Source organism: Haliotis rufescens, unplaced genomic scaffold, assembly GCF_023055435.1.
Source record: "Haliotis rufescens isolate VD_foot unplaced genomic scaffold, xgHalRufe1.0.p SCAF_1, whole genome shotgun sequence".
Classification (NCBI taxonomy): Eukaryota; Metazoa; Mollusca; class Gastropoda; order Lepetellida; family Haliotidae; genus Haliotis; species Haliotis rufescens.
Window position 1 is genome coordinate 80,012,525 of NW_025963779.1, and position 72,089 is coordinate 80,084,613.

Here is a 72,089-nt window from a genome sequence, read left to right on the forward strand (position 1 = left end):
CTGTGCTGACGATTCGACCCAGCAGAGTGGAGATCCAGAACACAGATGTCATGTACACCATTGTAGACTTTGGGAGCTGTAAACTCCCCTCAACACCGAATGCTGTCAGGTAAGTAGTAAATGTAATTGTCAGTGCTGTTACAGGGAAGTAAGATAAAAACAAAACGGTATAAAATATCACAATTTGAATCTTCCCTTGAAGGCCACCACCTACATTGCGATCATGGATTTCCTCCTCTGTTATGCTCACAGAAGCTGAAGAGGCATCCCTCTTCCACCAAAAGTAGAAAAAAGCGAATGAACTTGGCAACAAAACAAACCCCATGGCGACATAAGCATTACGCACATTAGTGTCACTTTCTGTACAAGACTCTGTTCCATTGTCCGCAACTCTGAAATTAGCTCGGCATTCATCCAACGCACTTAGTAACCGGCAACACGCAGATCTAAGGTTTTGTATATTTCCCTCTGTTGTGTTATAACTGTTAATATCTTTATTCCCTTGCATGCCACAAGCCATTTGCCAATTGCAATAATCTCTATTCTCGTTAACGTCATTTATCACGCTTGATTTGCAGTCAACAGAAATATATGACATTGAGACCAGGGAGGTACACGGACAGGTGTGCTGTACATTTACACCTATATGGTCAACAACAAATTGTCCCTGTGTTTGGTCAGGATCATTTGCTTCAAAATGTCGAGAGACGTTGGCACACATCTTCTCAGCCAGAACCAGATCTTCCATTGAGCATGAGCCATTTACAGAAGTCACTCCCACGAGCTTCAAATCCAGCAGAGTAGGTGAAAATCTGTGGCTGGTAAAGTTTGCTACTTTTGATACATCATCTTGACATAAGAACGGTTCCACTATCAGAGGAGTGAGAATGGCGCCCAGGGAACTGCCGACCAGGATGAACTGAAAGGAGGTGCCCTTGTCCTTCCACAAGTCACTGCACACATCCATCAGAACTGTGGAACCAAAACAAGACTTGTTAAGATACTAAAAGGACAAGAAGAGATACTTAAAGTTTTGTTTGTTTGGTTGTTTGTTGTTTAACGCCACACTCAGCAATATTCGAGCTATATGACGGCGGTCTGTAAATAATCGAGTCTGGACCTGGACCACACAACCCATGCCAGTGATTGACAGCATGAACATCGATCCACGCAATTGGGATCGATGACATGTATCAACCAAGTCAGCGAGCCTGACCACCCGATCCCGTTAGTTGCCTTTTACGACAAGTATAGTCGCCTTTTACGAAAAGGATGTGTTGCTGAAGACCTATTCTACACCGGAATCTTCACGGGTGAGATACTTAAAGTACCTGGAATGTGAAATAGCTTTAATATTCATTTGCGCATTATAAAACGTATACATGAACCTGAGTAAAATATATGAATGCCTCGAAACTTAAACAACACCATCATATGACATCGTCTTTTGGTTACTATTTAAGAATGTTACGTACATGGTTTTAAGATGGAATTAGGTGAAAGGGAAAAATAGCGACAATACCATTTCAATAATCATAAGAAGCCGTTGTACGATTCTGATTATATCATGAGCATGTGTTTTGGAATCACTATAAATTAGTGTTGATACCAGTCGTTCGCAAAAAGGTGAGATTATGGGGCTCCACCGGTGGCACGCGTAACAAACACATGCAAGGCAAGTCATTTGTTCACCCATTCAGAACATCAAATTGGGTTAGGAACCTATTTTACTCACAACAGGAAGGTATTGCCGAGATGAAGCCCGACAGTGCGAACATGACATCCACGTAGATGAAATTGGGCACAACGGGAATAATGGTGATCACTACTGACGCTAGCAGTAGAGAAATGCCCAGCTGAAGGCGTTTCTGTCCGTATTTAGAGAGTGCCAAGGCCAGAAACATTCCCGATGTCTCCCCAATCCCGCTGCTCAGGGGTATGGTGGCGAGGGTGTCGATGTCCTGCTTCAGGATCAGCTGCAGATCCAGGAGGGTGGGGCCCAGAATGGAGTAGTTGATGCCCTGATGGAGATAAATACGGCATTCTAGGAATGGAAACAGACAGGAGGGGTATTCGATATTGCTTAGTTTGTTTGTTTGCTTTTTAACGCCGCTATATTCCAGCTATATGAAGCTGACTCTCATGTCCACTATTGATCACCAAGGTCTTATTTATCTGCTTTAATGTTTGTTGGTTTGTTGTTGAAAGCCGCACTCAGCAATATTCCAGCTATATGAAGGCGGTCTGTAAATAATTGAGTCTTGACCAGACAATCCAGTGATTGACATCATGAGCATCGATCCACGAAATTGGGATACGATGGCATACATCAGCCAAGTCAGCGAGCCTGACCACCCGATCCCGTATGTTGCCTTTTACGGCAAGCATGGGTTGCTGAAGATTTATTCTGAACCTCACCTTCACAGGTCGAATCGATATTGCAGATAAGGTACGTAACAGAATGGTTTCGATCAAGGACGACAGTGACATGAGGAAGTTCGGATATCTGAAGGTTTATAGGTACTGGATACCGCAAGGTACAAGATTCAAATGTGAGTGTTCTAATGATTCATGTTCCTTCGTTTAAATGTCCGAACGTCCGATCATAAGGTGAACATCACATATAAAGACAAAAGCGTGATGATATCAAAGATTTAAAGCTGTATGTACACATGTGAAGCATATATTTGATCTTTGTGAAATCTTTCCAGATATAATGTTCGGAACACATTAAATGTGAGAATTCTATGATATGAAGATATAAAGACTGCTGCCACCGACTGCCAGTTCCATTATCTCAACTAGATAGTTTTGCAAATAACAGGTTAAAATGAGGAGATATATCTACTGTGTTTTGAAATTTGATGTACACTGTTACTCTACATACCTCTTATTATACTTTGGAACCGAGCGATTTAGCGTGGGGTTACACATGTACAAATAAGCAATTTTATACAAATGCTGTACGATTTCTTTCTCAAACAAACTTTAATTATTAACATTCTTCTATTTATTTTAAATGTGTAAGTCTTATAAGGTAGTTTGCAATTACCCCCAGTAAATAATACAAATTCGAACTAGATGCCTTTCAACCCAGAATTTGGATGTGGAACTTGGCCTACATCGTAGTTACTGGTCATAGACTGTCAATGGCTGCAAAAAGGAAACCTATATTTAACCAATCAGAATCAAGCATTCATCAATGCATCATGGTAGAATTGACTATTATTCCAACTCTACCACAGATTGTTTGAAATAATGTTTACTCGTTTACTTTTCTTGCGAAGGCACATCGTCCCCCAGTGAAGAAAGTTATAAGCAGGTAAGATAAACAAGTATGAATAACTAAACAGGTTGGCCTACCTGATCTTATAGAAGTTATAACATAATATTGCGAAGGACCAGAACACATAGAAGTAATACTTACAATAATAAAGAAAGCCCATGTCATCCAAATTGTTTCACAGATCTTAGAAAAAAAGGTAAGTGACATTTTCTGCTGGTCTCGTTGAAATAAACCACTTGATGTGTCTTCAATAGAGAGTAAACCCCACTGATCCAATATGATGAAATAAATGACAAATTAGATGATTTAACTAATACGTCGTATGTGACGCAGTCGCGTGTCTTTGCATGAGAGCAGTCATTGCGTGATGTGTTCAAGAATACAACCGTGCGAATGCATATTTGAAAAGTGAAGGCGTTCCTCCACAACCTTGATGATCCTTACAGTGAGTGATTGAATGCTCCTCTAGAGCAGGTACATCAAAATACAAACAAATGATGAAACAAGCACACAGCTTTATACAAGTATACCTATTTCTAGGTATATATGAAAAACAATCACGAACAGCTGTCACTCACACAAGCATACTTGCCGTAAGAGGTGACTATGCTTGTCGTAAAAGGCGAGTAACGGGATCGGGTGGTCAGGCTCGCTGACTTGGTTGATACATGTCATCGATCCCAATTGCGTGGATCGATGCTCTTGATGTCATTCACTGGATTGTCTGGTCCAGACTCGATTATTTTACAGACCGCTTTCATATAGTTGGAATATTGCTGAGTGCGGCGTTAAACAACAAAGAAACAAACAAAACAAACAAACATATCCCCGTGTTCATGCAGCAAAAGAGTCTGACTCTGAACATGCCATGATGGAATATTAGTCAGTCTGTCCATGTCAGTTTGGATAATAATGTTTGGGTCCACACAACGTCGCTTGCCATTGTCTGCAGCTTGTACAACGTTTGTTTTCAACCAAAACGAATACAAATGCTGCATGACCTTGGAACTACAGGGTTCATGAGGTCAAACTTGGTAGGTGTGGTCGGCTGTTGTTGTGTTTGTTTGTTTGTTTGTTTAACGCCGCACTCAGCAATATCACAGCTATATGACGTCGGTCTGTAAATAATCGAGTCTGGACCAGACAATCCAGGGATTGACATCATGAGCATCGATCCACGCAATTGGGGTACGATAACATGCATCAACCAAGTCAGCCTTGACTACCCGATGTTACTTTAGTATTAAGTCTGGCTATGTAGAAAGACTATTAGAAAGTATTTTAATGTTAATGATTTTGACTTGACAATAATTGATCGTATATCCGGAGGCGGGTCATTGTTATTCAACTTATCAACATGTAATATTCATGTTTACCTCGTGGCTAATCGGGCGATCACGTCACATGATTCTTCGGATGAAAAAAATGAGATTCACACAAGTTCAGTTATATGAAAAGTGGAATGGTATATTCATCTTGTTTTTGCGATTTTAGTTTGTTTGTTGTGTAACGTTACACTCAGCAAATATTCCAGTTATGTGTCGGCGGTTTGTAAATAATCGGGTACAGGCCAGACAATTGATATTGTGAGTATCGATTCACGCCGTCTCGGTACCATCACACGCAATCAGCCAAGTCGCCGAGCCTGACCACCCAATCCAGATGTTCGGCTATTCCAACAGAAAAGGTTGCTGTGGACCCGAAATCCACGGGCAGTTTATGTATCTTGTTCTGAAATATGTCCTTTTAAATCCTCCTCTGAAAGGATTGTGCTTGTTTTCTTTCGTTAGGTGTCATACACAATTCGATAATAGTTTGAAGAAATTCTTATATCAGTTACATGTATTCAACGTGCAAATATTATCAAATTCCAAGTGAATCATTTGCCTTGAAGGTCGATTGTTTCTCTAATGAAGGTAATCAATGATACGTCTTCCTATATATATATATACTGAGTCAAATTAAAAACTTCACATTTTTAAAAGTAATCCCATATATGATATACAACGGACAAATGTATCAGAGAAGGTAATTTTTAATCATTAATGTCCAAAGAAGGATTTTAATTAACGGTGGTAACCATAATTTGTTCCAAGCACCTACGGTATTCGGTAATAACATTAACAGTTTAAATCATAAGTCCCAAGCACGAGAATCTGATAGCACATAAGTTCAGTAGCGTGTATGGCCACCATGTGCGTTGACAACTGCCACACAACGCCTCCGCATGGACCTTGTGATGCTTGTGAACACATGATTGGGAAGACGACGCCATTGTTGATGCAAAATGGTGCCAAGATCTTGGAAATTCTGTGGTTGGTTCTGGAGAGTGCGCAGACTTCTGCCAAGAGCATCCCAGACGTGTTCGATGGGATTGAGGTCGGGAGACATTGACGGCCAGTCCATGACGTTGACTCCCGCATTCTGAAGGAAATTCCTTGTCAAAATTGCTGTGTGGGGTCTGGCATTGTCGTGTTGGAAGATCAAACCGGGTCCATGTGCTGCCATAAAAGGCAGAAGTTCTGGTGCCAGTACCTGATCGCGGAAAGCAGCAGCGTTGAGGTTGCCACGGATGACAAGAAGCCTGGAACGTGCATTCCCACAGAAAGCACACCACATCATAACACTTCCGCCTCGAAATCTGTCAACTTCCTGTACACAACACTGGGCGTAACGTTCATGACGGCGCCTCCACACCCTCGCCCTACCATCAACAAATCGAAGATTAAATCGGGATTCATCACTGAAGACGACTTGATTCCAATTCCTCTAAGACCATCGTAAGTGTCGCTGTGCCCACAATTGACGTTGACGTCTGTGTAATTAAGTCAGAATCGAGGGCGATCAGCGGTGGTACCCGTTTACTGTAGACGCATCTGTAAATCATAAACAGTCCGTCGACTACAACCCATCGTCCTTGCGACTTCAGCTACGGACGTTCCCGTCTGCAACATGCCGATGGCACGCTCACGTTGCACATTTGAAAGGCGTGGCATGACAAATGGCCGTAAAGACTTTTGTTTTCTTGTCTTTTTCTTTTTTTGTTAATGACTGCTAACAAGTATAGCTGAAAACACGTGCGGTATTATGGCCACGTGACCAGTTGCACGTGAAAAACCACTTTTGCCAATATAGTGCTGTGCACATGATTTTGATCGATTCACCTGCACAAAAACGGGTGTTATCTGAAGACAATACAAGGCCATTACTGTTTAAATACACAATAAGGGCCCACAATGATAAATGGTCAAAATGTTAAAATTTTAGGATTGTGAAGTTTTTAATGTGGTTCAGTATATATAATATACGTCGCACTCAACTTTAGATATGAATTCATTATAGGAACTGTTCCAGAAACCCAATCGATTTGAATGACGTCTCACTGAATTGGGCAAGTAATATGACACACAAACTTAATAAAAGAAACGATTGTTATGATATAACATCAATTTCATGTATGTGTCATGATCATAAAATATGTACGCTTCCCATAGACAAAGTTGAAAGGGATATCATAATGATTTTGTAAATATCACGAAACATGTAAGTATTATTGTTTGTTTGTTGTCTAACGCTAAAAATAGCTATATGACGTCGGTCTGTAAATAATCTAGTCTGGACATTACAATCCGGTGAATGACATCATGAGCATCGATCCAGGCAATTGGGATCGATGCCATGCATCAACCAAGTCTTAAGTATTAAGTCCGGCTATGTAGAAAGGATATTAGAAAGTATTTTAATGTTAATGATTTTAACTTGACAATAATTGATCGTATAGCCGAAGGCGGGTCATTGTTATTCAACTTATCAACATATAATATTCATTATTACCTCATGGCTGATCGCGCGATCGTGTCACATGATGCTTCGGATGAAAAAGATTAGATTCACAAAAGTTCAGAAAGTACAAGTTGTGGCCTAAGGATTCGTCGGTATCCCAAACTCCCCGGCGGTATGTAATACTTTGATTGTGAACGAAATACAATGTCAAAACGTAAATATTCTCAGTGAGAAGTTATGTGCGTGCACCGTATATGCAGTTTGCCGAGTTATATTCTTCTTGGTGACAAGGCGACCAATACAACAGAAGCACTTCTCTGAGATAAATGTACAGGCTTATTTCCACGGTCAATGGTAAAAATATTTTTTCCACCAATCGTGAGTCTGTAAATATTAACTGTTAAATAAGGTTAATGTAACAGACCCCATGGCCAGGTACCTCTGCCAATGCATGTCTCCTGCGTTAGACATGTTGTTTGTGATGCTCCAAGTACAGCTGACTCACAGCCTTGATACCGAGACAGTTAATATTTTTTTTAAAATAAAGCTCTCGTTAGCTAACAAACTACCTACTTGTTACGGCAAATAAACATTGTTTGTTTAATTCGATTCTTTATCAGCTTAATGCACCTTTAAAACAGATAAGCTTGACTATTTTCTTTGTTTACGCATTTGGAAACATGTTTAATTGTCTTCAACCGCTCAGGTTGATATCATGTTATTGGTTTATCCTTGATCGTGTTGATACTTGTGTCAAAAGAATTCTTGTTTGAAGTTCCAATACATGAGGCGGCATGTATGGCCCTGTCGGCTAATGTCCTGCAATTCGACTTGCAGATTTGGGTCCCTTGGGCGTGACAGAAACCTATCATCATGGGTTCTAATCCCTGACTGATATTTCTTCGGTTCATGTGCTTCACCAAAGTTCTACACATCTAATGCCCCGTTCACATGCTAACATTTACTCACGTGAGTCATTTTACACATGTGTGGCTATACATACGTGTGTATATGTACATTTACTATGCGTTCACATGAAAATAAGCTAAGGTATGTAAATATAGTACGTACAATGTCAATGGCGTAAGGCACACATATTCACCAGTCTGTTCACGTCTTTCAAAATGAAAATGTTGTTTTCCAATCAAAGTCACTCTCATAAGAGAGTTACCTTACAGAAATCTTCACATGGAGCAACGTGTTTAATTTAATCTATTCACAAATTTTGGACTCCCTGAAACCCAAAGAAAACACCGTCCGCCCAGCTCTGGATGTCCCCTTTAAAGTGGCTATTGCTGTATACTGAATAGAATACAGAACCGCTGACAATTTGTTGGTGTTGGAAAATCAACAGATATATTAATTAGATCATCCTCTGACGTTGACATAAACGTTCACATAACATCATATACATACAGTGCAAATTAACATTTACTTTTGCGCCTGCTCCAGACATGATGTTAATGTGCTCCTGGTGTAAATATACACACATGAGTAAACGCGTTCACATGACAAGTATACTCACGTATGTATGTTTACACATATATGCAAATATACACACATATGTATAGAGGTGCATGTGAACGGGGTATAAGTAATGATGCATATTTGGGGTTTCGCCCAACTGACAGTTCAAAGCGGTGTTATTGCAGATTCCCCAACTCACCAACACATGAATTGATTTTGGCACATAGGCATATTTTTAGATAAGCAAGTATGATTTTACGCCTCTTTTAGCAATATCGGAACCATATCAAAGCAAGGGGACACCAATAATGGGATTCAAACACAGTTATTGCGGTGACATGAATCCCAACAAAATTCACCGTTTGGCCTCATCAGTGAGATTGTTGTCAGCACCTCACTTACTCATAATAACATTGGCAAAATAATGGTGAATACACTACACTGATTGTTTAATCACGGAACTTTAATAAATAACGCCACATACAAGTGCTGTATGTTAACTGGGGAAGAAATCTGCCCAAAACCGCGCATCAGTACTATCAACGTTTGACTTCACATGACCATTCATGTTTTCAACTGGATCATGGGGGGGGGGGGAGACACGGGTGGCCCAGTCGTCTGAGGCGCCGCGATTTCCTGTGCAGAGTTGCGTCCCTTGGGCACGATTCCCGGTTCGACCCGATTATGTTTCTAGGTTTGGCAGCATCATACCCGTGCTCGTGGGTTTCACCGAAGAGATCTCCATCACTTCTGGCCTTCCTCCCACATTAAGCTGACACGCCGCGATATAACTGGAATACTGTTAAAAGCGGCGTTAAACCCAACTCACTCACTCACTCGCTCACTCACTCATAACCCTCAATACAATCAAGGATTTACTTTGTTTATATTCACAAAAAGTATTTGAGACAAGTTGAGATAATGCCAAGTGCTAATTGCACGTGAAGGTTTGTAATCTGAAAAAAGAAACAAGTTCAAGTATGTCAGAATGTTTGATTTTTCAACTCTGTACACCACTATATACTATCAAACGCGACATCATTCCTTGATCAGTTGGACATTTGTCATTAAACGTGGTGACCATTGATATTTTACATCCCTGTGCTCGGGGCAATTTGTCAGAAGTGAAAGGAAATGTCATCTGAAGTTTACTGAGAAAATATGGTTATGCCTAGACTTACTCATTATTAATATATATGTGAAATTTGGGGATAAGACATTTAGGTAAAAAGTAGGCATCCCTATGGGTACTAACTGTACTCTCCTTCTTACTGGTCTGTTTCTGTATGCATATGGATAGAAATTTCTGCTCTGATTTGCAAAAATCAAAACAAGGGAACTTACTAATAACCAAGACGTTTGTCGTAAGCTTCAGGTATATCGATGACCGATATCGCTCAATAATTGTCAAATTGCCAAATCCCTCCCACTGACTTACCCACTTAAACTAGCAATAAAAGAGACCAGTGAAACCCCATCATCTGTTTCATATTTATATCTATACATATTAAACATTCAGAGCGGCAAAACACTCTCCACAAGACTGTGGGACAAAGGGGATGACTTCAACTTTCCAGGTGTCAATATTCTCTTCACTTCGAGCAATATCGAAGCACCTGCATATCAAAGATCTCACTCCAAGTCAAGTCCCTTGAAGTAGCAATTATATCCTTAGAAATAGGTCTAACATACAAACAATCAAATTTAGAACCCAGACCTATGCCAAATCATCTCTTCCGGGTACGATTTACCTGTGGAACACTCTACCCGATGAAGTAACTAATTATAATGCTCGCTCAATAAAATAATTTAAATCTTTAATTAATCGTTCTAATACAATTATTCATGATTTAGACTTAAAATATGGACATAGATCATGCCAAATTGCCCACTGTCGCATCAGGCTCGGCTGCAGTGACTTAAACGCTGATAAGTTTAGACGACATGTATCAGACATACCAGACTGCACTAGTGGATATCACTTCCCTCTTTCTATACCTGTCAAAACTACGATCACGTCGGAAACACTACACATACATGGCAGTAGTTCTGTCAGCAGTTCTACAAACATGGTTATTCTTCAATCAGTTCACGATTTCATTGTCAAAAGCAAAAGATTTGAGTAGCTTAATTTTATGCATGCATGTATTTTATTTCACTGTCACCACTTGCTTTAATGTATTGGCTTCATGTATTTAATTGTTCAGTACTATCCAATATATATATACATATAACCAGCTGTTGTTAAATTATTACCTGGAGAAGTAAGCCAGATTTCTTTTGAAATAGAATTATATTTAAACCATATCGAAGCAGCTACATGCCACATCTTTTTGAGAGCTATCGAGCATGCTTATTCTACGAGTGAGTGAGTTGGGTTTAACGCCGCTTTTAACGTTATTCCAGTTATATCACGGCGTGTCAGCTTAATGTGGGAGGAAAGCCCGAAGTGATGCAGGTCTCAGACGTTTACCAGTTCGGTGAAACCCACGAGCACGGGTATGGTGCTGACAAACACTGAAACATAATCGAGGCTTTTGTCGCTTTTATTTAGACTGCATTGGAATGTGTTAGATTGGTTAAGTTGCAATACATTGGATTGCTGTGAAACACCTGATTGCTGGAATATTGCTGAGTGCGGCGCTAAACAACATACAAACATCTGATTGTTTTCATATGTATTGGGATGCGTTGGGTTGCATTGGAATGTGTCTGATTGTGTTGATTAATTGATTTGGAAGCATGGTGCCTGGTTTAGAGTATATTGCGTCTGCTTCAATATATAACGTAAATTGGGTTCTGTTGTTTTGTTTGTTTGTTGCGGTCTGTAAATAATCGAGTGATTTCTGTGAGAGGCATTTAGAAGTTGGAGTACTAAGTACGGATAAGAATAATGGATGAACAACTACTTTATTACAATTAGGAGCGACGTTCTAACACCGTTATCAAGCAAGTCACTAACGGTGTTAGCGAGTGAGTGAGTATGGTTTTACGCCGCTTTTAGCAATATTCCAGCAAAATCACGGCGGGGAACACCAGAAATGGGCTTCACACGTTGTACCCATGTCGGGAATCGAACCCGGGTCTTCAGCGTGACGAGCGAACGCTTTAACCACCAGGCTACCCGACCGCCCCTAACGGTGTTAGAACCTACACCAGTTCTGACCCGGGTCTTCACGGGGGAGGCATGGGTCGTGTGCGTTTGTTGGTAAATAAGGTAATTTGGGGTTTACATATTAAAACTCGTTTTTCCACACTAGTTATATGAACACATCGCTTAGCATGTTTGGCAACATAACCTGTGTTAAATTTAGCAACCATGTAGTGCTCTTTCAAAAGAAAAGGCAATTACATTTATTTTAGCGAAAATATTATTATTTGTAAATCAATTTACATTTTAAATAAGACCCGTGAAGATCCAGGGTAGAATAGGTCTTTAGCAACCTGCTTGCCGTAAAAGGCGACTATGCTTATTACTTATGCTTAAAAACTTATTTTGTAAAACTATATAGCATCAATACACAAACAGGGTGAAATGGACGTGTCTCCAGGATGTAATATTTGTATGCAGTCTAGGTTAAGACATTCTACTGACTCAAGAGTGTTCTCTGTGGAACTGAGGGAACCTGTGTGAACTTGATCCAGATAACCAGTCGTAGAAAGATGACATGTGTTTATGGTGCAACAGGAATGATAGTAACGTTAACCGTTCAAGGTCATTCAAGGCGCTTGGAACAGTTAAATATTAAATTCGGTTTATTGACTTACTAAACTGATTGAGTTATTAGTATTTTATCCAACGTATAAAATGCGTGCTGGGGTGCAATGTTCGAAATATGGGATTTTACTACCACTTCATATACCACGGGAACGATTGTGGCGTTCAATACATTTACCACGAAACTACTTGGAAACGATAAATAAAAAGTACTATCGATCGAGCGCAATTTTCAGTAATAAAAAATATTCGTTTTTGACCGAAATTATTGAGGAAATAAAACTTTGGAGATTCGTTTGAGACTTCTTTTTTATTGTAAGAACAAAACATGAACAGTTACTCCATCTTTATACTTCTCAGCAAACACTGAAGGGGATGCTCATACACTGGTATATAATCGTTAAGCATATAGAGAGTGATATCGAGTAATGCAAAAAGGATGAAAGACACTACCTAACTCGTGGACTGAGTACGTCACAATAGAATTCCCGATATACACACGTTCACGATCTTGATTAAACATAGCTCACAAAACAATTAAATGGTTTAAATGGGTTCAAATCTAAATTCGCATTGAGCGGTGGTAGAATTAAAGTGTCGCTCCTTAAAACATGTACACATGTATTCACATGTATTCCCAAGCATACACTCGTGTATGACTCATTGGAATAACGGCTTAACCCCAATTGTTGACCGTAGTATATTTTCTTATATAGCCAATAAAAGAGTTACTTACAACTGAACAACCTTGTGTTTATACTGATCAATAACATGGTCCTGTGTAGGTTCTTGGTCCTATTCGTTAGTCTATGTTTTTCTCTTACACTGACGATATACATTATGCATGACATAGCTCACACCGATCGGTCGCGAGTCGTGACGCGGCATTTTAGGCAAGTGTCACTCGGTTCGCACGCTGAAGGTCAACAAAATTTAAAATGAGGGGAGGTGAAATGACGTTTTACGCGACGTTATTGCACATGTGAGAGAACCTGTGTGAACTTGATCCAGATAACCAGTTGTAGAAAGATGACATGTGTTTATGGTGCAACAGGAATGATAGTAACGTTAACCGTTCCAGGTCATTCAAGATGCTTGGAACAGTTACATATTAAATTTGGTTTATTGACTTACTAAACTGATTGAGTTATTAGTATTTTATCCAACATATAAAATGCGTGCTGGGGTGCAATGTTCGAAATATGGGATTTTACTACCACTTCATATACCAGGGGAACGATTGTGGCGTTCAATAAACTACCTGGAAACGATAAAAAAAAACGTAATATCGATCGAGCGCAATTTTCAGTAATGAAAAATAATCGTTTTTGACCGAAATTACCGAGTCGTGACGCGGCATTTTAGGCACGTGTCACTCGGTCTCTGGCTGAGAGAAGTGACATGAAGGTCACCAAAATTTATAATGAGGTGAGTTGAAATGACGTTTAACGCGACGTTATTGCACATGTGTAGCGACGTGCACGTGAGAGTGTGTTTGTGGGTGTGGCTGCTTATACTAGTCCGGACTAATGCCGATTTTATAGTGCTAGCCCACTGAGATACCAGGGCGCAGTACACAGTATACTGACTCTGAGCCGACCAGTCCTTGTTTTATCCCATTAATGCCGAGCGCCAGACAAGGTAACGACAAGAACCATCTCTTAACGCCTTTTGGTAAGACGTGGCCGGGGACCGAACCCGCGGCTTTCCGCTCTGCGGGCAGACGCTCTACCACTCGACCACGGAGTCGATAAAATTTGAAATATATACATGCATTTTCATAAGCAAGCGTCTGAAGTTCGGGACACGAACCTACAGTTATAGGTTTCTGGTACGGAGAAGAGACGCAAATCAGGTTTAGGGGGTGGCATAGTTGATTGCAGTGCTCCAGCAATGTAGTTCACCTGGTTATGAATTAAGGTTGGTGCCAGCATTGTCAGCATTTTGCTTCATTACTGACTGGGTTGGTGAGGTATTGGTAAAAGCCTTCGCTCGTCATTCTGATGACACGGGTTTCATTCCCCACATGGGTACAATGTGTGAAGCCCATTTCTGGTGTCCCAACCCGTGTTACTGCTGGAACTTTGTAAAACTATACTCACTCACTCAATACTGACTGCTGTTTCACAAAATAGAACGTGAGTATGTTAACTGACAAAAGCAATGTGCGACTCACCACGACATAACACGTTTTACTGCCTTTAAACCTGACAAACCTGAAATGGAACTAAATTATATATAAACTATCCCAGGGACAGAGGGGTATGCTGTAGAAAGCCCCTGTATGAAGCTTATTGTACGAATGGCCATTAAAAAAGGAGCACGCTGCTAGATAAGTGGGAGGTAATCGTCAAGTGATGAAGGTCTCAGAGACCATTACCACTTTGGAGGAACAACCGAGCACGGGTATGGTGCTGTGAAGCCTGAACTCATCCCAACTATCATAGATTCCTGTGGCCTTGACGACCCAGTCAGAGGTGAGGTGAGGTTAAATTTGGTTTAACGTCTCGTCCAAGATTATTGCACTTATATAGCGACGTGCATGCACGTTAGTGTGTGTGTGTGTGTGTGTGTGTGTGTGTGTGTGTGTGTGTGTGTGTGTGTGTGTGTGTGTGTGTGTGTGTGGCTGCTTGTACTAGTCCGGACTGATGCCGATTTATAGTGCTAGCCCACTGACATACCATGCCGCAGTTTAGCATGAATACCTCACTCAGACACAGTATACTGACTCTGAGCCGACCAGGCCTTGTTTTAGCCCCTTAATGTCGAGCGCCAGACAGGGTAACAACAAGTACCATCTTTTAACGTCTTTTAGTATGACGCGGCCGGGGATCAAACCCCGGACCTTCCGCTCTACGGGCGGACGCTCTACCAATAGACCACGGAGGCGGATGTTCGATGAGGAGACTTAACTCAGGTTATTAAATAATCACTCATGAAGAACACCTGACAAACATATCAATATGTGTATTAGAGGACAGGTAACAAAGAAACGGAAGGACAATCGAAAAACAAATTAAATTTTGATGATATAAATCAAATCAATGTCGAACACCTGGCGCCCAATACAATTCAATGTACAATGAAACGTTAAACGTCATTCAAGTCTACAGCTGAAAACGTTATTTCGAATCTGGGCATATGTGTATGTAAATGGAATACATTTACCGACAGGTGTGCCTTTGTCTCATAACGTACTGATTCACCATCGGGAACAGTGCGAAGTGGTCTGGGGTTCACCAATTCACCACTTACGGCCAGAGTCGCGTCCCTATCATGGATCCTCTAGTCGGGTGTTGTCATACCAGATTTGCCTCGAATATGAGTCATGGTTTGTCATCATCATGCATGTTTTAACTTGTCATGAAGACACGCGCCAGATGCTTTCTATCCACGTGTAGCTGTAATTAACAGGTACTGTTCGAGTGACGTTAATTCCAACTCACTCACGACCAGATATAAATTAACAGTTCTTCGACTACGCCTGGAGGTTGGACGGCATAGCTATCTCTTCGTTCCACAATTGATCACCCAGGCCTGACTTATCTGCTGTAAGTGTGACCAGTATAGCTGACTCTCATGTCCACTGTGTCACCCAGGTCTAATTAACTGCGTTAATGTTTGTTTGTTTGTTTGTTGTTTAACGCCGCACTCAGCACTATTCCAGCTATATGACGGCGGTCTGTAAATAATCGAGTCTGGACAAGACAATCCAGTGATTGACATCATGAGCATCGATATACGCAATTGGGATACGATAACATGCATCAACCAAGTCAGCGAGCCTGACCACCCGATCCCGTTAGTCGGCGCTTACGGCAAGCATAGTCGCCTTTTTCGGGAAGCATCGGTTGCTGAAGACCTATTCGACCCCGGATCTCCACGGGTCTAATCGGCTTTAAGTGTGACTGGTCACACCTGCTTTAAATGTGACAAGTATAGCTGACTCTCATGGTTATTATTGACCACCAATGTCTGATTACCATTAAACTGATTTGAGTGTGATCAGCTACAACCGCAATCATTCAGTCTCGCTTTCCTGAAGAGTTACATCCGACTGCAGTATTCGTGAAGGTGCCATCTTAATACGATGGCCTACATAATTTAGTAAAAAGAACATTAAACACAGAAACGCAATCATACTGAATACTAAATACATATGTCCCATTGGGGGCACATGATGGTATAACATTCCCCCAGCAAACGGTAAAACCATTGCACCGAAACCCACACCCAAAAATGTCAAAGATATTATTTTCGGTTCCAACCGTATAAAGTTCTCAGACCAGGCTAAGCAAGCCCCTTGAAAGGGTCCAGAGAACAGGCCAAGAGCAAGGGTAGCTACCCACAATGCCGCTTCATATCTTCCTGCCAGGCCAAGCAGTAAAACCCCGCTTACAAAAAGGCATGTACAGTTCACCAAGATAATGTAGAAGTTTCCGCAGCATCGTGTTAACAGAGTGTTACCAACACGACTTACAAGCAGCCCTCCCCAAAACAAGGACGTCATGTAGATCATGGAGGTTTTAGGTATATGCAGGGGTCCCTCGACCCCGTATACCGTGAGGTATGTGTTGTACAACATCGTGTTTCCAACTATGGGGAAATAGAAGAAGAACAAAAGAGTCAAGAACAGATAATGTAGTTTGTGTTTGACCACTTGATTCTTCATGTCGTCCGGATTCTCGTAGAGTGACATGTGGTCAAGGGTTACAGACTTTCTGCTCTGTAGCCAGTAATAGATGAAAGCTATCCCACTCGGCAGGGTAAGGGCACCGAGAACAATGTAAGCTTGTTGCACATTGGTGTCCGCAGCAGTGCATGTCGTGGCATTTCCATGCGTCTCATTCGTTGCACGTGTTGGGGAGAAGAACGGGTTGTCGGGGCGCTCGAGAACGCAGAGGAAAGGGCGGCTGATGAGCGGAGTCAGGATGGATCCAGTCGTCGCACCACAGAAGATAAACTGGAAAGGAATTCCTTTCTGCTTCCATAGGTCATTGCACACTTCCAACAAATCTGGAATAGAGGGAATCATTGTTCACAATTCGTAAGAGCGTGGTTTTACGACGTTTGTACTAATATCACTGCGGGGGACACCAGAAATGGGCGTCACATGTGGTACCCATGTGGTTAATCGAACACAGGCCTTTGACGTGACGAGCAAACGCTTGACCCCTCCCCCTGACAACAGATGTCACTGAATTCGTATCGTTTTTTACTTAATGACTAAAGTTAGTACTGTTATTGAACAAAATCGACTAATTTTATTTTGCGTTAATGAAAGTATAAACGTAAATACCAATGTGCACACTTTGCCTAAATCCACTACTCAGATCTACGTTTTAGTGAGCACATCGATATTTACCTCCCTAAAGTCAAAAGAATTTTGAAGTAAATTCTTGAATAAAAGATAACTTACAGCATGCGACGAAACCTCTGGCCAGTCCTTGTAAGAAGAACATGACACAGAAGTAGGTGTACGCTGGAACTGCCGGCGTGACGGAGTTGACAATGGAGCCGAATAGGATGCTCAGGGCCAACTTGAGCCTGTTGTTGATGCTGGTGAAGATGAATCCCGTGAGGAGACTGCCTATAATGGCGCCTATTCCTGTAGACAGTATGAGGAAGGAGAACGTCTCCACTGATTCCTTGACGAGCAGCTGCAGATCCAGGAGGGTTGGTCCCAGGATGGCGTCACCAACTCCCTATACAGACAATGGACTTTGTAAACCATGACACACCATGTACAACGTGATTATCATACCGCCATGTCAGAAAGATGAGATCTGATTGGTTCCCGAGAGCTTGATAAACTAATACCTTATACCCCGCTTCGAAGCAAAAAGCCTCACACTTTTTTCGAGTCAATGAAAGTCACGTGACATAGCACAAGTTATCCTCAGCTCAATCGAACAGCTGTTTTCTATTAATTTTGAATTTTGTTAATTCCTTTACAATGCCATATTAAGCATGACGGTAAGATAAATTCGTTGTAGCAGTAGCAGCCTGGGTACATGGAGTTTTAGGCGTCGCTAGTTAGGTTTTATACAACTCGCTCCGGCTTGTGGTATAAAACCTAACGCAGGAAGCACAAAACCCCATGTACAGCTCTTGATACTGATATAACTTATCGTGAAACGGATACGTATCGACTTTTATTTACATTGTACACACTACGTGATTGAATGTCGCAGTTAGCAGTATTAATTCTAGCTAGATCAAGATGGCCTTTCAATAATAGATCCTGGGCAAGCAGTGATTGATGACATGAGAAACAATCACGACCGGAGGCGAACGATGACAAGTGATTACTGAGTAAATTGTTTATAAACTTTCTCATGTTTGTTAGTTTATTTGTTCTTTAACGCCGCACTCAGCAATATTCAAGCTATATGATGGCGGTCTGTAAATAATCGAGTCTGGACAAGACAACCCAGTGATTGACATCATGAGTATCGATCCACGCAATTGGGATACGATGACATGCATCAACCAAGTCAGCGAGCCTGACCACCCGATCCCGTTAGTCGCCTCTTACGACAAACATAGTCGCCTTTTACGGCAAGCATGGTTGCTGAAGACCTGTGCTACCCCGGATCTTCATGGGTCACTTTCTCCTGTATCTCATAAATTTCAATACATAAACACGCACGCACGGTCTCACATTATTGCGCCTGTCACATCACTTTACATGATATTTCTTGAAGAAGTATTATAGGATCTTACATATAAATAGTTTCAAGAGACAGCTACATTTGCAACACCCGATATTTTTTTCTTTAAACTATGGGCCTAAATATATTTATTTAAAACAGCTTGCAACAGTGTATATTTAGTGACAGACAATTTCTACTTTCTACAACATTCCGAAGCACAATTGGTTTTTTTAATCATTTTCTGGGTCAACTTTTGCCCATAAAATCCCAGGGGCAGTTCTATAATTACAAATGTCCTTTAAAGCAGCAGTGAAAATATGTGTAAAGGGGAAATACCGCTCAGAATTGGATTTAGTACTTAGTGAGAAACATTAACAATAATATAATTTCATACTTTAAAGTTTACACTGTTTCTTTCATGCTGATTGACTGAAGGGGTATTCACGTGATCTGACATTTGGAGTTCACACACCTGTGAACGGACAGAAAAGTTCACACGATGTAAATTTCTTTTTGTGAAATTAATCGTGTAAACCTTTGCCGGAACTACTTTCTGGGGTTTCCCCGATTTCTCGATCGGTGTTTACAGTTAACTCGTTTTTCTATTTTCATTTTAATCCCTGCATTTATCTGCAATAAAATTAATTTAGTATATTTGCCTGGTCCTGTAACATTTCATCTGACTTATAAATAAATAAATGCTTTGGTTCTGGTGTTTGATGTCGTCTAGCTGCTACATGAAGCAAAATTGATTGCCCTTACGGTGATCTGGATATGGAACGGCTTTCTGTCCATACTAATAACGCAAGTGAAGAAAATGATTTCTGTAAATTACAGAGGTGAACGAAATTGACTTATTGAGCGAAATTGACATCCATGCCTTGTTTTCGGAAATGACAGGAATCTAGCACCAAGATAATTGGGAATGAAAACAAATCTTATTTATTCATTCTTTTAAGACATGTTCACACCTATTATTAACTGTGTATGCAAACAGTGTATGAACTGCTGGACTTCCTCATTGATAACATCTATGTGGACTTTGGGGAACGACATTTAGGCAAGAAGTAGGCATCCCCACGGGTACCAAGTATGCCCCCCTTCTTGCTCATCTGTTCCTTTATGGATATGAATCGGAATTTCTGCTCGAATTGGCAAAGTCAAAACAATGGAATTTGGCTAAGAGGTGTATCTTAAGCCTCTTTGGTGAAATCCACGAGCACGGGTATTATGCTGACAAACCTAGAAACAAATTCGGGTGAACCGGGATTCGAACCCACAATAATATGTTTCTGGCGTGCCTTAGGGGCGCAAACCAAACTCTGTGGTAACCTCTCTCATGAGATATACATGTACATGTTGTCAGTAGCAGAACATCCAACCTACCGGCATCATGAATCCCCAGAAGAGCCAGATGGTCTGAATGATCCTAGATATCTTGTCGTCAGTCATCATGGCCATTTACAGAAGGATGCTGTTTACACGATGTCCCGTCCTTAACAACCGGTGTGCCAACACGGCCTCATCTGCAATAGACTATTTTAATTATTATCCAGTCAGCTTGTTACAACTTTTTATTCCCCACCGTACATCTGGCTTCAGGACCTGTGTACATATTTGTACTCTACATCTAGCGTCATCAAATTCTCTGTGTGCTACTTGTTATGTATTACCTGTTCTTGCTCATGTTAATCTACTGCTTATCACACCATATCATGTATTTATTATATACTTCAGTGTGAAACTCATTGCAGTGAACCTAACATTTGATATTTCCCTACCTAACACACAGGGACGGGTCACCACCCCTTGTATTTGCGACTAAAAAAGTAGTTTAGTGTTTGCAAAATCATAAAAAATATATATAAAAAAGTAACCAAAAATGATTAGGGTCGCAAAAATTCTGTATCATACATATAGATACATGTTGATATACATATACAAAATCCACTTTAACAAAAAATATTCTTGACCGCTGTTGGAAGCGAAAGATTTTGTTTGTTTGTTGTTTAACCAAGTTAGCGAGCCTGACCGACCGATGCCGTTAGTCGCCTCTAACGATAAGCATAGTCGCCTTTTAAGGCAAGCATGGGTTGCTGAAGACCTATTCTACCCCGGATCTCCACGGGTCGGAAGCGGAAGAATACACGCTGATCAAGTAACAAAAATGGCGCTTTGCGAAACGTACGGTGAGTTAAGTGATAAATTTACAGTTTATGACGAAACATTATCAAGACAATAACAAACGCCATCAGGCGATATTAACTCCATAAATGACCATCTGCCCTTATGTTGCCTTGTCAGTGTGGAACTAACGTAAAAATTAAGTCAACAGTTTGTGAACGGGCCAGACACTTACGATAAAGGGAGACGATTTGAGTGAGAGAGTGAGTTGGTTGAACGCCGCTTTTAACAGTATTCCAGTTATATACTGTTAATGTTGGAGTGTCAGCTTAATGTTGGAGGAAAGCCCGAGGTGATGTAGGTCTCAGACGTTTACCACTACCCACGAGCACGCTTATGGTGCTGACAAGCCTAGAAACATAATCGAAGGGAACCACGAATCGAACCTACAATTATAGGTTTCTGGCGTGCCCAAGGGACGCAACTCTTAGGATATTTTCACCACTCGACACATGAAATATCCTCTATATATATATCTCACTACTTGATTATAGTCACTCGAGCTCCAGCTTGATAACGGTATAAGAATCTACATCGAAACGTTGCTAAATGCAATAAACCAGAAGTTGTTATCCATGAAGTTGTATGTTTTCTTACTTAGTCACCAACTTCTAGAATGCAAATCAAACAGTCAGTTCATACTGTGTGACGTTGTGCGCGTTATGTTTAAACGTCAGTGTGTGAGTGAGTAGGGTTTTACACCGCTTTTCGCAATATTCCACTAATATATTGTCTGAAAGGAGCTGAAACCCGGTATACGGTGTCGGATCATATTTACAACGATATAATGGTCACTCCGGAGCCGAGCATTGATTTACTGTCCTATAAACAATCCTTTCCGTTTTTACAGAATTATTAATACACACAAATTGTGTCCACATTAGCCCGATATATCTGCCGATGTCTCATTCATGTAGACATAGATATAAAAAAGTTGCAGGTTACAATATATTACAAGCGCTGTGTCCGGTGCAGCAGATACTTGATACACTGAAACCTCGTGAATCCGGACTGTACAGTTCCCAGCGTCCTATTAAAGAATCACTGTAAAGGAATAGAGAATCGGGGGTTCGGGAAAAAGGGGTTGAATACTTACCCCATGTCTTACTTATGTCATTAACCTTGTACTTGCATCAGACCTTTTACACGAGAATTCAGCTCGTGAAGATACTGGGTAGAATAGGTCTTCAGCAACCCATGCTAGCCGCAAAAGGCGACTATGCTTGTCGTAAGAGGCGACGGACAGGATCGGGTTGTCAGGCTCGCTGACTTGTTTTGTTTGTTGTTTAACGCTGCACTCAGCAATATTCCAGCTGTATGACGGCGGTCTGTAAATAATCGAGTCTGGACAAGAAAATCAAATGATTGAAATCATAAGTATCGATCCACGCAATTTGGATACGATGACATGAATCAACCAAGTGAACCTAGATTTAGATATAATTCACGCAGACGAGTAGTTAATTACACAGCTGTCTGAAATTCCAGACAAGGTAAATTCACGGTCTCTCGGCTTTCTGGTGACAGCTGCTGACATGGTTACTCCTGTGCCGTGGAATACAGGTTGACGGGAAATAGCCACACCAACCATTGGAGGAAACATCCGCAGTCAAATATTCCCATGTTATATCAGATATACACAGCCGTTTGCACAAAAGGATTCACTCTTGAAGTAACATAATAATGTTCCTGTTACATTAGAAGAAGAACAGGAACGAAAAGATTCACTATCGAAGTAACATAATAATGTTCCTGTTACATTAGAAGAAGAACAAGAACGAAAAGATTCACTATCGAAGTAACAGAATAATGTTACTGTTACATTAGAAGAAGAACAGGAACGAAAAGATTCACTATCGAAGTAACATAATAATGTTCCTGTTACATTAGAAGAAGAACAGGAACGAAAAGATTCACTATCGAAGTAACATAATAATGTTCCTGTTACATTAGAAGAAGAACAAGAACGAAATGATTCACTATCGAAGTAACAGAATAATGTTACTGTTACAATAGAAGGAGAAGAAGAAGGGGAGGAGAAGAAGAATAGGAGAACAACAACAAAAAGATTCACTAGCGAAGTGTCATAATAATGTTCCTGTTACATTAGAAGATGAGGAAGAAGCACAAGATCAAGAACCAAAAGATTCACTTTCGAAGTAACAGAATAATGTTTCTGTTACATTAGAACAAGAAGAAGAAGAACACAATTATGTTCCTGTTACATTAGAAGAAGAACAAGAACGAAAAGATTCACTATCGAAGTAACAGAATAATGTTACTGTTACAATAGAAGGAGAAGAAGAAGGGGAGGAGAAGAAGAAAAGGAGAACAACAACAAAAAGATTCACTAGCGAAGTGTCATAATAATGTTTATGTTACATTAGAAGATGAGGAAGAAGCACAAGATCAAGAACCAAAAGATTCACTTTCGAAGTAACAGAATAATGTTTCTGTTATATTAGAACAAGAAGAAGAAGAACACAATAATGTTCCTGTTACATTAGAAGAAGAACAAGAACGAAAAGATTCACTATCGAAGTAACAGAATAATGTTACTGTTACAATAGAAGGAGAAGAAGAAGGGGAGGAGAAGAAGAAAAGGAGAACAACAACAAAAAGATTCACTAGCGAAGTGTCATTATAATGTTTATGTTACATTAGAAGATGAGGAAGAAGCACAAGATCAAGAACCAAAAGATTCACTTTCGAAGTAACAGAATAATGTTTCTGTTACATTAGAACAAGAAGAAGAAGAACACAATAATGTTCATGTTACATTAGAAGAAGAACAAGAACAAAAAGATTTACTATCGAGGTAACAGAATAATGTTACTGTTACATTAGAAGAAGAAGAAGAAGAAGAACATAATAATGTTCCTTTTACATTAGAGGAACAAGAACAAAACGATTCACTATTGAAGTAACAGAACAATGTTCCTGTTACATTAGAAGAAGAAGAAGACCAAGAAGAACAAGAACAAAAGGATTCACTATCGAAGCAACATAATCATGTTCCTGTTACATTAGAAGATGAGGAAGAATAACAAGAACAAGAACAAAACGATTCACTATCGAAGTAACAGAATAATGTTCCTGTTACATTAGAAGAAGAAGAAGAAGAAGAAGATGCATGCATAAATATACAGATATACGCTCAATCGTGTATCACCCGCATCTCCACTGACTCATACCCTTAACCACCACACAAACACACACACATCTGCAGTCAAATATTTCCATGTTATATCAGATATACATGGCATTTGAACAAAATGATCTACTCTCGAAGTAACCTTATAATGTTCCTGTTACATTAGAAGAAGAACAAGAACAAAAAGATTTACTATCGAAGTAACATAACAATGTTTCTGTTACATAAGAAGAACAAGAACAAGACGAACAAGAAAAGGAAGAAGAAGAACAACAACAAAAATAATCACTATCGAAGTAACATAATGCTGTCCCTGTTACATTAGAAGAAGACGATGAACAAAAAGATTCACTATCGAAGCAACATAATAATGTTCCTGTCACATTAGAAGACGAGGAAGAAGAAGAAGAACAACAACAAAAATAATCACTATCGAAGTAACATAATGCTGTCCCTGTTACATTAGAAGAAGACGATGAACAAAAAGATTCACTATCGAAGAAACAGAATAATGTTCCTGTTACATTAGAAGAAGAACAAGAAGATGCATGCATACATAAATATACAGATATACGCTGATTTGTGTATTACCCGCATCTCATACCCTTAACCACCACACAAACACACACACATCTGCAGTCAAATATTTCCATGTTATATCAGATATATACGGCCGTTTAAACAAAATGATTCACTCTCGAAGTAACCTAATAATGTTCCTGTTACATTAGAAGAAGAAGAAGAAGAAGAAGAAGAAGAACAACAACAACAACAACAACAACAACAACAACAACAACAAAATTAATCACTATCGAAGTAACATAATTCTGTCCCTGTTACATTAGAAGAAGACGATGAACAAAAAGATTCACTATCGAAGCAACATAATAATGTTCCTGTCACATTAGAAGATAAGGAAGAAGAACATTAACAGAAGATCCACTATCGAAGTAACAGAATAATGTTCCTGTTACATTAGAAGATGAGGAAGAATAACAAGAACAAGAACAAAACGATTCACTATCGAAGTAACAGAATAATGTTCCTGTTACATTAGAAGAAGAAGAAGAAGAAGAAGATGCATGCATAAATATACAGATATACGCTCAATCGTGTATCACCCGCATCTCCACTGACTCATACCCTTAACCACCACACAAACACACACACATCTGCAGTCAAATATTTCCATGTTATATCAGATATACATGGCATTTGAACAAAATGATCTACTCTCGAAGTAACCTTATAATGTTCCTGTTACATTAGAAGAAGAACAAGAACAAAAAGATTTACTATCGAAGTAACATAACAATGTTTCTGTTACATAAGAAGAACAAGAACAAGACGAACAAGAAAAGGAAGAAGAAGAACAACAACAAAAATAATCACTATCGAAGTAACATAATGCTGTCCCTGTTACATTAGAAGAAGACGATGAACAAAAAGATTCACTATCGAAGCAACATAATAATGTTCCTGTCACATTAGAAGACGAGGAAGAAGAAGAAGAACAACAACAAAAATAATCACTATCGAAGTAACATAATGCTGTCCCTGTTACATTAGAAGAAGACGATGAACAAAAAGATTCACTATCGAAGAAACAGAATAATGTTCCTGTTACATTAGAAGAAGAACAAGAAGATGCATGCATACATAAATATACAGATATACGCTGATTTGTGTATTACCCGCATCTCATACCCTTAACCACCACACAAACACACACACATCTGCAGTCAAATATTTCCATGTTATATCAGATATATACGGCCGTTTAAACAAAATGATTCACTCTCGAAGTAACCTAATAATGTTCCTGTTACATTAGAAGAAGAAGAAGAAGAAGAAGAAGAAGAAGAAGAACAACAACAACAACAACAACAACAACAACAACAAAATTAATCACTATCGAAGTAACATAATTCTGTCCCTGTTACATTAGAAGAAGACGATGAACAAAAAGATTCACTATCGAAGCAACATAATAATGTTCCTGTCACATTAGAAGATAAGGAAGAAGAACATTAACAGAAGATCCACTATCGAAGTAACAGAATAATGTTCCTGTTACATAAGGGAAAAAAGAACAAGAACAAACAGATTCACTGTCGAAGTAACAGAATAATGTTCCTGTTACATTAGAAGAAGAACAACAACAAGAACAAGAACAAGAAGATGCATGCATGCATAAATATACAGATATACGCTCATTTGTGTTTCACCCGCATCTCATACCCTTAACCACCACACAAACACACACACATCTGCAGTCAAATGTGTCCATGTTATATCAGATATATACGGCCGTTTAAACAAAATGATTCACTCTCGAAGTAACCTAATAATGTTCCTCTTACATTAGAAGAAGAACAAGAACAAAAAGATTAACTATCAAAGTAACAGAATAATGTTCCTTTTACATTAGAAGAAGAACAGGAACGAAAAGATTCACTATCGAAGTAACATAATAATGTTCCTGTTACATTAGAAGAAGAACAGGAACGAAAAGATTCACTATCGAAGTAACAGAATAATGTTCCTGTAACATTAGAAGAAGAACAAGAACTAAAAGATTCACTATCGAAGAAACAGAATAATGTTCCTGTTACATTAGAAGAAGAACAAGAACGACAAGAAGAAGAAGATGAAGATGATGATGAAGAAGAAGAAGATTCATTCGTGTATCACCCGCATCTCCACTGACTCATACCCTTAACCACCACACAAACACACACACATAACACTGACATTTCCCCAACGACATTCCTCCCCCACACCATACACACATGCACACACACACATACACACACACACACACACACACACACCCATCAAACTTAACACCAACATCATATACCTACATCAGCAATGACACTCATATCCATTATCACATACACACACACAAACACACACACACACACACACACACACACACACACACACACACACACACACACACACACACACACACACACACACACACACACACACACACACACACACACACACACACACACACATATACACACACATATACACCACTCACCAACATAAACGCCCAAACACCACACACACACAAACATGCATACATAATGCGAGAAAGCTTAATTGCAATACAATAATTATAAATGTAATCATATAATACACTCCATAAGTACAGGATGTTCATATATGTATGTAGATATCTTATTAAAACATTAGATAAACAGAACTGTTCTAATCAGAAGATAAACTGTCGAAATAACTTATTACCTATTAGGTGAAATATGCAGAAAAGAACACAGTAAAAAATAAATTTGAAAGAAACTGAATGCAATAGGCAAACCTTACCTCCCTTTCATTGCACTGTGGGAATTATCAGCTGATTGATATACAACTGCCGCAGTAAAAACTCCCTAACTGAAAACCACTTGTCAGAACAGGTGTCCGGGTTAACGAGGTAAACTGTATAACGCCTTTAATATTTCATATTATAGTTGTTGCCAAGGCAACATACATACATCTGGCGATAAAATGTTTTGCCAATAGTTTAGAGGAACGTTTTCAATGTTGAACGGGCAAGGCAATACTGCTTGCTCAGAACCTTAGTCATGTGAATACACAAATGTTAGTTATTATTTCTTCTTTGCCATCAACAAGTGTGTGGATGTGCTCTTGAAAACGATAATTTGTTGGATGCAGATAAAGACAAATGACGACATGACCTCAATATATACTTACCATCATTCTAGCTGTGTTTGCAGCGTCCCGGGGACATATTCGTTCGCGGCATAAACATGGAGGACACAGCTATATAATAGTACGTCAATAACATGATAAGAACCAAGCGTGGATGATATAGCTGACCAGCTGTTGCCGTGACTCACCGTTTAAAACTATATATATGCTCATGGGCCTTGGATGTATCAGGAAATCGGATATTAGGGTAGGCTACTAATACCTATGTCATCAACATATATATATTATAGATGCATCCAATGGTAGTGAATAAATATTAATAGACTGTCAGTCCTATTTAGTCGGGCAACTGTTATATACATTCTGATACTAAACCATATGATATGTGCTGGTAATTATAAGGAGTAAGCTAAATCAACTAACGTTTTAACGCACCCCCTTGAAGACCCGGGTTATAACTGGTCTTCAGTAACCTATGTTTGTCGGGATCGGGTGGTCAGAATCGCTGACTTGGTTGATGCAAATAATCAAAATAATCTGATTATAATTCCTCGGCCAGTAACGAAAGTCGGCACTTGTAATCAGCAATATAACATCTATTCAACAGTACCTATTGCCAACAATGTCACATCTATTTAACAGCACCTGCAGTCAACAATGTCACATCTATTAAACAGTACCCGCAGTCAACAATATCACATCTATTAAACAGTAGCCGCAGACAACAATATCACATCTATTAAACAGTACCCGCAGTCAACAATATCACATCTATTAAACAGCACCCGCAGTCAACAATATCACATCTATTTAACAGTACCCGCAGTCAACAATGTCACATCTATTTAACAGCATCTGCAGTCAACAATGTCACATCTATTTAACAGTACCCGCAGTCAACAATATCACATCTTTTTAACAGTACCCGCAGTCAACAATATCGCATCTATTTAACAGTACCCGCAGTCAACAATGTCACATCTATTTAACAGTACCCGCAGTCAACAATATCACATCTATTAAACAGTACCCGCAGTCAACAATGTCACATCTATTTAACAGCACCCGCAGTCAACAATATCACACCTATTAAACAGCACCCGCAGTCAACAATATCACATCTATTTAACAGTACCCGCAGTCAACAATGTCACATCTATTTAACAGCACCCGCAGTCAACAATATCACATCTATTTAACAGTACCCGCAGTCAACAATGTCACATCTATTTAACAGTACCCGCAGTCAACAATATCACGTCTATTTAACAGTACCCGCAGTCAACAATATCACATCTATTAAACAGCACCCGCAGTCAACAATGTCACATCTATTTAACAGTACCCGCAGTCAAAAATGTCACATCTATTTAACAGTACCCGCGGTCAACAATATCACATCTATTTAACAGTACCTGCAGTCAACAATATCACAATTTTTAACAGTACCCATAGTCAATGATATCACATCTATTTGATAGTGACAGCAGTCAACAACGTCACATCTATTCAACAGTACCCGTTATCAACAATATAACATATGTTTAACAGTACTCATAGTTAACAGTATCACATGTATTTAATTAATAGTACATATAGTAAAAAACATCTTCAGTTTATTCAATAAAAGTTGAATATCATGTGTTTATATACTGGTAGTTTTGGTATTATATATTTCACATGTATATCAGGTTATCTCTTTGTCAAGTATGTATCAATAAAATCCCTTCCTTGACAGAATTAATGACAGATGCATTTACAATAAAGTAATAAATCCTCCAGGTTTTTGGTTAAACTGTGAGATTCAGTTGACAGGTTGATTTTGGCAGCGATGCTGCTGTACTCTTTATCGCTGGAATAACGATTGCGAATTGAACACATGTTACCAGATTAAACTGCCTATTGTCAACATCCTTTTCAAGGGCCTCGATTTGCAAGATGTCACGCTAAATCTGCCTCCGTTCAGACTGCTGTATGCCGGGGAGTCTATTCCCTGCTGCTGAATCACTGAGCCAGATAAAACTATGGCAACGTAAGGCCTGCTGCATTTTTAATGAGTAAGTATGGCTTTACGCCGCAATATCCCAGCAATATCCCGGGGTCAGCAGAAATGGTCTCCACGCATTGTACCCATTGTTAACACCATAATCTTTTGAAAAAGGTAAACTGTGATCATGTTCTAGCTCATCATATTGTTGAATCAAAACTCAGAAAAAGAAATTATATTGTCAACAACAGTGGAGCATTTCGACAGAGGAGGAAATTATATTGTCAACACCGGTGGAGCATTTCGACAGAGGAGGAAATTATATTGTCAACACCAGTGGAGCATTCAGACAGGAAAGGAAATTATATTGTCAGCACCAGTGCAGCATTCCGACAAGAAAGGAAATTATATTGTCAACACCAGTGCAGCATTCCGACAGAGATGGAAATTATATTGTCAACACAAGTGAAGCATTCCGATGGGAAACGATTTTTTGGTTTAGACCCAAAGGATAAAACTGGAAGGATCATGAGATGAACACTTTACGTTGTCCCCATAAGTGAGTCAAATAGTGAAAACAGTGATACAGATATTAGAGATCCCTACAGAATGAAAGCCAACAGATATCGCAGGGAGAGGTCAGGTTCGGAAGAAGAAAATAACGTTGCATTGACAGAATTAGCTAAACCAAGCAGCTGGGTCACAAGCTAGTGACAATGATGATATTGAAACGGGTTACCCAATGCAAACTGGTGAACAGTTAAATCGCCAGGGTGATATGTCATCTGAAATGGAATTTAACAATAATATATGTCAAACAGTGAAGAGACCGATATGGACAGCATGCAGTTGTCTCACATAAAGGCAAATCTTTTGTTGTTTTGTTTTTTGTTTGTTTAATGCCAAAATATTCCAGCTATATGACGGCGAAAAATGTCCGTAAAAACAAATCGAGTCTGGACCAGACAATCCAGTGATTGATATGAGCATCGACCTACGCAATTGGGATACAATGACATGCATCAACCAAGACAGTGAGCCTGACCACCCGATCCCGTTAGTCGCCTCTTACGACAATCATGGGGGCGGTCGGGTATAACTAGTGGTTAAAGCGTTCGCTCGTCACGCCGAAGACCCGGGTTCGATTCCCGACATGGGTAAAATATGTGAAGCCCATTTCTGGTGTCCTCCGCCGTGATATTGCTGGAATATTGCTATAAGCGGCGTAAAACCATACTCACCCACTCACTACGACAAGCACAATCGCCTTTTACTGCATGCGTGGGTTGCTGAAGACCAATTCTACCCTGGATCTTCGCGGGTCCTGTGATTGTGAAACAAAGTAACCCAAATATTAAGAGGTTACTTGAAGCAGTAGTTGGCTTATCACATTCTTCATTAGTGTACATTAAGATGTGGTTCATTATGATCATGAGTGTTTTGTTGTGTATATAACTAATGGTGTCTGATATGTTTCAGACACAATATGAGGCTTGTCCTACCCCTACTTGTACTTGGAAATATTCTTTTGCGGACATTAAGTGATATTTCCACTATCAGGTCCAGATGGTTCATCACTTTGTGATAGATTTAAAACCATATCAAGATCTCAAAACAAATGTACAAACGACAGCAGAAGTATTTGTAGCAATAAAGATATTAATAAGTGGGTATCATTAAGCAATAAGTAAGTGGGTATCATAATGCAACTGATGATGGAATGATGAGCAAATCTGACGATGAGACAACACAGGTTTAAATATAAGAAGTAAAATACTTAGAGACAATGTCGCAGAATACTGGAAGATGCAATCTGAGTGAGTGAGTGAGTGAGTGTGGTTTTACGCCGCTTTTAGCAATATTCCAGCAATATCACGGCGGGGAACACCAGAAATGGGCTTCACACATTGTACCCATGTCGGGAATCGAACCCGGGTCTTCAGCGTGACGAGCGAACGCTTTAACCACTGGGCTACCCGACCGCCCCAGATGCAATCTGAACACAAATGATGGATTTTACCGTTTGTTTGGAAGGCTCTGGGTATTCTTTTCGGTACTGTTACTGATGCTGATTTAGACTCCATTAAAGGAAATATTCGCAAATTAGCAAAGAATGCACGTGTAGTAACTTCAGGTCTTTCTATACTGAATACATCTCGAATAACAATCTCAGAGAATAGACATGCTATTAATGAGATAGTTGATGATTTGCATCATTGATGAAAAAATGACTAATGTCACTAGAGCTATAGAGTATCATCAATTCGGAACAAGCAATACATATATATCTTCAACTTGAAATGGTTATTGACGAAATGAAAGACATGTTGCAAACTATGACATCTGTCTCACCAAGCAATCTGAGAATATCATTAATTGAAATTAAAGTTCACTTACCAGCTATCAAGTTATCAGGTAATCCAGACACTGATTTGTGGTACTTGTATAGATAATTGACCTGCACCGCAATCTTAGATAATGATTAGATCTTAGTAATAACTCCAGTTCCAGCTTTAGATGCAGGTGGCAGATTTGAAATTTATAAAGCACATAATCTGTCAGTGCCAATGATAAATGGAATCAAGGACAAGGGACTAGGTTATATGGTAGCTCAATATAAACTAGAAATGGAAACTACACCACTTAATGCTGAGCACACAAAATACGGACTGACGAAACCGACTGAATTATCATAATGTACAAGGCAGATGACAGGGTACTGTGAAATACAAAGTTCTGTCTGTCCCTTCAGCCTTTGTAGCCTGTGTGTGATAGCCCTATTCATGAAAGATGAAACGAAAGTCAGTCAAGCGTATAGGACAGACGTCATTCCAAACTCTGTATTGCCGATGGCTGAATATTAATCCAGTGGATTGTGACGACTGATATGAAATTTGCATTCTCAGAGACGAAGGAGTGCGATCGTACCTAATGACAATCTTGCCACCATTATGGATAGTTTAACTAGATATATCATGTTCAGCTTCAAATGATCACTACTCTGCTACCTACTGCCATAAGGAAAATACATATCAAGTACATGACATTTTCTTGGGAATGAGTACAACGTTTCAAGTATGTTACTTTGGAAACCTTTCAGCCAAGTCATTCCTCGAATGAACGTTATCTCCCTGCCCAAGAAATGTATTGATGAAATTTCAATGGATAATTTGTTTAATACGCTGTTGGATTTAGAGGAAAAAGAAGAGTCAGAAACAAAATCTATTCTGCTGTTATTGGCGGGATTTGTTTCATTAATAGTCGTAAGTATACTGTCGTATGTAAAGAAAGTAAAACCCTGTCTAGCCAAGAGAGAGTGTGATTGGAGAAGTGCCTTGGTCGCACCTGGGTTCAAGTTGGTGTCGGTTGAAACTAAGGGCGAAGATCCCGCCTCCAGAGGAAGAGTACCCTCTGCACCCCTCATTATGAACACTGGTCCACAGACAGAGCAGACACTGGGAGAAGGGAGTTGGCCATATCCCGCTATCCAACGCATTTACCCTATGTTAGACAGGTCGACTTCCCTGTGAAAGCCAGGACTATGATGTTCGTTCAGGCGTGAAGACAGTGAACCAGATCTGGGAGAAAATGAAAAAATGACCTGACCTTGGAAAGATTTTGTGCCCCATTGAAGCAAGGTAATTAACGTGGTGTGTAAAGGGAGACGTGTATTTTCCTGAGGACAACTGTGGTTATGTGAAAGTGAGTGAGTGAGTGAGTTATATTCGAGTTATATCAGGAGGAAAGCCCGAGGTGATGCAGGTCTCAGACGTTTACCACTTTGGTGAAACCCACGAGCACGGGTATGGTGCTGACAAACCTAGAAATATAATTGGGGCGAACCGGGATTCGAACCCACAAGGTTTCTGGCGCGTCTAAGGGACGCAACTCTGCACAGCGAATCGCGGCGACTTAGACAGCTTGCCCCCTGTATGAAAGTGACATCGACATTGAACATGGGTATGTTATTACCTGTGTGTCACTCAGTGTCACACTACGAGTGTTGTAGTGGACAGTATGCATAGAATTGAAGGGAACAATATTGTTGTCATCTTCTCGAGGCAAGGGAGTGGACTTTTACAGTCAGTTACCCTTACTTCTGGAAGATGAATTGTTGTACACCAATGTACTTCTAATTTCTGATACATGTAACTCAGAAGGAATACTCACATGGAGTTGTATACTCTGTATATCAGTATGTTTTGATGCAATGTTAACAATGTACATTACCTAGAGGACCTTCATGTTGTTATGTAAAGATATGTATCTTTTGTCGTTTTCAAAAATAAGAAAAAGAAAGGAACGCATGTAACACTATTCAGTGTTGCATGGAAAGGAGGAGATGGCCGACATGTATTTAGAACATCACTGTGTCATGTTTATGTATTGTCCAGCGAATAACTACACCCAGGGACATTACAAATCACAGGCCATCCCTGATACCTGGACAGTGGTCAGTAAGAGGTTAATTACCTAGGTTACGTTGTAGCAGCAAAAATACACTTTTCACGTAACATGGTCAAGTAATTGCTCCACTGACTACTTGTTGTACAAGAACCATGTTTGCTCGGTAAACTATAAAATACACTGCCTATTGACCATGGTCAAGTAGTTCATACACTACTTGAAATATTTCTACACTTAACTATGTTAAAAAGAATATAGTATGTTCTCAATGGGGTTCTAACACATGACCTTGGTTAGTCTGGGGATAACTGATGACGCACGACCCTCAAGGGACAGTGCAGGCCTAGGGTAGATATTGGCAGAGGAGTGACGAGTTGGCTTATTCCCTCAGGTCGGAATGGTTGTCATGTGCCCCCTGTACCAGGATTTTGGCTTATCATATCATGTCTTTGTAAATTCTGCAACAATAAAAGTCTTCGTCGCCCAAAGTGAAATGATCCTCTTATGTCTCATTTTTTCTAGACCCGTGAAGATCAGGTCTTCAGCAACCCATGCTTGCCGTAAAAGTGACTATGCTTGTCGTAAGAGGCGACTAACAGGCTCGCTGACTTGGTTGAAGCATGGCATCGATCCCTATTGCGTGGATCGATGCTCATGATATCAATCACTGGATTATCTGGTCCAGACTCGATTATTTAGAGACCGCCGCCATATAGCTGGAATATTGCTGAGTGCGGCGTAAAACAACAAACCAAACCAATCATTTTCTCTTCGTGGCAACGGACCACACCCACAAAAGAGCAGATTTGGAAGATACTTGTTCAAACTGTATTTGCCGAGGATTACGGGGACCCGAGTGCAAGTCTTACATGTCGGAGATGCAGTTCTAGGTTTGAGACGACCATTTAGTTTTTTTTAACTTCTGCAGGTTCAAGGCAACGTTTTTATTAGTAGCGGAATATCCCTTACAAGAAGCCCGATATTCTTTGTCTAATACAGCATCAGAGACAGGAACATACTCAGCGACAACTTCCCTAGCCGGAACAGATGTTACAGATGCGGTGGTGAGTATACCTCAGATGAGTTTGCTGTACGTGCCGTTACTGGCAAAAAATAGGACAAAACAAATCTGCCTTTCACAGCGGTTCTGTCAGGGATCCATACCTGTATGTAGCAATTAGGGCTGAACGTGACAAACCTTTACTATCTGAAGCCAACTTTTAACCCTACTCAGTGAACATCTTCAAAACCATCTGCATTAATCCACCTTGCTAAATAATCCAGTGATTGATATCATGAGCATCGATCTACGCAATTGAGATACAATGACGTGCATCAACCAAGTCGGCGAGCCTGACCACCCGATCCCGCTAGTCGCCGCTTACGACACTGTTCATACATGTTTCATATATGTTCATAAATGAAAATCAAGACAATTGCGACAAACGTTACAATACAACGTACAGGAATTTCACTTTACTTTCTCCTATTTGGTCAAGAATGTTCTTGCCGCACTGATGTAGAATTTCAACCATCGAATTCGCAGACACAAACTATATTAAACAGCGCCTTGCTGTTATTCTACATTATATGAGGTAACGCGGAAATTAACACGGAGCAGCTCGATGTCACTATGACATAAATATGACATAACGAGATGAAATATTGCTGTCCTTTACTGTAGGCGCCGTCGACAGGTGTCCAACGTTAAGTAAGACATTTCATTGTCCTTTTTACATTTGTGATGAAGTACCTCATTTTACCTACATGCTGCGTCATTGTTTGAGCCAAGACATTAAACCTGGCCCACAAACTGTGTTTCATAAGTGTTACTCTCAGAATCTCCGCACTTGTGCATAGCAGAAGTAATTCAAAGCTAACCTAGCTGTCTTTTTCAGTTTTAACAAAATCAGTAAACGCGCTATTGTGTCTCTCGATAGACTGGCTATCACTACATTGTCTGGTCTCGATTGTTTACAAGCAGCCGTCGTATGGCATGTAGCGTAAGGCAACAAAAACTTACTTTTTATGCAAACTGAGTGGCGGGTGCTACCTGTAGAGCAGGACATGCTTACCCATTTTCGGGAACACCTGGTGTCAGCACTCATTTCCAGTGTTCTATTCAATTGTCATCACCATTTTGATTTTTACGCCAAGTATGGAATCTATTAAATCGATATTATTCCCTTGGGCTGACGTTTTGCATTTACAGACAATCAGATCCAAACGCAACAACCGGACACGTCTACCCTTGATGCAGACATGGCACCTCCACCCTCACAACAATTTGCTCCCGAGCCGACCGAACAGACAAGTGAACAGTCGCAAAAGTGAGCGGGTGAGTTGGGTTTAACACCGCTTTTAACAGTATTCCAGTTATATCGCGGCGTGTCAGCTTAATATCGGAGGAAAGCCCGAAGTGATGCAGGTCTCAGACATTTACCACTTCGGTGAAACCGACGAGCACGGGTATGGTGCTGAAAAACCTAGAAACATAATCGGGTCGAACCTGGATTCGACCCACAATCATAGGTTTCTGGCGTGCCCAAGGGACGCAACTCTGCACAGCGAATCGCGGCGCCTAAGACGACTGGGCCACCCGTGCCCCCAAGTCGCAAAAGAAACAGTTTGTTTTACAAGATGATGACGTTTAAAAAAACGCACCCTGGCGGACAAGACAGTCCGTGGAGTTAAGTAAAACACGACACATTGGACATTGATTAGATACTGTACATGAAGCTACCTAGTAACGAGAATCAAACCTTTCTGATTAGCGATGACATGGTGAATCAAATCGTGACGAAAAAGAGAAAGCTTTGGAAATAGCAACATTTACCAATTCACAAGTTTTATTCAGAATACTTATCAGTTTATAACGCTGCGGAATACGGGTTCGAGAGGCGCACTCAAATATTGATTTTTTGCAGGTGTGTTTTACAGTATGTTGCAGGTTTTACTACCATTCAAAGTTAGCAAAAGCTGGCGTACTCAACGTGATTGTATATGCATTTAGGACCCGTGAACATCCGGGGTAGAATAGGTCTTTAGCAATCCATGATTGCCGTAAAAGGCGACTAACGGGATCGGGTGGTCAGGCTCGCTGACTTGGTTGATGCGTATCACAATTGCGTGGTTGGAGGCTCATGACGTCAATCACTGGATTGTCTGGTCCAGACTCGATTATTTACAGACCACCGTCATATAAGCTGGAATACTGCTGAGTGCGGCGTCAAACAACAAACAAATACATAAACAAATACATAAATAAAGTATATGCATCAGATACGGATTTATTACATAACTGAAAAGTCAGAAGGTCTCTTGTTGAAAGCGTTTAAATACTAGATACTGTTGCATATATGTAATTATGAAATACGGAGGCTTAACATAGCTGAAATATCAGAAAGTCTATTGTTAAATTGAAACTCAGATCTTACAAGCGAATACTGAAACTACTCACAGTGACGTTGGAGACGGATTCTGGATGTGAGTGAAACTACTAAGCACCCCAAAACTCCTGACGCGACGTTTGCGTGACACATCCTATTAAAGTTAATTCTCCAGACATATTTACTTAACAAGGGACGTGACTTCTTAAACGTGTCTAAACCCAGAATAATACTATTAGAGAGCTGATGTGTCATAAGACATCACAATGCCCTTGCAACATGTACAGATGTCACGTGCTATCATCTACGAGACGTCTTGATGAACGCAAAAGGGAAATACATAGTTTTACTATCATGCAACACTGCTGTTGCTGCACTTGATTCTGAGCCAGGAATTAACTGACCAGTCTGAAAGGTCATTAAAACACTTGAAACCGACGTAGCTATAGGTCATTATGCAACCTTCAAGAGAAACTGCCCTGTCTATTGGATCAACTGACTGTATGGGTCCTGTCTATTGGATAAACTGACTGTATGGGTCCTGTCTATTGGATCAACTGACTGTATGGGTCCTGTCTACAGGATCAGCTGACTATTTGGTCCTGTCTATTTGATCAGCTGACTGCGTGGTCCTGTCTACAGAATCAGCTGACTGTGTGGGTCCTGTCTCTTGGATCATCTCACTGTGTGGGTCCTGTCTATTGGATCAGCTCACTGTATGGGTCCTGTCTATTGGATCAGCTCACTGTGTGGTCCTGTCAACAGAATCAGCTAATTATATGGGTCCTGTCTATTGAATCAACTCACTGTATGGGTCCTGTCTACAGGATCAGCTCAATGTATAGGTCCCGTCTATTGAATCAGCTCACTATGTGGTCCTCTCTACAGGATCAGCTCACTGTCTTGGTCCTGGCTACAGGATCAGCTCACTGTATGGGTCCTGTCTACAGGATCAACTGACTATATTGGCCCTGTCTACAGGATCAGCTCACTGTATGGGTCCTCTCAATTGGATCAGCTGACTATGTGGGTAATGTCTATTGGATCAGTTCACTGTGTGGGTCCTGCCTATTGGCTCAGCTCACTGTGTGGTCCTGTCTATTGGATCAGCTCACTGTCTTGTTCCTGGCTACAGGATCAGCTCACTGTATGGGTCCTGTCTACAGGATCAACTGACTATGTTATCCTGTCTACAGGATCAGCTCACTGTCTTGGTCCTGGCTACAGGATCAGCTCACTGTATGGGTCCTGTCTACAGGATCAGCTGACTATGTTGGCCCTGTCTACAGGATCAGCTCACTGTATGGGTCCTCTCCATTGGATCAGCTGACTATGTGGGTAATGTCTATTGGATCAGTTCACTGTGTGGGTCCTGCCTATTGGATCAGCTCACTGTGTGGTCCTGTCTACAGAATCAGCTGACTATATGGGTCCTGTCTACAGGATCAGCTGACTATGTGGGTCCTCTCCATTGGATCAGCTGACTATGTGGGTCCTGTCTATTGGATCAGCTGACTATATGGATCCTGTCTATTGGATAAGTTGACTGTTTGGGTCCTGTCTACAGGATCAGCTGACTATTTGGGTCCTGTCTGTTGGATCAGCTGACTGCGTGGTCCTGTCTACAGGATCAGCTGACTGTGTGGGTCCTGTCTCTTGGATCAGTTCACTGTGTGGGCCCTTTCTATTGGATCAGCTGGCAGTTTGGGTCCTGTCTATTGGATCAGCTGAATGTGTAGGTCCTGTCTACAGGATCAGCTGACTATATGGGTCCTGTCTATTGAATTAACTCACTGTATGTGTCCTGTATACAGGAACAGCTCACTGTGTGGGTCCTGTCTATTGGATCAGCTCACTGAATGGGTCCTGTCTATTGGATCAGCTCACTGTGTGGTCCTGTCTACAGAATCAGCTGACTATGTGGGTCCTGTCTTTTAAATCAACTCACTGTATTGGTCCTGTCTACAGGATCAGCTCACTGTGTGGGTCCTGTCTATTGGATCAGTTCACTGTGTGGTCCTGTCTACAGAATCAGCTGACTATGTCGGTCCTCTCCATTGGATCAGCAGACTATGTAGGTAATGTCTATTGGATCAGTTCGCTGTATGGGTCCTGTCTATTGAATCAACTCATTGTATGGGTACTGTCTACAGGGTCAGCTCATTGTTTGAGTCCCGTCTATTGGATCAGCTCACTGTCTGGTCCTGTCTACAGGATCACCTGACTTTGTGGGTCCTCTCCATTGGATCAGCAGACTATGTGGGTAATGTCTATTGGATCAGTTCGCTGTATGGGTCCTGCCTATTGGATCAGCTCACTGTATGGGTACTGTCTACAGGATCAGCTGACTATGTGGGTAATGTCTATTGGATCAGTTCACTGTCTTGGTCCTGTCTACAGGATCAGCTGGCTATGTGGGTCCTGTCTATTGAATGAGCTGACTGTGTGGGTCCTGTCTACAGGATTAGCCGACTCTGTGTGTCCTGTCTACAGGATAGGTTGACTATGTGGGTCCTGTCTATTGGATCAGCTTATTGCGTGGTCATGTCTACATGATCAGCTGACTGTTTGGGTCCTGTCTACAGGATCAGCTGACTGTGTTGACCCTCTCTGTTGGATCAGCTGACTGTGTGGGTCCTGTCTATTGAATCAGCTGACTGTGTTGGTCCTGTCTACAGGATTATCTGACTGTGTGCGTCCTGTCTACAGGATAAGTTAACTGTGTGGGTCCTGTCTATTGGATCAGCTTACTGCGTGGTCCTGTCTACAGGATCAGCTGACTGTTTGGGTCCTGTCTACAGGATCAGCTGACTGTGTGGACCATCTCTGTTGGATCAGCTGACTGTGTGCGTCCTGTCTATTGAATCAGCTGACTGTGTTAGTCCTGTCTACGGGATTAGCTTACTGCGTGGTCATGTCTACAGTTTCAGCTGACTGTTTGGGTCCTGTCTATAGGATCAGCTGACTGTGTGGACCCTCTCTGTTGGATCAGCTGACTGTGTGGGTCCTGTCTATTGAATCAGCTGACTGTGTTGGTCCTGTCTACATGATTAGCTGACTGTGTGGGTCTTGTCTACATGATTAGCTGACTGTGTGGGTCCTGCCTATTGAATCATCTGGGGCGGTCGGGTAGCTTAGTGGTTAAGCGTTCGCTCGTCACGCCGAATACCCGGTTCGATTCCCGACATGGGTACAATGTGTGAAGCCGATTTTCTGGTGTCCCCCGCCGTGATATTGCTGGAATATTGCTAAAAAGGCGTAAAACCATACTCACTCACTCACTCATTGAATCATCTGACTGTGTGGGTCCTGTCTATTGAATCAGCTGGCTGTGTGGGTTCTGTCTATTAGATCAGCTGTGTGGGTCCCGTCTACGGGATCATCTGACTGTGTTGGTCATGTCTATTGGATCAGCTGACTGTATGGGTCCTGTCTATTGGATCAGCTGACTGTATGGGTCCTGTCTACAGGATCAGCTGACTATTTGGGTCCTGTCTGTTGGATCAGCTGACTGCGTGGTCCTGTCTACGGGATCAGCTGACTGTTTTGGTCCTGTCTCTTGGATCATCTCACTGTATGGGTCCTGTCTACAGGATAAGCTGACTATGTGGGTCCTGTCTCTTGGATCATCTCACTGTGTGGACCCTTTCTATTGGATCAGCTGGCAGTTATGGTCCTGTCTATTGGATCAGCTGAATGTGTAGGTCCTGTCTACAGGATCAGCTGACTATATGGGTCCAGTCTATTGAATCAACTCACTGTGTGTGTCCTGTCTACAGGAACTCCTCAGTGTGGGTCCTGTCTAATGGATGAGCTCACTGAATGGGTCCTGCCTATTAAATCAGCTCACTGTATGGTCCTGTCTAGAGAATCAGCTGACTATATGGGTCCTGTCTACTGGATCAGCTCACTGTGTGGTCCTGTCTACAGGATCAGCTGACTAAGTGAGTCCTCTCCATTTGATCAGCTGACTATGTGGGTAATGTCTATTGGATCAGCTCACTGTGTGGGTCCTGCCTTTTGAATCATCTGACTGTGTGGGTCCTGTCTATTGAATCAGCTGACTTTGTAGGTCCTGTCTATTGAATCAGCTGACTTTGTAGGTCCTGTCTTTTGGATCAGCTGTGTGGGTCCCGTCTACAGGATCAGCTGACTGTGTGGGTTCTGGCTTTTGAAACAGCTGGCTGTATTTATTTGTTTGTTGTTTAACGCCGCAATATTCCAGCTATATGACGGTGGTCTTTAAATGACTGAATTCACCAATGGGGCAAGCATCTGTTGTTGGCAGTAGATTGATGCAGAAATTGTTGTGTCATCACACCTGACGCTGGAACAGTTTTACTTTTAATTAAGGTAACAACAGGTGGACGTGGTCGCTGGCACTATGGAGAACACCACACCTTCCAATCATATCTCAGTCAATGCGCTTATACTCTTTCACCTCATTGTGAATATCAATACCTTGTTTACACATTGTGTCACGGTGATTTTACAGGACTTCATTGCATTAAACTCTCAAGACATGGGACGTCGTATCAGCCTGTCACTGATGGCATTTATCTTTTTAAGAATTAGTTTTGTCCTTTAGTACATTTGAAAGAAGGTATATACGAGTATTTCCGTTAATTCTACCGACCATACAAACTACATGTATATGCTCCGCACAAGAAGAAACGCATGGGACATTGATAAACATGTGCATACATGAGTGAGTGAGTCAGCTGTGTTTAACGCCGCTTTTAATAGTATTCTAGTTGTATCAGCTTAATGTCAGCTTAATGTTGGAGGAAAGTCCAAAGTGATGCAGGTCTCAGACGTTTACCACTTCGGTGAAACCTACGAGCACGGGTATAGTGCTGACAAACCTAGAAACATAATCGGGTCGAACCGGGATTCGAACCCACAATCATAGGTTTCTGGCGTGCCCGGGGGACGCAACTCTGCACAGCGCCTTAGACGACTGGGCCACCCGTGCCCCCTTGTACATGAAAGACAAAAACACATGAACGATTTTGTGAAGCCTGAATGTGTAATTTAGTTCCAAATGACTCATGTATTGTGATGCGTGATGACCAGGGGATCAATGCATGTTCATGAAACATCATAAACGGGCCTCTTTCTCTGTTGCCCAAACGTTGTCCGCCAGTAACTGTCCAGCTATGAACACATGCCATGGCTAACTGAAGTCGTCGTCGGAAGATTGGAAGCGGGAGAATCGCAACGGCATTCATTTTGTTGACTCTTTGAAATTGGGTGTGAAAGAGTGTTGTTGTTTGTTGTTTAACGCCAAACTCAGCAATGTGACGGCAGTCTGTATATAATCGTATCTGGACCAGATAATCCAGTGACTGATGACATGTGCATCGATCCACGCAATTGGGATACGCTGACATGCATCAACCATGTCAGCGAGCTTGGCCACCCGATCCCGTTAGTCGCCTCTTACAGCAAGCAAGAGTTGTGAAGACCTATTCTAACAAGGATCTTCACTGGGCTAATGACGTTCAATGTGCCCCAGACACAATCTGTTGACTTGGTACCGGTACCAACAGCATGGTACATCAAGAGATTGTCCCAGTGATCTTCGACAGAAACCATACATTGCACACATTTCCCAGCGTGTGATCTGTACTCTCATGTAGTCAATGGGTAGTACTAAATAAAATAATCAAACCAGTTTTTTCTGAAAAGAAATCCATATATACCTCGTATTGTAGGGATACAATATTATCTTTTCTTGCAGTTGGTGTGTGTTGGAATATCGAGAAGTCAAATTTTAATTAAAGTATATTATTCTAATACATTGTGTCCCGTGACATTGTTTGAATATTATACACATCTGTGTCAACAATAATTCCCTCGCTATCAACATAAATATAATAAAGATAAAATTGACGATTGAGCACACACATCTAACCGGGAAGTCTATAAAGTCCATATACACGGATCGTGTTGTCGACGATACACTTGTTAGAAACAGTGTGTATACTTACATCATGTTGTCAACGTGTCATACTCAACTTGAATACCCACCAAGACCCGGGAACCAAAACGAGTGCAAGGGCATTCAGTGACAATGAGATTGCTTTAGTCTTGCGACGGTCTTGAGACGGTGTTGGTGTAATCGCTCGCACCTTGCGGGCCTACGCAGCGTGGTATCCCACCAAGCTTCGCGACCATCTGGCACTGTTGCACGATAAAGTCCTGAGATTTATGCATCAAGCTATAAGATAGAGTTGTGTTTCCATACAGGAAATTAAAGTGGCGTTTCAACATGAATGTTTAACTAAATCCCTTCGAATATATTCCCCTTTAATATGCTGTATATGCTTATGGTATAATAATTGTTATAACCTTTCATAATCATAACTTACTTTACATAACACAAACGTGCTTACTTTAGTGGGTTAGTCTTGTGGTTAAAGGACCAGGGGGTTGGTCTGTTTTGAAACCCCCGGTTAAACAGCAGGGGCTTTGTCATGTTTAGGAGCTACTTTTTCCAACATAAACATGTGGTCAATTATATTTTGTAAATAAATATATAAAGATAACGAAGTGTTGTTTTTGGACACTATTTGAAAGAAAAGGGCGCATCGTGTTTATTCCTACAATGCAGTGCAAATATAACAAATAATTCATTAAAACAGTAGCTTCATTATATAAGAAGAGAATATAAAACGTCAACGAGAAACGACAGAGAATAACCAGTCTCGATTATCCGACCAAACAGAATCCATCGGTCGTATAAGGCAAAACAGTGGTGAAACACCAGTGTGCCGTTGTACAAAACAACCTTAGCACTACGACAGTCGCAAGTCTATGTTCAGGTGTGGGAGTTACGATCACCTTAGCGCTAAGATCGCTTTGTACAACGGCACCCAGGTGTTCGCGAAAAGGGAACGTATGACCTGCCCAACCGGTAGCACCCGCCACTCCACCTCCTCCGCGTTGTACAACAGCGTGGTGCAACTATACTCGCCGTTTCACTTTACGTCCAGTAATGATAGCATAAAAGGCTAAATTCACATGGCCGTGTGTCTCTTGTGACATACTCCTGACTGACTCTTGAGACGTCGTGACTTGTGGGTTAATGCTGGATCTAAGGCTCGCTCCATAGAAACCGTGTTGCCCTAGTCCAGGGGGTGCAACAAACCACGTTGATCGATGGCCATGATGTCAATCACTGGATTGTTTGATCCAGACTCGATTATTTACAGACCGCCGTCATAAAGATGGCATATTGCTGAGTGCGACGTTAAACAACAAACAAACCTATACCGCTTTTAGAAATATTACAACAAAATCATGTCGACGAAACCATACCTCTGGTTCATATATTGCAGTAATATGGGGAATCGAGTCCGTGCTTTGCGCCGACGAGCCAACGCTTGAATAACAATGCTAAGCCGAACATTATATTTCTTGATGTTAATGTTCCGTTGAGCAATACACTGCCCCGCAATGGTCCGCATGGAAGCTGTTCACTGTCAATGACTCATTCATCATATACAATATATCCGGACTGCTTTCTACTGCTTCCGATTACTTAGATCCTGTGTCTAGCTTACATCAACGCCGGGGACACTTTCACTCTACAGTGAGCGCGATCAGTTGTGCATAAAAGGAGGAGAGTTGCAACGTTTCCCTGCAAAGCAGTGGTCAAGATGGCTTGTGGGAACAGAACGTTGAATATGACAACCAGCGACTTGGCGTTATTACATATACCCACAGTGGTGTACCTTCTCCTCATCCTGGTGCTTGGACTGTTTGGAAACCTATTTATTCTGTACATATACACTCGGAAATTAAGAATGAACATTTTTGGATATTTCGTAAAGCTTATAGCTGTATTTGATTTGGCTGGAACGGCCGTTGCTGTGCCGACAACCCTGGTGTTTCTGCTTACCACTTCCCCCGGGTACCTAGATGTCGGAGACATGTGTCAGGTGATGACGTTCACGAAGCACTTTAATGCTGCAAATTCGGGATTGATATTCATCATCATCGCATCTCAAAGATACAGAAAAATATGTAAACCTCACCAACGTCAGATGTCAGATAGCCTTGTGAAAAAACTTTGCATATCTTCAATTTGTGTTTCTACACTGATGGGCATACCAATTGTGTTCTTTCAGGGACACACACCTATATGTATTGAATGGGGAGCCCAAGTCGTCCAGATTCCCATATGTGATTTCGTCTCCAATGAGAAAGGAAGGGTTCCATCGATCCTGTATGCAATCTGGGTTGGTGTTGAACTGATAGGAATCACGACAACCCTTACCGTCCTGTACACATTTATAGCCAAAGCATTGTGGATGCACAACAGGAACAGGGCATCAAGTTTTGAGCCTAATAGCAATGGACCCTCAACGAGGGACAAGACAAGGACGGCAACTGTCACCTTCTTTGTTCTGACAGTCGTTTATCTTGTGTCAGGAGCACCTATGATTGCCTTGACCGTGTATTTCTGTTTCGTCCGCGTGGATATGCATTCGTTTTGGTCCTATTCAAAGTTAATTGCTCTGGATCTTGGTGGCAACTTGTTGTATCTGAACTATGCAATTAATCCGTTTGTGTACAGTCTCACGTCCTCGTTGTTCAGAAGAGAATGCAGACGTGTGTTTGGAAGCTCAGCGCCTAAAAGGAGCACTGTCTTATGACCATCTTACAGCAATTTAACGACCCGTCGTAGATGGTTTTCAGTTTGTTTTAAGTAGATATCTCCTCGAACTGGTGTCGCTGATATGTGTAGCAACGTTGCTGTTTCTCTCTTTTCAGAACTGTTATCACAGGGCGAAGCGTTATCAATCAAACATGTGTACAGTTAATTTTCATAGCCTTATTTCGAAGAAAGTAAAATGTAGTGTTTCAGTGTTTGATTTTTGTTTTGTAATGAATATTTAAACTTTTCATCTTGGTGTTCATGCTACTTGGTTTAGTGCCAACTTTATGAAAACATTGGGGTCAAGATTGGGGTTCTGCCGGACTGTTATTTGAATGGCAAACACGTGACTGAGGTGATAATTTACAAATACTAATTGTACCATAGACCGGTAATGAGTGAGTGAGTATGGTGTTACGCCACTTTTAGCAATATTCCAGCAATATCACGGCGGGGGACACCAGAAATGGGCTTCACACATTGTACCCATGTGGAGAATCGAACCCGGGTCTTCGGCGTGACGAGCGAACGCTTAACCATGAGGCTACCCCACCGCCTTAGACCGGTAATGAAGATATCAAAAAGCGACAAACCATTTCCATAATCATAAGAAATCTCCACAGAGTCCATACGATTCCCACTGTGTTATAAGCATAGTGATGACACCAGGTGTTCGCGAAAAGGCGTGCGTGTCCTGCCACACCGGTGGCACCCGTCACCCGTCACAAACACATACCAAGGATTGACATGACATAGTTATCTTTTAAGATATATGATTCCGAGTTCAAAGTTACATTTTCATCTTTGGACCACCTCGAAATATAAGAAATACGTTGTAGCAAAACAATGTCAAAAACAAGGGGGAGATAGTTCCAAAGTATGGTCAAATAAGGGCATAGTTTACACTGTCATGGATTATATATCTATTGGTCTACCAAGGAATATCGGGGAGCTCAGGTGGCCCAGTCGTCTAAGGCGCCTGCAGTTAATGTTAATTTAACGTTTAATTACGTTACTAAGTCGTTCCAGGATCGAATATGATGATGGCTTCTGATCTGTCAACACCATACCCGAACAACGGTCTACGACATGCATCCGCGCGGTGTGCGTGCGTGTGTGTTTAACTCAGCACTCAGCAATAGTCCAGCTACATGACGGTGACCTGAAAATAATCCCTTCTGGACTAGGCAATCCAGTGATTGATATTGTGAATAACCACCTACGCCCTCGGAGCACGATGACACGCCATCAACCAGGTCACCGAGCCTGACCACCCTGACCATTACGACCAGCATAGCCTGGTGGGGACCAATTCACACCAGGATTCCCCACGGGTTTGCCTCACATTGGACGTTCCTCTAACAATATGCTTATATAACTGAAATACTGTTGGAATTGGCATTAAACGCAAATTACTCACACACTCAATGGTGATGACAGGAGCACCAATCTAATTGCACATAAGTGACAGGTGATAGCATTGCTTCCGGCACGGAAGTGTCTCGCCTCCCTCCGATATCCACACTTCCGTGTATTATATATCCTTAAACAAACAAAAAAACTACCAGCCGATTTAATATAAGAAAATACAGGGGGCAACCAACCAAAGTGAAGGGATTTATATGTATAAATTTAGGCGAAGGGATATGTATGTGTATGGTTGAAAGACGATTGATTTGGCTTCCTCTTGGTGGTGGTAGCGGTGGTGGTAGTTGTGGTGATGGTGGTGGTGGTACTGGTGGCGGTGGTGGTAGTTGTGGTGGTGGTGGTGGTTTTAGTGGTAGTAGTGGTGGTGGTGGTGGTTTTAGTGGTAGTAGTGATGGTGGTGCTAGTGGTGGTGGTGGTTTTAGTGGTAGTAGTGGTGGTGGTGCTAGTGGTGGTGGTGGTTTTAGTGGTAGTAGTGATGGTGGTGCTAGTGGTGGTGGTGGTTTTAGTGGTAGTAGTGGTGGTGGTGCTAGTGGTGGTGGTGGTTTTAGTGGTAGTAGTGGTGGTGGTGCTAGTGCTAGAGGTGTTGATGGTAGTAGTAGTAGTGGTGGTGATGGTTGTGGTGGTAGTTGTGATGATGGACGGGATAGTGGTATTGGTGGTAGTGGTGGTGATGGTATTGGTGGTAGTGGTGGTGGTGGTGTTTTTAGTGGTAGTGGTGGTGGTGTTTTTAGTGGTAGTGGTGGTGGTGGTGCTAGTGGTGGTTTTGGTGGTAGTGGTGGTGGTGTTTTTAGTGGTAGTGGTGGTGGTGGTGCTAGTGGTGGTTTTGGTGGTAGTGGTGGTGGTGCTAGTGCTAGAGGTGTTGATGGTAGTAGTAGTAGTGGTGGTGGTGGTGCTAGTGCTAGAGGTGTTGATGGTAGTAGTAGTAGTGGTGGTGGTGGTTTTAGTGGTAGTAGTGGTGGTGGTGCTAGTGGTGTTGGTGTTGGTGGTGGTGGTGGTGGTGGTAGTGGTGGTGGTGCTAGTGCTAGTGCTAGTGCTAGAGGTGTTGATGGTAGTAGTAGTGGTGGTGGTGGTGGTTTTAGTGGTAGTAGTGGTGGTGGTGCTACTGGTGGCGGTGGTGTTGGTGGTAGTAGTGGTGGTGGTGCTAGCGCTAGTGGTGGTGGTAGTGGTGGTAGTTCTCGTGGTAGTAGTGGTGGTGGTGGTAGTGGTGGTAGTTCTAGTGGTAGTAGTGGTGGTGGTAGTGGTAGTAGTGGTGGTGGTGGTAGTTCTAGTGGTGGTGGTAGTAGTTGTGGTAGTGGTAGTTCTAGTGGTAGTAGTGGTAGTTCTAGTGGTGGTAGTAGTGGTGATGGTGGTGGTGGTACTGGTAGAAGTGGTGGTGGTGGTAGTTCTAGTGGTAGTAGTGGTGGTTCTAGTGGTAGTAGTGGTGGTGGTAGTGGTAGTAGTGGTGGTGGTGGTAGTTCTAGTGGTGGTGGTGGTGGTGGTGGTGGTAGTGATAGTAGTGATGGTGGTGGTAGTTCTAGTGCTGGTGGTAGTGGTGTTGATGGTAGTAGTAGTAGTGGTGGTGGTGGTTTTAGTGGTAGTAGTGGTGGTGGTGCTAGTGGTGTTGGTGTTGTTGGTGGTGGTGGTAGTGGTGGTGGTGCTAGTGCTAGTGCTAGAGGTGTTGATGGTAGTAGTAGTGGTGGTGGTGGTGGTTTTAGTGGTAGTAGTGGTGGTGGTGCTACTGGTGGTGGTGGTGTTCGTGGTAGTAGTGGTGGTGGTGCTAGCGCTAGTGGTGGTGGTAGTGGTGGTAGTTCTCGTGGTAGTAGTGGTGGTGGTGGTAGTGGTGGTAGTTCTAGTGGTAGTAGTGGTGGTGGTAGTGGTAGTAGTGGTGGTGGTGGTAGTTCTAGTGGCGGTGGTAGTAGTTGTGGTAGTGGTAGTTCTAGTGGTAGTAGTGGTAGTTCTAGTGGTGGTAGTAGTGGTGATGGTGGTGGTGGTACTGGTAGAAGTGGTGGTGGTGGTAGTTCTAGTGGTAGTAGTGGTGGTTCTAGTGGTAGTAGTGGTGGTGGTAGTGGTAGTAGTGGTGGTGGTGGTAGTTCTAGTGGTGGTGGTGGTGGTGGTGGTGGTAGTGATAGTAGTGATGGTGGTGGTAGTTCTAGTGCTGGTGGTAGTGGTGTTAGTTCTAGTGATAGCACTGTTGGTGGTAGTGGTAGTAGTGGTGGTGGTGGTAGTTCTAGTGGTGGTGGTCGTAGTTGTGGAAGTGGTACTTCTTGTGGTAGTAGTGGTGGTGGTGGTGGTAGTGGTAGTAGTGGTGGTGGTGGTAGTTCTAGTGGTGGTGGTAGTGGTTGTGGTAGTGGTAGTTCTAGTGGTGGTAGTAGTGGTGATAGTTCTAGTGGTAGTTCTAGTGGTAGTAATTGTGGTGTTGTAATGGTAGTTGTGGTGGTGGTAGTTCCAGTGGTGGTGGTAGTTCTAGTGGTAGTAGTGGTGGTGTTGTAATGGTAGTTGTGGTGGTGGTAGTTCTAGTGGTGGTGGTAGTTCTAGCGGTAGTAGTGGTGGTGGTGGTAGTTCTAGCGATGATGGTGGTGGTGGTAGTTCTAGTGGTAGTAGTGGTGGTGGTGGTGGTTCTAGTGGTAGTAGTGGTGGTGGTGGTAGTTCTAGTGGTAGTAGTGGTGGCGGTGGTAGTTCTAGCGATGATGATGGTGGTGGTGGTGGTGGTAGTTCTAGCGATGATGGTAGTGGTAGTGGTAGTAGTGGTGGTGGTGGTGGTAGTAGTAGTTGTGGTGGTGGTGGTGGTATTGGTAGTAGTGGTGGTAGTGGTGATGATAGTACTGGTGTTACAACTGTTGGTAGTACTTTTAGTAGTGGTGGTGGTGGTGGTTCTAGTGGTGGTGATGGTAGTGGTAGTGGTGGTGGTAGGGGTATTAGTGGTGGTGGTGGTAGTCCTAGTGGTGGTAGTGGTGACTGTGCACGACGAGACTAACATCTTAACAGGTAATCTGTGAAATATCGAATATCTGACGTCTTTATATAGCCAGCAGGTGAAGGGTTGATTCATACGGAAAGGTGGAAGTATACCCAGTGGCAAAGTGTTCACGCCACTCGCCAAAACCTTAGATTAATGTACCATCGGGAATACAGACGTAATTGTATAAGTATGTTCATGTCAACATTTACCTTGCTCGAGAAACACTTTGTAAATACAAAACATTAAAACCAAATGAAAACCGACAAATACTTAACGAATATATACCAGTGTCCAGTAACAGCATGCGTGATCGTGGGTTTCAACCCGGACGTCTAAAAACTGCGTCACTTCGGACTTTCTTCCGACATGAAGCTAACACGCCACGATATAACTGCAATACTCACTCACCCACTCTTTGTATCAGCCTCCAATTCATCTCTGAGGGTCCTGGCTGAAGCCGACATATCAACACACTACCAATCAATATATTTAATATGAATATCATTATACGTCAGACAAGGAGTGAGGGCAGGGACTTTGACATTTTATTGGTATATACAGGTATACATGAATTACAGTAGCGTATCTACATATTCATTCAACATGACGTTAGTGATGTGTATCTGAGGGAGGCGAGGGTTGGCGGTGAATTAAAATGCATTGCATCCTCGCTGGTTTGTGATCGGTCGAGGTCGCTGATTTCCGTGTCATTAACTTGCCTTGACGTATTCCATTCGTCACCACTCGCCCCTTTTCGTAACCTGCAGCTATTCGGCTTGTCCCGGAATAACACGAGTTGGTCAGGAATTCGTGACCAACTCGTGTTATTCCGGGACAATAGCTTCTCGTGCCCCTCTCGTGGAAATTTCTGCGACTGGGTTCCGTCTAAGCGCAAACGGGCATAGTTAAAAGAATTATCAACTCGTTGCGTAATGATTCACGTATATTTCCACATGACATTCATCGATAGACGGAGAGTCTTCTTGCGGGTTACGGAAAGGGGCGAGTGGTGACGATTGGCCTCGACGCTCGTCTTCACTTGCCAATAGACGGCACTGGAAAATAGCCACGTGTACACGCGTTCCAGAATGTCATGAGTGGTCACGTATTCTTGGCAATTGATAGTTTGTCCTTGCATTTTCACACTTGCAGTGAAGACCCAAAGTTTAGTATGTACAATGTTTTAGTATGTACAATGTTAACTTACAATGGTGTCAAGAGTGGTTGTCTGGTAGGGATGGGGGAGAAGAAAGAGACGATGAAGGTGGGTTTGCTGTCCTTCAAAGTGAAGCCCATGAGCTTAATTCTTACCGGTTTTATTGCACTTCACTAAATATGTAGGACAACTTGACTTCCAATATGTTCCATTTGGTATGTTCTACGCCAGCTATGTCCATGGTTCGTTTATTACTATTAAAGTCATATGTCAGTGAGGTCACATTAGGGTCATCATTTGAAAAATAACTGGAGAAAATTCGTCAGGCGGGAATGGCCTACGTGAAATGAGGCGCCGCAAGTCTCTGTGCGGAGTTGTTTCCCTTAGCGATGCCCGGAATGTTGTTTTAAGCCGCAGACATATGCAGCAATGCAGAGTTGCGTCCCTAAGGCGTGCCAGAAACCAATGATAGTGGGTTCAAATCCCAAACTAGTAGTAGTAGTAGTAGTAGCAGCAGCAGCAGCAGCAGCAGCAGCAGCAGCAGCAGTAGTAGTAGTAGTAGTAGTAGTAGTAGTAGTAGTAGTAGTACTAAAAGTAGTAGTAGTAGTAGTAGTAGTTAAGGGGGTGGGCATGACAAGAATCGTAAACAGTTTATGTGTTCAACATCTGTGTTGATTTAGCAAAATACAGCAAGTTTGTTACTGCTCTTGTGTAATGTTATGTTATATAATGTGAAGTAATCTTTCAATTTCTGACATCTGAAAGCCAACAGAGTTCATGCGTACAGGAAGATCAAAGTTGAAGTATTTCCGGCGACCAAGCCTTCACGTCGCTAACTCAAACCACGGAGCAATGTACCAACGGGAATGGAAGGACGAGTCTCCATTTGTTAATTTTGCCAAGATACAATGTACACTTTGTCAATACACAGCACTTCAACCGAAAATAAGAGGAAATCGAGGTGATAAAACTGACACGCCGCGATATAACTGGAATACTGTTAAAAGCGGCGTTAAACCCAACTCACTCACTCACTCTTAGACCTGCATCACTTCGGGCTTTCCTCCCACATTAAGCTGACACGCCGCGATATAACTAGAATACTGTTAAAAGTGGCGTTAAATCCAACGCACTCACTCTTTGAAAGGGTCTTGACGGTCTACCAATCCATTTAACTTATGCGGAGCACAAGAGGCGACCTAATGGATGGAGTGGTCAGGCTTGGCTGATTCCGTGTCATCCTACCCCGACGGCATGGATCGTTGCTCACACTATCGATCACTGGACTGTCTGGTCGTGACTCGACTATTTACCAGCTTCCGTGTTATAGCTAGAATATTGCTGAAAGCTGCATTAAGAAGGCAAAAGCCCAATCAATATGTTTGGAAATTCAACAAAAGTACACCTGTCTGTATAATCTCCAACTCAACTCAGGGTAAAAAAATGATCACGTTTTCGAGGCTCAGACATTAAGAGCCTCAAGATCAGCTTGACACGATACACGTACCAGTGATTGTTGGCAGATTGCGAGCGCAGGGCCTTCCTTTTGTTATCGGTATGTATTCGTATGCATATGTCGCAGTAGGCTTATCTACATACGCTTTCAACAGAACATGTGTGCCATGTGTGCATGTATCTTGGTTGGACGTGGACTTACATGCACTATACCCTCGTCATCTGACCCATTTGTGATCGGCCCAGCTCGTCGGTTTCCGCGAGAATTCGATAACATGTCACTCGCCCCGAAATGAGTCATTTTCGCTGATCTTGTATCTGTTGCCTGTTGATTATAAATAGTTACGTTGCTCGGGTTTCTCCGATCTGTGATAGGGATGGAGACCCGGGAAGGGGACGCCCATATCGGAATGAGTGAGTGAGTTGGGTTTAACACCACTTTTAACAGTATTCCAGTTATATCACGGCGTGTCAGCTTAATGTGGGAGGAAAGCGCGAAATGATCCAGGTCCCGCTATCATAGCTGTCTGGCGTGCAAGTCTGCACAGCGAATCGACGACTGGGCCACCCACTTTTACTGGATTAAAGTCTTTTACGAACTGAAAGACGGACTGCATTAGGTTTGAGTTTCTTTCCACATCGTGACTGATATCCTGTGTTTAAGACAGGCATATTACACTATCTCACTTCTTTCTTATAGAGGCAGGGTATCTTTTTCTGTCACTGCTTCATGACATACATTTTAGTTCACCTGACAGAATGTACGAGCTTATGCTTCATCTGTCGTCCCTCGTAAACATCTTCTCCTCAGAAAACTCAGGACCAATGAAGCTGAAACTTCACATGCTTGTTTCCACATATGATGACACCCCAATAAGGTTAGAATCCGATTTTCAATATGGACGCCACGCCAGCCATATTGAAAACACTGAAAATGTAATAACAGTTAGAACATGCGTAGTTAGTTATGGGGCTTAACGCATTTCTTCCGTATTTTGCGATATTTTAGTTTGCTCTAGCTGAAACTTCTTATGGATTTTAGTCAGCAGTCAGTGGTTTGATCCCCAGCCGCGCAATACCAAAATATGGTACTTGTTGTTACCATGCATAGTGCTCGGCATTACGTCAAACGTTAAACTCCGTATCAAACAAGGAATTGTCGGTCTGGATTCAGTATGTTGTGTCTGTGTGATGTATCCAGGTAAAACTGCGGTATGGTATCTCAGTGGTCCTCATTGTTTGTTTGTTTGTTTGTAATTTAACGCCGCACTCAGCAATATTCCAGCTATATGACGGCGGTCGGTAAATAATCGAGTCTGGACCAGACAATCCAGTGACGTTATGAGCATCGATCAACGCAATTGGGATCGCTGACATGCATCAAACAATTCAGCGAGCCTGAACACCCGATCCCGTTAGTAGCCTTTTACGACAAGCATAGTCGCCTTTTACGGCAAGCATCGGTTGCTGAAGACCTATTCTACCCCGGATCTTCACGGGTTTCAGTGGTCATTAAACAAATCAGCATAATTTCGGACTTGTACAAGCAGCAATGCACAAACATAACATACACGTGCATGCGCATGCACGTTGCTATACAATTATCTTCAACGCGATATTAAACTCTTTCCATCTTGCCTCACCTCAAATTGTAATCAAATGTAATAAATCTGTAGTCAGAGTTGTGTGCCATTTTAAACTCTGACCCTTTTTTGAGCTTCACACTTCGGCCATGCTCCAAAATTGCCAGAAAATACATGTCATCACATTGTAAACGTCATCTCGTCAGAAACTTGAGACGAATTAAGCTGAAATTTGACATACTTGTCCCCACCAATGATGACATCCCAATTTGTCAGCCATGTTGAAAAACCTATACTTGGCCATTACTGAATGTTGCGTCAATCTCGGTATCACGTCACAGGCTACCGTGACTGGGTAGAAAGGTTCAGGACAGTTAAACATTCCACACATTGTTTGAAAAAGATTTATCTGCTAATGCCACCGAATGTCATGCCAAACTTACAACCTCTGTGGATTCAGTGTACTTAATGCTTTGTATAAGGTGGTCACAATTTCACATTTTTGAGGCTGCTGTATTAACAAACAATAACGTAAAACTTTACACTGTATCATTCTCAATTTAACACAAGCATGAAAAACTAACAAGTCAATCAAGTCACATAAACGCAACTGCTACAGAAAAGCATGCATTCTATGCAAAAGTTGACTTTTATGCAAGCCCCATGCATTTCGCTACCCAAGAATTGGTATAAAAACATGTGCGTTAACGGGATTCCATATACATTGTTTCAAGAAGCATCCCTGGCCTTCGACGAATATCTTCACAAACCGTACGTCGTCGCCTCAAATGTGCAGGGATTGTCGCCAGAAGACCCGCCAGGTGTCCCATTTTGTCAGGAAACCACCGCCAAGCACGTCTACAGAGGTGCAGACAGCGTCTACGCTGGACGGCCATGCAGTGGGGACAAGTTCTATTCACTGACGAGTCTCGTTTTCACCTCAGCCACAGCGATGAACGGATTCGTGTGTACCGACGTCGAGAAAAAACCGAAAAATGCGAGAGGCACGCTCTTGTCCCCTTGTAGATAGTCTTATAGATGGTCTAACTAGCCCCATCTCAGTCACACTAGCATCTAAATATAGTAACTTCCCACCACTGCTTTCATAAAACAGTACTACATTCCCGACAACAAATCATTGTCCAAATGCAAAACAATGAGCTTCCAGCGCATCTCTACAGAAACAATATAATACAGTTACAATCGTTATTTGACAATAAAATACACTGCCATGTAACAGTGTATGAAATGACTGTCTGTCGTCCGCCATTCAATAACATTTTCTCTCATTACTAATGGATTCATGTACCATAGATCCAGATGTTAAAACACAGATGCAGATTTGTTCATACAAAGTGACTGCTGGTGATATTTCTGAAATAAATGATACAATACTGCCGAAACTGTCCCAACATGCCTCTAATGGTCAAGACGTCTGTATTACTATGGTTGCTGTAACTAAAACCTATAAAAACAATTTCCATAATCCTAATTATGAAATCTCTTCCAGGTTGTGGGAAATAAGTAATGATCAAGACGTCAGTTTTTCGTGCGAAATTATTGCAGAACAATGTGATAACTTAAAGTTACAAAGATAGATTTGCTACGAAACGAGTATCACAAGTCATATTACTTCCCGAATGCAATGACACACACGTTTCCTTGTTTCAAGTCAACATGTGCAGGTCCTGTCTCCAGTGGGAAATGACAGGGCGTTACATACACAAATAGTCGTTATATATGACACATAGTCCAAACAGTGATGGACCAGTCCAGTATACGCAAGCCCCACATCCTGCTAACAGTGTACAGCGAGCTCAGTACGCTGGTCCAACATACCACTGACAGTGTACAGACAGTGTACGACTACAGACGTTCTTCTTCTTTCCTCGAAACAACAGCACTCTTCAAGATGACATGCCAGAACAGATCAATTACTCTTACAACCAGGGAACTGTTTACATTCCATGACCCGACGATGGTGTTCATGCTCCTCATTCTGGTGGTTGGAATATTTGGAAACATGTTGGTGTTGTATATATACACTCGGAAAATACGAATACATATTTTTGGATTCTTTGTTAAACTTTTGGCTATTTTTGACCTGGTTTCTACAGTGGTTGCTGTCCCGGCCACGCTGATTTCCCGACTTACCTCCCCTGACGATGTTGATGCCGGACATTTGTGCCAAGTGATGACATTCGTGAAGCACTTCAACACTCTTAATTCTGGATTAATATTCATCATCATTGCATTTCAAAGATACAAGAAAGTATGCCAACCACACAACTCGCAGATGTCAGAAATGCTTGCGAAAAAACTTTGCCTAATTTCAGTCTGTGTTTCTGCAATAGCGAGCACGCCACATATATTTTTCGTAAGAGACACGTTGATGTGTATTGAAAGGGGAAGCGACTTTGTTCTCGTGCCCATTTGTGAGTTTAGCTCATATACAAAACTAACAGTTCAGTCGATCATGCTTGCAGCCTGGGTTTGCGTTGAGCTGATAGGGATAACTGCAACTCTGACTGTGTTGTATAGTGCTATTGTCAAAGCACTTAGAACTCACAACAGGGAAAGAGCTGCCAGTCTTCGCTCCACACAGAATTCTAGCAGGGATAAAACCAGGACAGCAACTATAACCTTCTTTGTTCTTACTGTGGTGTTTCTACTCTCGTCGGCGCCAAGTGTTGTCCTTACTATATATTTCAGTTTGGTTAAATTCGACATGTATAATTTGTCCCATGCACAGATTGAAGCCTTTGACCTTGCTGTGAACTTGATGTTTCTCAACTGTGCCATCAATCCATTTGTATACAGCTTCACTTCATCTGTGTTCAGGAGACATTTTAAACGTGTTCTCTGTGCCTGGAATTCTGGGGAGGAAACATCTGCAACTCAGGACTCACAGCTTCAAAGTCAGCACCAGCTTCCAGAAACGCGCATCTCTAACACAACATAAATAACACATGTTCCTTCCTTATACCTTATGTTTCCGTGTTTGTTGAGGTGGGGGCGGTGGGGAAGCCCGGTCTCGTTTTATGCATGAGTACAATATGTGAAGCCCATTTCTGATGTTACGGGCCGGGATATATATGTTACTGAAAGTGGTGTATAACCCTACTCGCTCGCTCACTTACTAACACTTGACTTTGCATGTGTTTGTGACGGGTGCCACCGGAGGGATTCATGGATTCATGATTATGGAAATGGCTGAGCAATGTTGTAGGGCCAATCTGAAATCATGTGCCATATTGACTCGGTGGTAGCAAAGCGTATTTCGCGTTGCTGTACCGATGGAACGTAATGAAGATGTCTGTTACTTGTTTGGTTGAGTTGAAGATAATAATACTGGGCAAGACATTGGCAGTTATTTTGTTCACATTTTGAAATCCGTGAACCAGGGGTTAGTCTATAAAACTCTTTCATACATCAATACTACACTGTCACATAATTCATTTTAATACCCATAGGGTTAGAAATAAACGAATTCATAAAAATCGTATATGCACTGGCGCAATTATCACTTCACGCGCACCAGTGCATTGTTGACGTCATTTGAATCTTATTGTGACGTAAAATCAGCATGACACACGTGCTCGGATATTAATCTCTATTTATCATTTGACACAGATGCTCAGATTGTAAACATGATACAAATGTGATTTATCCCTTTTCTTTCACTTGATTAAATAACATGTACAACAATGTTTATTCTGAGTTTGTCCAACGTTCTTCCTGAAGGCATGTGTTCCAGCAGGCTGTACAGAGCATGTCCACAGTACATGTAGAGGTGTGCTACAGACATGGGTATATGATTCCTGATGCCAGCGACGTCCTCAGAAGGGTTTAAACTAAAAAATTATACTCACACGCAAAAGAAACGCAAGTTGAGTATGCAGTATACATGTTATTTATTTTCAACAGTAAACACAAGAAATACTAATAGGGCAAGATTGACTGAAGACAGTTTAATGGATTAAAAGGCAGATGACAATTGTTTTTTTCAAGTGTTAAGGGCTTACACAGTTTCGGGTCAATACCGAAAATGTCAGTCAGACAGACAGAAGTTTATTCAATATTTTAGGCCATATGACCAATAGTACAGAAGTGGGGTTTTTTTTGTATCAACATTTTACAGTCACGTGTAGGTAATAATAAGTTTACATATAATATTAACGTCTAATTTCAAAAATCTTCTTCAGGAATATTGACAGAGATGATATTGTATTAGCAATGTCAGTCAATACCTGGTGTAACCACCATTAGCATTGATCACTGCCACACATCTCCTGTACATTGAGTGGATCAGACGATTTGTGAAGGCCCTAGGGTTCCTCCTGCACACATCCAGAGCAGCTGTGCGTAGTTCATCGGCAGTTGTAGGGACTGAGCGCACATTGTGCAGATGCCTTTGAACCTCATCCCACAAGTGTTCGATGGGGTTCAGATCAGAGCTGAGGGCTGGCCACGGTAGAACACGGATGTTGTGTTGTTGCAGAAAGGCCATGGTAGCTCTGGCAACATGGGGACGGGCGTTGTCCTGGAAAATGTGTTGTTGATGTTGTGCAAAAAATGGAACAACGTGGGGTCTGATCACTTGGTCGATATACCGCTGAGCAGTGACGCCGTGTCCCCGACCTTGACCAACATTCAGAAAGCACATGGGTCCAAGTCTCGCATTAAGTCCAATCCCTGCCCATATCATGACGCTAGGTCCACCCCATGGATCCCTTTCCACAACGTTTCTGTCAGCGAAACGATCACCTCGACGCCGCCAAATTCTGACTCTTCCGTCTGCATGGGAGACACAAAAGCGACACGCCTCCACTCACGATGACGCCAATTGCGATGACCCTGTGCCCATTGAAGTCGTGCTTGTCGATGCCGTGGTTGGAGAACAGGACGTCGGATCACAGTGTCCCGGCTGATGTGTCGATTATGCGTTCCTATGGTCTGTCGAGCGCTTTCGCTTGCAGTTAGGAACGGATGTCGCTGGTGTTGACAGGTAATCTGCCGATCTTGTCGAGGTGTGGTGACTCTAGGACGACCGCTCCGAGGAAGGTCATCTGTGGTCTGTGCAGCATTGTATCGATACAGGAGACGGTAAAGTGTGGTTATATTAACGTTGAAATGACGGGCAACATCTTGGACAGACTCTCCAGCTTCCAAACGTCCGATAGCCTGGTTTCTCTGAATTTGAGTAAGGGTGGCATTGTTGACCAAGGAGTGGTAGGTCCAAGATTCGGCCACAGTTTTATACTCACTATAGTTCGTGACAGTTCTTGCATTTTCGATTTCGCGAGAAATGGGTGCATGATACCCACATATTCATTGAAATGGTGCGTTTTGGCGATTCGTTTTTTATGTTGCGTTTTTACTCGGGGCTTCCAAAATGCAACCAAAAATATTGATAACACCATCAGGCTTCAGTACATGCTAAAACTCGTATCAACTTATGGTTCCGTGCTTGTAACCTATTTGCTTAAAACCACTTGCGTTTTGCGTGTGAGTATACATCATATTTACCAGGGTCGTTGCTCATGTAGGCAATTGCTGGTTGGCTTGATTGGGACATGCCTGGTTATTTACAGGCGTGCAAAAGCGGGACTACTGCTGACTGAACTTAAACAAAGTTCACACACGACTTTATGCAATAACAGGAGCTGTCCTCACCAAAAGGTATGCATATTTATGACCCAGCAAGATATGTTCATCACTGTACACGTATGTGATTTATCACGTGGTTTTATAAAAGGCATTTATTCCTCATTATTCCAAACATTACAGTACTATTAATACCGATCGCACGTTCTCATATATATTTAACGTCAGACTTCAGTTGTTGAGACGTGTTTCGAGGAAATAAGAGAGAAGGGAAATATTTCCTGTTATGTAATTACCCTTTGTGATAAACATTTCCACTAATTTATCATATTCATTCTTTAATTATATTAATATTTTTATTTGTTTCTGTACAGTTAGAGGGAAATCAAAAGTAAGAAGAGGGTAATTGAAAGATCGAGGGAAAACAAATACAAAAGTATCCAGTTCCTTTGAACTGGGCATTAAACACATTAATAACAAAAAGTAACTCAAAGTACCCATAGTTCTTGCCGTCAATCTCTGCTACAGGCCGGTGAGATGTGACGATTCATCATATCTTTCCCAGTCCATCCAAGAAATTATGGGTGATTTTCATATTTTCCTTTTTTAACTCTACTCATTTAGATAATCCTATTGCAAGCTATTTCTATTTGCGTATTTATTCTTTGCGCTCCAATTACGCACCCCTTTTTGCTGATCTGTTTCTTTTGAAATTTGAATCAGAATTTCTGCTCGGATTGGCAAAATCAAAACAAGATAATTTGGCCAAGAAGTATAACTTAGGCTTCAGGTAAATCGATGATATGATTTTGTTCAATAACCATCAAATTCCCAACTGGAAATAAAGTATACTACTGACCGCTTTATCTGTTTCGTATTCATATATGTGCATAAAGATTCAGAGTGACAAATACTCTCCACACGACTATATGACAAGAGGGATGACTTCAAATTCCAGCAATCAACATTCCCTTTATGTCGAGCAGTATTCCTGCAACTCCAGCCCTTGGTGTCCACATTTCACAACTTTTGAATTCCAATCAAGCATGCTCTTTCTGCCAAGATTTCAAAAAGCGTCATACAACACTTGCTCAGAAGTTGTTTGGTTGGTTGGTTGGTTGGTTGTTTAACGCCGCACTCAGCAATATTCCAGCTATATGACGGCGGTCTGTAAATAATCGAGTCTGGACCAGACAATCCAGTGATTGATATCATGAGCATCGATCCACACAATTGGGATCGATGACATGCATCAACCAAGTCAGCGAGCCTGACCACCCGATCCCGTTAGTCGCCTTTTACGACAAGCATAGTCTCCTTTTACGGCAAGCATGGGTTGCTGAAGACCTATTCTACCCCGGATCTTCACGGGTCCAGAAGTTGTTTGATCAAGGTGACAACATCCAAGGCCTCCGTAAAGCTTTCAAAAGATTTTATGGTAGCCATGTGGAGGAAATTTGACTCATCAGTGGCAAGAGTGAGTGAGTGAATATGGTTTTACGCCGCCTTTAGCAATATTCCAGCAATATCACGGCGGGAGACACCACAAATGGGCTTCACAAATTGTGCCCATGTAGGGAATCGAACCCGGGTCTTCGGCGTGACGAGCGAACGCTTTAACCACCAGGCTACCCGACCGCCCCTCAGTGGAAAGAATCATCACTATATGATAGTGATGCATAAACACACGATACAGCCGGAGATACCACATCGAGATTTCTTCTGGCTGTGGAAAGGATTTTGTCACTTTTGTTATTATAGTACTAAACCCACTGAGATACCCTGCCGCAAGTGAATAAGGATTACTATACTCAGACAAATTATACTTACTAAGAGCCAACCAGTACTGTAGGCTGCTGTACGTAATGGTCAAGACGTGTGTATAATTATGGTTGTTGTAAATAATGACCAAGAGATGGGAATTGCAATGTTGTTTTACGCCACGATCAGCAATACTCCACATAGCAACCCATGCTTGCCGTAAAAGGCGACTGTGCTTGCCGTAAAAGGCGACTGTGCTTGTCGTAAAAGGCGACTGTGCTTGCCGTAAAAGGCGACTGTGCTTGCCGTTATAGGCGACTGTGCTTGTCGTAAAAGGCGACTGTGCTTGTCGTAAAACGCGACTGTGCTTGCCGTAAAAGGCGACTGTGCTTGTCGTAAAAGGCGACTGTGCTTGCCGTAAAAGGCGACTGTGCTTGCCGTTATAGGCGACTGTGCTTGTCGTAAAAGGCGACTAACAGGATCGGGTGGTCAGGCTCGCTGACTTGGTTGATGCATGTCATCGATCCCAATTGCGTGTATCGATGCTCATGATATCAAACACTGGATTGTCTGGTCCAGACTCGATTATTTACAGACCGCCGTCATATAGCTGGAATATTGCTGAGTGCGGCGTTAAACAACAAACCAACCAACCAAATCTTAATATTCAGTCTTGGCATGACAAACTAGTGGTTGATATTAAGAACAACGTCCTACGCCGTTTAGATACCATGATACGCATTCAACTAAGCTCCGAACCTAACTACCCATCCAAATTAGTTGCTTCTTACGACAAAATAGTGCTGGGCACCTGTCATAATACCACGGGATCGCCAAAGGGTGTATATCGTAATACGGAAGCAAGCAGGAATGTGTTCCATCACTACGAACACACAACGTGGCTTATCCGTAGATGTATGCATTATGATGGCCTATAAATAATGTCCGTATTCGTATTATTTTACCTTAGAGGCCAAATCACATCAAAAGAATATTCACAATGAACATGTGTGCCACACACTTATGATGTCACAACACATCAAGTTTCTTCTTAGACCAGTGTCTGAACACTTGTGATACATATATTGCTAGATTTGTTTCGAAACTACTGTAGTGAGTGAGTGAGTATGGTTTTACGCAATAAAACGCAATATTCCAGCAATATCTCGGCGGGGGACACCAAAAATGGGCTTCACACATTGTACCCTTGTCGGGAATCGAACCCGGGTCTTTGTCGGGAATCGAACCCGGGTCTTCGGCGTGACGAGCGAACGCTTTAACTACTAGGCTACCCGACCCCCCCCCCCCCCCCCCCCCCCCCCCCCCCCCCCCCCCCCCCCCCCCCCCCCGAAACTACTGTAACAAGTCAAAGTACATGTACCCTCCTGATTTTGCAAGGACGCACGCGTTTCCTTGTTTCGTGTAAACATTTGCAGGTGCTACTACTAACCGCAAGTGAAAGTTGTATACTCCTACGACACATGATCATAATAGTGTAGTGTCAGTTCAGTGTACGCCGGTCCCACTTACTGTAAACAGTGTATAACGAGCTGAGTGTAAGACTACAGACGTTCTTCTTCTTTACTGGACATCTTCAAGATGACATGCCAGAACAGATCAATTACTCTTACAACCAGGGAACGGTTTATATTCCACGTTCCGACGATGGTGTTCATGCTCCTCATTCTGGTGGTTGGAATATTTGGAAACATATTGGTTTTGTATATATACACTCGGAAAATACGAATACATATTTTTGGATTCTTTGTTAAACTTTTGGCTATTTTGGACTTGGTTTCTACAGTGGTTGCTATCCCGGCCACGCTGATTTCCCGACTTACCTCCCCTGACGATGTTGATGCCGGACATATGTGCCAGATGATGACATTCGTGAAGCATTTCAACACTCTTAATTCTGGATTAATATTCATCATCATTGCATTTCAAAGATACAAGAAAGTATGCAAACCATACAACTCGCAGATGTCAGAAATGCTTGCGAAAACACTGTGCCTAACTTCTGTCTGTGTTTCTGCAGTAGCGAGCATGCCAATCATTTTTGTCGTAAGTGAAACGATGACGTGTATTGAAAGGGGCAACGATTTTGTTCTCGTGCCCATTTGTGATTTTACCTCCTATACGAAACCAAGCCTTCAGTCGATCGTGTATGCAACCTGTGTTGGAGTTGAACTGGTAGGAATCACTACAACTCTGACTGTCTTGTATAGTGCTATTGTCAAAGCACTAAGAGCTCACACCAGAGATATTGCCGCCAGTGTTCGCCCCACACAAAATTCTAGCAGGGATAAAACCAGGACAGCAACTGTCACCTTCTTTGTTCTTACTGTGGTGTTTCTACTCTCGTCGGCACCAATGGCTTTCCTGACTATATATTTCAGTTTGGTAAAAATCGACATATATTGGTCCCATGTACAGATTGAAACCTTTGATCTGGCTGTGAACTTGATGTTTCTCAACTGTGCCATCAATCCATTTGTATACAGCTTCACTTCATCTGTGTTCAGGAGACATTTTAAACGTGTTCTCTGTGCTTGGAATTCTGACGAGCAAACATCTGCAACTCAGGACTCACAGCTTCAAAGTCATCACAACGTTCCAGAAACAAGCTTCTCTAACACAACAAAAAGAACATCTATGCTTGTCCCTTGACTTCAACATAAATCATGTTTCCGTGTTTGTTCAGTTGATCACGTGGTGGGGGCAGGACACACTCACCTTTTCGCGAACACCTAGTATCATCACAGACTGAAGGTGATTCGTAAACACATTCTTGTTATGTGGCTGGAATCGTGCAATGATTATGGAAAAGGTTGTGCTATATTTGTAGGATGAACACGTGAACACGTGCGGCATCGTACAATGGACTGGGGTTTCTGCGGCGCCAGGCAACAAACAAACTCTTACATTTGTATGAATATTATGAAAGGGACGCGTGTTACCTGGTAGGGGAAGACATGCCTACCCTTTTAGCGAACATCTCGTGTGATCTGTCATCCATTCATGTAACTTTCAGTCCATTGGAATCTATTTCGGCAGATATTTGAGTCTGATTATTCTCTGGCGTTGGCGTTTTATACATCATGATTAAGAAAATGGTTTTGTCGCTTTTATTGAAGGTCCTGGAATTGTATAATGAGATGACGACCAGGTCGATATTGCGGTAGATTTCTTACTCATACTTTACTTGACTCATACTTTGTAATTATCGTTGATTTTTTGTGTGAGCAAGCTTAACATTTTGTGCTTTTTGGATTGTTAATGTGTGCTTCATTGTAATGTCAACTGATTATTTCTTTACTGAATATAATTGTTCTCTTTAGTTGATGACAATATTTGTAGTGTTCAGCAATGAAATTCTGAACGAAAATGGAGATATATGTTATTGTACCCAATGTGAAGAGAGGTATGAAATAAAAACAGATTTTCTTACAAAATTAAGGTATTAAAAGAGCTGTTTTGAAATACATAAAAACATTGTAAAATATCGATCCAGATTAATGGAATGCCCATTTACACCATTTAATATAAGAGTGCTTAATAACAATCAAAAAGGAAGTATAATGGTTTAGCGAGCTCTACTGGACTCAAGCTTTTCTAAAAGAGACAGCCAAGAAAGCTGGGGAAAAGTGTTCAGTAAACAGTATGAAATTGCTGTTCAAGAAACTATTGACCTAATGACCTACAGATGTACTAATAGTGTTGACATGAAATGTGTCATGATGCCAACATCTGAAAAGATGTGACTGATTGGCTTGGTAATATTTCAGAGAGAAGAATACATTTTTCAAATGAAAACATTATATTTGGATTCAAGGGCACAAGTAATCTTCCCCTAAATGCTATCTCGTGAATCGAGGAACAAACCATATACACAGTGAGTCGTAATAAAGGGAAACCTCAATTCAAACAAATCCAAAGAGAAATACTCAAATATGATCAGGCAACCATGCTACTGCCATCGCGAACAGTAACCAGGCTTTTTATGCATTTTGGTCATCCAGACGTTGTTCACAAATACTACTCGCAAGAACAAAGCGTTACAGTGAATACTGAATAATAACCTCCTTTCAATAAGTAATATATGTATAAGTACATGTTTTGTCTATCGTGTGTGCGTGCGTGTCTGAGTGTGTGTGAGCGGATGTGTGAGTGAGTGTGTGGGTATGCAAGTAACATTTACATATGAAATAAACCTAAAATGTACCAAAGCCTCTCCGATGTTTTAGTTGATCTGAAGCATGTTGTTAACCTGAAGAGCACAGGAATATCCACCCCATATCTGTAGCCTGATGTAACATCGGGGATCCGGAAATATGTTTTTGCCAATCGGACATTTGCATTTGACCACGCCCTCCTCATATCTGTTGTTGAATGTTCATGCATGAATAAAAGAATAAACTATTCTCTTCTAACATGGCAACAAGTGCCGGCAACGATTTCGCACAGTTGTCGATAGCTTTTTGTCATTAAAAGCCATCTAACCTTGTGGACCTCTGAAGGGCGCACATGAGGTTCATCTAGTAAGTCCTGCCATATTTGCAAATTAGATAGATTCTTGGGCGAGCGACTAAAATATGCCAACAAAGTGGTCAATATTGATTCATAGTAACTGACCTCTTTTACAGTCTTCGCAGCATCTACATATGCTAATGCTAATCGGTGAGCCACACAATGCATCTCTACTAGATGTGGGCAAAAGTCTTTCATGTTTGCGGCCACCCCAGCACTTCTACCTAACATGACAGCGGCACCATCGGACCCCATTCCATATACCCCCCCCCCCCCCCCCCCCCCCAAAGAAAGTCCAACACTCTTAAAATAAGCTAACAATGACGCAGTAACCGTCTGTGCATCTGCAGCATCCGTTACAGTAACATCCATGTGCAACGTCGTATTTGGTCCTAAATAACTATTACTACAACATGTGTTGTAAATAAATCCCAACTTACCTGATTTCCTTATTTTGTCGTATATATTACCTGCAAATAAAGTTTAAATGCGCCTGGCCTCGATATTGATTGTATGGAAGCCCATTAGGGCCATGCCATTTTGTTAATGATCTCTTATATGCCGTAACACACATGTACAGATTTCATATTCCAGTAATCATATTATAATGGTTTTCAGGTAACATATAACTCCATTTTAACAATAAACTACGAAGTATTTGCATATTTGTATTGTAAAAAACTACAAAGTCACGAAATTGTATTTTCCTAACAGGAGATGTCCCCGCAATGTTGCACAAGTGATCTATCCTGTTATACCTAATCAGTTTAGATCAAATCAATTCCCTTTGTTTAAAGTGGTAAAATAGGTCTTCAGCAACCCATGCTTGCCGTAAAAGGCGACTATGCTTGTCGTAAGAAGTAACTAACAGGATTGGGTGGTCATGTCATCGTCTCCCAATTGCATGGATTGATGCACATGGTGTCAGTCACTGGATAGTCTGATCCAGACTCGATTATTTTCAGACCGCCGTCATATAGCTGGAATATTGCTGAGTGTGGCGTTAAACAACCAACAAACCAATTTTCACAGCTAATTGCAGGTGTTGGAAAAGGCGTATATCGGAGATTGCTGAATGTGAAACAAAGCGAACCCTCCCAGCAGGCACACAATATGCTTCAACCTTGAAATGATTACAACGTAATGTGATTTTTGGATGGATTTGGAAGTTGTGACCATGTTGAAATGTCGACGTTGAATCAACATCAGATATCAATGTTGAAATAATGTCGTGCTTCAAAGTGGATGGTTTGTTGCATTGATACATACATCTTGCACTATATAATCAGGTCAAATGGACGCCCAAACTCTACTCCTACTCCTAGTCCGGGTTGCACCTTCCAAGGTACTAGAGGGCACTGACTGAGGTAAAGGGTTCATATCGTGCCGTGGGCATGCTAATTTCTCCACACTGGAGACCAAGTCGTGGTTCAATTCGGGTGAAATGATGCATTTTGCGAGAGTCCAATGTCACTTATGGACGGTCAGATAACCACTGGGTTATTGCCAGACAAACACAAGACAACAAATGACAATATTTTCATTGAAAAGAAATTACAACCTTTGAGTGACACCATAACATGAAAGACTTCAGTATAAAACTGGTAAAACCCAAACTGTCCCGCAGGTAAGTACGTGCACTATATGGCAAAGTCATATTAGGGAAAACATCTGTGAGAGTCATCCTAAAAGTCTATAGTCTTTCGCACATCTGTGATTTGACCCAATTTAGTCTTTTTTAGCACATCCGGCGAGCGTCTCCTGATGTCGAGTATCTTACGTCAGTTCGGAACACACCCAACTAAATTGCGGCACTACATGGGCCGGAACGCAGCAAACGTTTTGGTCAACGATTGGGTCAAAATATAAAAATAGTGGATCCTAATATAAGCCTTCTTGCAAAATGTTGGGTTTGACAAGGAAAATAATGGCATAATTAAACATAGTTAAGGTGAGAGATTGCTATGCCCAAATATGCGACAGGAATGTTCAGGTTAAATTAAATGTAAGATGTTCTGGCAGTTTCGGTAAAAAAGGTTTTTCATGTCAATATCATTTTCCGTAGTTAAGTAAATTTAATACAAATATTTTTATATACAAATGTATTTATATTGGAAATAGGAAGTAAATGTTTGAAACATTATCATTTGGTACAAAACAGAGTTTAGAGTCCTTAAATATATTGATTCCAACAAACGACAAATAAATAATAATATGCAGAATATATCGTTGAATTTGCAACATTGAAAAATGTCATGTGCCTGCTGGGTTATAAAATAAAAGACAGTTATTTAATTGCAGTAAATAGACTGCCATTGTCGCATGAAAGATAAAACCATTGCCTCTTTTCATTGTCAGTGAGAAGCCGTGTAGTAGTTTGGAGGTTCGCTCACGTCTCATACCTCATGAGTTCGAAGAGGAAACAATTCCATATGACGCTGCTTTCAAGCTCAAGGTGGTTCCTTTGCTGAAAGTTGGAGTTAGAGGAAACTGAATAGCACTCACACCTGCACCAAGAGCAACAATCAAATAAGATCGACAACATATATAAAAGAACGGCCCTACCAGTTGTTGCCGAGTTGGTCAAGACAGCCTGGAAACAAGTACCAGAAGACATGGCGCTGCAAAGTTTTCTCAAGTGCAGGATATCAAACTCGATGGATGGACCCCAGGACTATTTTTCGATATAGTAATAGATGAAGAGATGTTCCATGTTACCAGGAAGACATAGTTCCCTGAACTAACTAAACTGACACATGTCAGACCAGATAAGGGTTTTGCAACTCTTTGGTATGAATCAACCCTCCAGTATACGTCCCTCTCTTCCTTATGTCACATTGGGACAGATGGGGCAAGATTTGGGCTAGGCTCAAGCATAATGAGTAAGAAAAGCGTTCACTTATTTGACACATTGTATTATTTTATGCCATTTCTGTCTGCACCCTATGAAGATCCAGCAACCCATGCTTGTCGTAAGAAGCGACAAACGGGATCGATATGGTCTGGCTTGCTGACTTGGTTGATGCATGTTATCATATCCCATTTGAGTAGATCAATGTTCTTGATGTCAATCCCCAGATGGACTCCATTATTTACAAACCACCGTCATATAGCTGGAATAGTGCTGAGTATCTAGAGTTCAATACAACAGAGGACCATGTCTGTCTTGTCAAAGGAGCAACAAAGGGTGAAAAATAATCACAGTACCATTGTTGAAGTCATTCAGTTTCTTAAATACCAAGGTGCTATTTCAAAAGTAAATGATTAGCCTTTTCCCGTTGGGAGAACAAGATGACTCTAATATAATGTAAATTAGTCAAATTGGCTTTGATGATTCCTGGAATAAACAATCTGAAAAATTTGCTTTCGAAATGATACAGCTTCGTTCATGGTATCACTCACTCACTCACTCACTCACTCACTCACTCACTCACTCTTGTCGAACCCAAGACCTTCTGCTATCCGGGCAGACGCTCTACCACTAAAACCATGGAGGCGGTCCTCACAGAAGGTGTTATAGAATATCGTGTTGATATGAACCAAGTCATTAAGTTTCCTGCATGTCAAAAGGAAGTACCCACCATTTCCTCGTTTCACATGAATATTTACCTGTAAACTGTTGTTATCTGTTATCGCCCTCAATACTTGCTGTACACGATCAGATCGAGGGGTATACGGTCCTTCTGCCCTGTAGAGAAAAGTTTCTGGTCACCATGGCGTGCCTGAACAGGACAATGCTTGCTTCAACAAGAGAACTGTTTGTATTCCATATGCCAACCGTGATATTCCTTCTTCTAGTTCTGATGTTTGGAATATTTGGAAACCTCTTGGTGCTGTACATTTACACTCAGAAAATAAGGGTAGTCATTTTCGGATTTTTTGTTAGGGTTTTGGCTATATTTGACATAGTCACAACATGTGTAGCTGTGCCGGCCTCGCTGATATTCCGACTTACCTCCCCTGGATATATCGATGCTGAACATATGTGCCAAATGATGACATTCGTGAAGCACATCAATGCTCTTAATTCTGGATTAATGTTCATCATCATTGCAGTTCAAAGATACAAGAAAGTATGCCAACCAAACAAATCGCAGATGTCAGAAATGCTTGCGAAAAAATTGTGCCTAACTTCTGTCTGTGTTTCTGCAGTAGCGAGCATGCCAATCATTTTTGTCGTAACTGAAACGATGATGTGTATTGAAAGCGGAAGGGACTTTGTTCTCGTACCCATTTGTGATTTTACCTCCTATACGAAACGGAGCCTTCTGTCGATCATGTATGCAACCTGGGTTGGAGTTGAACTGGTAGGAATCACTATAACTCTTACTGTCTTGTATAGTGTTATTGTCAAAGCACTAAGAGCTCACATCAGGGATATTGCCGCCAGTATTCGCCCCACACAGAATTCTAGCAGGGATGTAGCCAGGACAGCTACTATCACCTTCTTTGTTCTTACTTTGGTGTTTCTACTCTCGTCAGCGCCAATGGTCGTTCTGACTATATATTTCAGTTTGGTTAAATTCGACATTCATTGGTCCCATGCACAGTTCGGAGCCTATGATCTGGCTGTGAACTTGCTATTCCTCAACTGTGCCATCAATCCATTCGTATACAGCTTCACTTCATCTGTGTTCAGAAGGGAACTTAAGCATGTTCTCCGTTCCTTGACATCTGGAGAGCAAACGTCCTCAACTCAGGAATCTCAGCTTCAAAGTCGACACATCATTCCAGCAACATAAATAACATTCATCGTCCTTTATTGACTTGTACCATCTGTTCCCGTGTTCAGATGAACACTTGTATGTGTTTGTGGCGGTTGCCACAGGATGCGGGTTGACAGGATACGCTCAACTTTTCGCGAACACCTGGTATCGTCAAGAATTCATGATGATTTGTAAACACATGTCTTGGAGATTTCTTACAAACATGGTAATTGTGTGGCTGCTTTTATACAATCTCATTAAAATCAGACCTTAGTTCTCGCTACCGCTAAACAAAGATCTGAATACATGCCATTAGAGGTCACGTCAGAACGACCTTTCATCCGACTAATCAGAGCGTCGCTTACCAGATTATGAAAGCGACAGTCGGGATGTGATTTCTAATCAAGCAGCCTCGAAAACTTTAACACGGAGCATTCCGAACGATAGTTACGGGTTTAACGACTGAATCCATACAATCTAGACCATCTATTAGCCATTCCAGAATGTTCTTTTGTTCAGGTTTCAAATTTGTAATCGAGAATTTG

At 41.6% G+C, this 72,089-nt stretch overlaps 3 protein-coding genes across 12 annotated transcripts in view; 1 reads left to right on the forward strand and 2 right to left on the reverse strand.

Moving 5' to 3' along the window:
- The window catches only part of LOC124143762 (major facilitator superfamily domain-containing protein 4A-like), a 7,995-nt gene extending 622 nt beyond the window's left edge, over nt 1-7,373 (reverse strand). The window contains exons 1-3 of one of the 4 annotated variants that reach the window (XM_046512842.2): nt 7,121-7,373; nt 1,736-2,021; nt 1-972 (exon numbers count right to left, since the gene is read on the reverse strand). The exon at nt 1-972 is cut by the window's left edge and continues 622 nt beyond it. In XM_046512842.2, the coding sequence (XP_046368798.2) occupies nt 1-972; nt 1,736-1,904 (1,141 nt within the window). In that variant the 5' untranslated portion in view covers nt 1,905-2,021; nt 7,121-7,373. Of the gene's footprint in view, nt 973-1,735; nt 2,045-3,427; nt 3,602-7,120 lie in introns of those variants that run through there. The other 3 variants (XM_046512841.2, XM_046512843.2, XM_046512845.2) reach the window with 3 other exon arrangements.
- An 8,648-nt stretch (nt 7,374-16,021) lies between these two features.
- LOC124143759 (sodium-dependent glucose transporter 1-like) lies at nt 16,022-43,884 on the reverse strand. 7 transcript variants are annotated; one of them, XM_046512836.2, is made up of 4 exons: nt 43,709-43,884; nt 20,297-20,436; nt 17,674-17,959; nt 16,022-17,270 (listed from the first exon to the last, which is right to left on the reverse strand). In XM_046512836.2, exons 2-4 carry the CDS (start codon nt 20,369-20,371, stop codon nt 16,276-16,278), a joined length of 1,356 nt encoding a protein of 451 aa, XP_046368792.1. In that variant the 5' UTR covers nt 20,372-20,436; nt 43,709-43,884; the 3' UTR covers nt 16,022-16,275. The 7 variants fall into 7 exon arrangements, with proteins under 7 accessions (XP_046368792.1, XP_046368795.1, XP_046368793.1 ...); XM_046512839.2 differs by lacking the exon at nt 43,709-43,884 and adding an exon at nt 31,161-31,192; XM_046512837.2 differs by lacking the exon at nt 43,709-43,884 and adding an exon at nt 30,659-30,709.
- Nucleotides 43,885-45,300: 1,416 nt separating this feature from the next.
- Nucleotides 45,301-46,595, forward strand: LOC124143761 (bombesin receptor subtype-3-like). The gene has a single exon (XM_046512840.2). It carries the CDS (start codon nt 45,380-45,382, stop codon nt 46,376-46,378), a length of 999 nt encoding a protein of 332 aa, XP_046368796.2. The 5' UTR covers nt 45,301-45,379; the 3' UTR covers nt 46,379-46,595.
- Nucleotides 46,596-72,089: the final 25,494 nt, after the last annotated feature.

Coding starts and splice junctions, on each gene's coding strand:
- LOC124143759 (XM_046512836.2), bottom strand. CDS start 20,371: ATGGCCATGATGACTGACGACAAGATATCTAGGATCATTCAGACCATC. Junction 17,960..20,296: donor TCTGGGGATTCATGATGCCG/GTAGGTTGGATG, acceptor TTGTCTGTATAG/GGAGTTGGTGACGCCATCCT. Junction 17,271..17,673: donor CAGAGGTTTCGTCGCATGCT/GTAAGTTATCTT, acceptor CCTCTATTCCAG/ATTTGTTGGAAGTGTGCAAT.
- LOC124143761 (XM_046512840.2), top strand. CDS start 45,380: ATGGCTTGTGGGAACAGAACGTTGAATATGACAACCAGCGACTTGGCG.